Below are 60,948 nucleotides of genomic sequence, written 5' to 3'. Positions count from 1 at the left end.
GTCATTTAAAATGACAAACACCAAATCCTATATATATATATATATATATATATATATATATATATATATATATATCACTCTTATTTTCACATGGCCATATATAGATCTCACACACTTTTAGATATGTGTAAAAGATAAAACTACGCCCAACATACATTAGTCCCTTAGTATATAACCAAAATTGTTTATTGCACATCATTTGAAGTCACAACATATATATTCCTCAAAGTTGTAGATATTTTTGATTTGTGCCAGTTTGACATAAAAAACTCACATACATATGCACAATGGCAACAATGATGTGCCGGCAACTGCTGCGTAAGCAGATAGATTATATATTTATGTGCTGTATGATTTGAAATGTTCTGAATTTATTAACCTTACGAAAGAGCTGTTTTTTTATAATAAAAAAAATTCTTTTGGCGGGAAAGAGTCATTGTTAGGAATGATTATAAGTCGTGATATGCACTTCAGCCTAGTTCAGCAAGAAATATTGCAAAGATTAATTCTACTCGAACTTTTCAATAAGAGTTAGTAAGTATCGTTGGGAATGAATAAAGTTTTCATTTTCTTCATAAATTGAATTGTTCTAGAAATGAATTCCATAGTAGCACCATATATATAACTATGCAAATTCATACACCAAGCTATAGTCCCTATCAAATTTAAACACCTAAAGCAATTTAGTGCCAATTAATAAAATAAAAAATAAAATTCCTCCAGTATTGATCAATTATTCAATTAATTCGATTAAATCGAGTAGGACACAAGAACGGTGAAAAAAATTCTTCCTCCTAAATTTTTAACTGTATAATAAAAGTACGTAGATCAATATAAGAAATTTAATGTAAAAAGAATGGTATGAAAAGAACAACTTGATGATTAGAGGTGTGCGTGGAGCAATTTAGTTTGGATTTTAATAAAAACCGAACCAAATCATTTTTAACGGTTTGATTTTTAAACCAAATCAAACCAGTATATATATATATTTTTTATAAAATCGGTTTGAATTTTTTCAAATCGGTTTCAAAACCAATTTTTAGATTATTACCTGTTTTAATTTAAAATAAATTTCGTACCGATTTTAAATTATATCCAAATTGAGATCAAAACTGATTTTCAAGTAAAAACAGTAAAAATATTTTATTGATATCTTCTTTAATTTTACTTTGTACATGCACTTCTTTAATTTTGCCTCACCGGAATCGGACTGTGACGACCGGACGATGTTGGTTTGAAATTGGCGGAGTTATGTGAGACATATGGATTTGGCATAACATGGCTTAGTAGGTGACACGATGTGTCACCACTCGGTGGAGGGTTTTGCGGTGACGTTGAGTGAAGTGGCGGTGGCATCAAGTTCAACTATTATGTTAAAATAATACTTGAGATTCTAAAACAAAGATGAAACAAAACTTCAGATCTGATCCACCAGGACTAGCCTAGTGGCTAGGGGTGTGGGTATGTGTAATAGGGTGTGTGTAAGTGTGTGGTTGTATGTTCTATTTTCTGTAACCTAAAAATAAAAATAAAAAATTCAGATCAAGTAAAAATAGTTCAAAAAGATAAAATGTGGATATCCAATTTTCTTATACGGATTGGTAACTGAGTTGTTTTAAAAAATAAAAAGTGGTTTAACATAAAATCGGTTTTTTACAAATGGAGCGATTCAGTTATAGTTCGGTGTGGATCTTTCAAATATTTTGAACACCCCTATTGATTATCAATCAGGAACCGTGCAAGATGATGCTTCATTGGGTTTTTTTTTACAAATGGAGCATAATGTCTTTCTTTATCTTTCTTCTGTTTTTTTAATTTATTTTGATTTTGTCTCCTATTTCACTTTTTAGCTTTTTCTCTTTTTCCCTCCAATTTTCCTTGCATTGAGCTTCATTGGGTTTTCTTCTTTTGGATCCTGGGTACCTTGAAACACAAACAGCTCATTAAGCCCAACTAATAAAGAAATAATGTTATTTATGCCCAGTCACGCCCTAGATCCCTAATCGGCTAAATGCTCATGGCCCAATTAAAAGAAATTGCTCCTAAATTCAGAAATGAACCTAAGTCATGAAAATAACATAGAAAATGAGTGAAATTGACAATCAAACATACAAGATAGATCTCCTTAGGAAGTATCAGTTATCAAAATAACAAGTCTAAATTACAAACTTGATTCCATGAATGAGATTGATAATTTGAACATGCAAGGTGTTGATTTTCTTGCCTTTGTGGTTTCTGAAGCTGCGATGGAAGGATGGAAATTATGAGCAACTTTGCAATATAAAAATAAATTAGTTTCACACAGGTTACCAACTTTTTTTTTGGAGAATAAAGGAAACTTAAAACAAAGAAAGAAACAAGACAAAAACCTAACCATGCAACATCTTGGGCACAACAATGTCAAGACTATCATTCAGCAGCAAACTTCTGCAACCTTCTAGGGGAGACTTAAACCAAGCTGAGTTCCCAACATTGTTCACAATGTGAGAGGCCATCTGTTGTAAATAGTAATTATGTAGTCATTTATTAGTAATTATGTAGTCATTTATTTGTATTAAATAGTAATTATGTAGTCATTTATTTGTATTTATTTAGTCCGTTACTTGTATATTGGGCCAAGCCCATTAGGTCAAAATTTGGTCAAGAAGTCTCTATAAATAGAGACCCTTATGTATTCATTGAGAAAATTTTTTCATGCTATACTCATAAAATATGAGTGGGGTCCACAAAAAAGTAAGAAGACAAAAAAGTCAAGATGAGATCTACTTATGTATTATAAGTGTAGCATGAAAAAATTATTTTTTATGAAAAAAATATTTCCCATCTTAATAACGTGTACATAAGACAAACATTGAACATTGAAGAAGACCGCCACTTCCATCACTCAATAAAACTTCAGTCTTTTTTTATCTTTTTTGTTGATCCATTTAATTTAATCGCAATCGCAATCTCAATTCTGAACACATTGAAAATTCCACTTTTGCTTCTTTCCTTTGCATTGGATCCACAATCTTTTCTCTCTCTTTTTCTCATGTCGGCCATTAGTCAACCCCAAACTTTTAATATTATCAGAAGCTTGCATGAGTTGGAGGGAGGGGAGATAGAGAGAGAAACCAACAAAGCACTCTAAAGAGAAAGTCAAAAGGGGTAAATAATATACTATAATAATATCTGAGTCCCTAATAAACAATCCCATATATACAATGTGACATTATTGATTCCTTTCAAGCCCCATCTATTTCTTGTTTGGATTTAATTTTGATAAATGTATAATATTTTTACGAGTAATGTTATATTTACTTAAAAACAGTTAAAATTTCCTTAGACTTGTTATAAATAAATCTTAAAAAGACATAATTACCAGGAAAAAAATATAAATTATAAAATTTTAACATAAAATCATGAACATAGTTTTCACCACTTGAATAATTAAATAATTGTTAATCTAACATGACACTTTTTTTTTATGCAATATTGACATAAAATGTACTAGAACTATATGAAAATTAAACCTAGTTATGTCTAGATCAAGTTAATGTTCATGACCAGGTAAAGTTGGTCATTATGGAGCCCTTCTCATGGTGATCCTTTGGAAAAGTCATTACCCTCTCAATTTTTTTCCGTGTTTTGACTTTCCCACACTTTGAACACAGAGATATCATGCTATAAATAAGAAGACTCGCATCTCATTCTCTCTTAAATCAAAACTGAACTGCGCCAAAGTATTTCAAAGTCCAAAAAAAGTTTCTTCACCTTCAGGGTTGTTCTTGAATCTCTTATCATAAACATGGATAACGAGATTGATGTTCCTCCTTTCTTTCTCTGCCCCATTTCGTTAGAAATCATGAAGGATCCAGTGACAGTTTCCACAGGGATAACCTACGACAGAGAGAGCATTGAGAAATGGCTCTTTTCTGAGAAAAACAAGACATGTCCTGTCACAAACCTACCTCTTCCTCTGCTCTCAGATTGCACTGATCTCACCCCAAATCACACCCTTCGTAGATTGATTCAAGCATGGTGTACAATGAACTCTTCTCACGGCATTCAAAGGATTCCAACTCCCAAACCTCCAGTCAACAAAAACACCATAGAAAAACTCCTCAAAGATGCTTCTGACAAGCCTCAGTTGCAGATCCAATGCTTAAGAAGCCTCAAATCCATTGCTTCTGAGAGTGAAACAAATAGACGCTGCATCGAATCCTCTGGTGCTGTTCATTTCTTAGCATCATTGGTAATCAACAACATCAAAGAATTAGAGTCTTGCCTAGATGATGATGATGATGTGTTTGACTTGAAAACAAGCGCAGGTGATGATGCTTTATGCATCCTCCATAGTCTAAATTTATCAGAAACTGGGTTGAAGACCCTTTTAGGCTTCAAAGATGGAGAATTCATGAACTCCTTAACAAGGGTCATGCAAAGGGGAATCTATGACTCACAAGCTTATGCAGTTTTATTGATGAAATCTATGTCTGAAGTGGCTAATTCTGTTGACATAGTTAATCTAAGAAATGAGTTGTTCATTGCATTAGTACATGTCCTTAAAGACCAGATTTCCCATAAGGCATCAAAAGCTACACTACAAACACTGATTCAACTCAGTCCTTGGGGGAGAAACAGGATCAAAGCAGTGGAAGCAGGAGCAATTCCAGTTTTGATTGAACTTCTTCTTGATTGTAAGGAAAGAAAGCCTTGTGAGATGATGCTAGTGCTCTTGGAGACTTTGTGCCAGTGTGCAGATGGAAGAGCTGAACTTTTGAGCCATGGTGCAGGGTTAGCCATTGTGTCAAAGAAGATTCTGAGGGTTTCTACAATGGCAAATGATAGGGCTGTGAAGATTCTATTGTCCATATCAAGGTTCTCTGCAACACCAAGTGTTGTTCAAGAAATGCTGCAACTTGGTGTGGTGGCAAAACTTTGTTTGGTCCTTCAAGTTGATAGTGGAAGCAAGGCCAAGGAGAAAGCAAGAGAGATTCTCAAATTGCATGCTCGGTCTTGGAGGAATTCTCCTTGCATACCAAGCAATTTGCTTGCTTCATACCCAACAAGTGTATGAAATCATAGTTTTAGTTTTTAACCTTCTCATCTTTCACTCAATTTTCATTCATGTACAGAATTATTTGAAGAGGTTAACTGAGAACAAGGGATAGGTATGGGGATAAAATATTGCCCATAAAGGATTGGTTGGGAAACAAATTGGGATTGAACATGTATCCAGTACATGACTTAAATGGAATGCTCATACAGCAGAGTTTGTCATATGATTTTTGTCACTTATTTTCATTCTCATCTTCAGGCCTTTGATTACTATTTCTTCAAATGTTGTATGCATAAATCTCTTAATGAAAAATATAATAGTACTATAGCCAGATCAGATCTTGACATGGTGATTACTAAGTTCATTAATTTGGTTATTAGTATAATGAGAATGTTTAATTTAAGAAATGCTGGTGTACAAATTTTCAATTAAGGAATAAGTTAACTAAATTCAGGATTTATGGTTGATGTGTGTGGTTACTTTTGATTTAATTTTTATTTGAACATTTGAATTTTTAATCATATTCCGACTTTGATTAAGTTTTTAAAATTGAGTCATGCTTATAAGATTTCTTAAGTCGCAATTTTCTCTTTAGTTTAAGAGATTTAAATTCAGAAAAAAAAATGAGTAACCTTGTTTACAAGAAATTGAAATGTTATTATAAATCACCAAATACGTGGATCAATTGATATGAAATTATTTTAACTTAATTAGGAATATTGAGTTTGACTCCTAAATATACTTAAAATTTTAATAGAAAAAATTTAATCGCTCTTGTAGTCTTGCTCCGATTCAATCGGATTAATTAAGTAATCTATAAAGTGTGGAGAAAATTTTATATATATATATATATATATATATATATATATATATATATATATATATATATATATATATATTGCTTATTCTTTTCTCTTTTTTTTTGGAGATCTATATATTCTTATTCTAAGGACACTATATAGGCATAGACTACAATACAAATTTAATTGCCTCCAATAAATGACAGGTTCAACTTTATGGCTCCAACCAGATAAAGAAAAAAGAAGTATAATGATGAAACAACAACCGTTATAAGTTGCTATAACTGCGGGTTTTATTTTTTTTATGTATGTATATAATTCTTTTGAATCTGATGAATTAGTCATTCTTATCTCCCTCGGTCACAAAGCACCTACACACCATTCAAGCATACCTACCGTTTTGGACCAAGTAATTTGTTCACTCCAAGGTCTATATCTATTGTTATTATTATGATTTTTCTTATCATTAACCATCTGCAGAAGTACATAAATGTGGTTGTTATTTAAAGAAATGTTTTCTCACAAATCATTTGACGCCACTACCTCAAATTAGTATAGATTTAGATTTACCTGAATGAGACATTTCACATACAACACACATCTGCACATCTAATTGTAACAATCACGTGTGTGCAAGTGGTATCCAAATTAAATTGATAATTACTTAATTCTTATATATATATATATATATAATCTTTTGAAGTCTTATTCCTCATCTCAGTTGTCAAATTTTGCCCATTTAATGATTGTTATTTATTTGAAATTAATAATTACTTAATTAGTATAACTCAATAATATTTATAAGGATCACTGGAGTCATTTATTTGTCATATATATATATATATATATATATATATATATATATATATATATATGGGTTTATCATTTCTCAAACTGCTTGAGATAATTTTATTTCCGGCTACTAAATCTTAACCGCACAAAGATGGATCAATGGTGATAAAGGAAGAGAGAGAAAAAGTGAATCATAACCATTCAAAGGTAAATCAATTAACATAAGAAAATAAATAAATAAAATGAAGTAGTTTTTTGGTGGCCGGAGATAAACTTATCTCAAGTTGTCGAAAAATTATTTTTCCCTATATATATATATATATATATATATATATATATATATATATATATATATAGGATCCTTTGACATCGAATTTGACACCAAACCTAACCGTTGATTTCCTCCCATCAACGGTTATCATTTATTGAAAATTAATAATTAATTAATATACTTGGTGTCAAATTAATTAATTAATAATTAACCGTTGGCCGAAATTATAACCGTTGATTAGCGAAAATCAACAGTTAGGATTTGGTGTCAAATTTTAAAATTTGAGACGGTGTCAAAGCATCTTATCCAATATATATATATATATATATATATATATATATATATATATATATATATATATATATATAGGTTAAACATTTCTATAGCCACTTTAGATAAGGTTGTCTGTAGCTACCCTTTTTAACTAAGTCTGACCAGTAAGATATAAAAATTATATTTTCTCTCTCCGTCACGTAAGCCGACAATGTCTGAGGAGAGAGAGAAAACGAATAACTTTATTGTTATAACTATGTCTTACTAGTCAGACTTAGTTAAAAAGGAATAGCTGTAAATAATGTTATCTAAAGTGGCTGTAGAAATACTTTTTCTTATATATATACATATATTACACACACACACACACACACACACACATATATATATAGGAAAAAACAAATTTTTTATTTACAAACTACACTAAGTATGATCGGTCATACTTCAATCAAGAGTGTATAACCGGTCATACTTAATCTAATTTGTTAAAAAAAAGTTTGTAAACGGATCCTTCCTTTATATATATATATATATATATATATATATATATATATATATATATATATATATAGGTTTATTGTGTTAGAAAATTATTTTTTCTAATAATGATTGTGGGTCACATATTATATTAATAATTATATTGTGCTATTTATATATATTGGGTAAATTAAAGTGATCAAGTAAATATTCCCAAATAGATTCCTAAGTGAGTATGGGCTGAATGAGTGGATACCGGTGTTGGGCCAACTAGGTATAATGGGAGCTTATTGGCCCAACAATAAAGATAAAAACACTATAAAGGGTTATGGTCCCCAATACGTCAAAGAACAACCCTAGTTACTCTTCCCCATCAAGAGAGAGACGGCACACTAAGGAATTCGATTTTAGGGTGATTTGACTGAGGAAGACTACAAACCCCAGAGAGACAAGATCAAAGTTATTTCGCTGCAATGGAGACAGGTATGCCTCCACCTTTATGTTGTTCTTATTTTTCTTTATGATTTGGTATGATGGATCTTGGCTTGTAGGTGATAGTTATCATCATAAAGTTTAGAGGAATTAAAAATTCCAACAATTGGTATCAGAGCCATAATCTTATTGAATCATGAGGGAATTAAGTTTTGTGATTTTTATATATGATGAATCGTGAAAAGTTTTGTTTTATTGTCTTTTGGCATAAAGTTTATTATTTTTTGAACGTAAGTTCCATCTTATGTATTTTGTATTAGCTATGTAGTGTTATTTTTGTTCCCTGACGGTGATTTTTTGGTTTTGGAACAAAAGCTACATTTTTTAGAAAAAACTAGGATTCACAGTTTAATAAGGGTTTGTTATTTAAATTTTGAATCTGTGAATAGATTGAATGTTTGGAAGAATTTTGGCTTTATAATCGATGAGGTTTTGTTGTTTGAATTTTTTGAATAAACAATGAATTCTCTTAGAAAATTTTGGACTTAAGATTTGAAAGAAATCAAATGTTTAAGGTCTTTGGTTTTGGGGTTTTCCTTATATTTGATATTCTTTGTTAAAAGCTAAATATAATTTTTTGTGTGTGGGTATTATGCATAATTTTCAAGTTTTCATTTGAAAAGGCTTACATGTGCGTCAATTGTGCATTAATTTTTAAGCCTTATAATGAAAAGGTATTTATTGTATGCATCATTTTCAAGCTTTCATTTGAAAAAGCTTACATGTGCGTTGTTTGTGCATCAATTTTTAAGCCTTATAATGAAAAAGGTATTTATTGTTAATGGTATAATGATATAGTATGTATGTATATACATTGAGGATTGATGGCTTTTTGACCCTTTTGCCCCTAATTAAATAATTAATAACCAATTTGCCCCTCCCCCAGAACTATCCACCATCCTGCCCCCATTTAGTCGATTAAGTTGCACTTTTAATCGACTAAATGGGCTAAACTCAGAAATTATGAAACGCGAATTTTAGTCGACTAAAAACTCACCTTAATCGACTAAATTGTTTGCACTTTTAGTCGACTAAGAGCATTATTTAGTCGACTAGATGTCGCGAAAAACCCTATATCCAGACCTCTCTTGGCCTCATTTTCATTATATTCGAAATCAAAACTCCTCTCTTGGTCTATTTCTCTTGTTTGTCAGCTGTGAACCTTCCAATCACCCTTCCATTTCATCCCACCACCTCTAAGGCATAGTAATTGTGAAATCATTGTCATTTTCCTTTATTTCTCAATTGTTTCCCCCAAATCCGAACCCTAACCCCTATAATCTGATTCCTACCCCCAAAATTCGTGTGAAAGATGAGCTCAAGTCCAAACATGTATGTTACCATGATTTACTATGATGGAAAGTATTATGAAGGCCCCAACGGTGTTCAATTTGAAGGAAAAACGAAAATGTTGAAAATCAAACGGGGCACTACGTACAATGAGCTGAAGGGGGGGATTAACCAAAAATTGGGGCTACACGGCAGCCATGGCGTTCAACGGATGATCGCCAGGGTAGAGTCTACAGTTGGTAAGGATGCTACATTCTACATTGGTAATGATATATGTGACGATGAAGATGTGGACTGTGTCATAGATGCAATTGTGGACCGAAAATTTCAAAACTTTATTGAGATATATGTTGAAATAGACTGTGGTCAATCTTCATCTGCACCTGTGCATGGAAGAAGTCAAAGTCAAGAAGACAGAGTGGTCGGTTTATCTGCACCTGCACCTGTCTTAAGTCAGATACCACTGAGGGAAATAGACGAGGATGAGGATGGGCATGACGAGGATATGGACAGTGAAGACGATGGTGAACCCGAGAGTGTTATTCCGCTGGGTGACACCTCAGATACGGACGTAGAGGGGAATTTTGACGCTGATACTAGTTCAGGAAACTTGAGTTCCCAGGTTATGCCACCGCTCCGTGTTGACCCTGTTAGCAGTGGTAAGATTGTAATTTCTGAGTTTTAATTTTGCATATATATATATTTGTGTTTTCTTTCGTACTGACGGATAAGTTTAAATTTGGACGTAGGGTCTGAGATTGAGCCATTTTGGAACGACAGCCCACACTATTCGTTCATTAATTGGGCTCACCCTAATGATGAGACAGAGATATTGTATGGCGACGATGACATCCACGGTGGCTGGCATTTAGGAGATCCATTATATTTGTACCAGGAGTTTCGAACTAAATCTGAAATGCAACATGCTGCCAAATTATATTGTATGAAGTCTCATCGTACTGCTGTGGTGGCAAAAAGTGAAGGCTCGTACATGCAGCTCAGAATATGAACACGACAGTTCAGCCAAGATCCTAAGATGTGATTCCTCCAACCACCTCACAATGTTAAAACCTTCTTGTTCAAAAAAGGCTGTATCAAGTGATTTGGCCCCACAAATCGGTCGGTTAACAAAGTCACGGACAAAAGATTCATGGACCACCGGGTCATTCTCGAACAAGTATCCGAATGGGAGGTCGACAGTAGCGGGGTCTTCCTCTTGTGGCCTTGACGAAGACGGACGGTCTTGACGTAGCTTCTGTCGTCTCTCATTTCCAGTGCTAGACGATCTTCTACGGCCAGCCATGGGAACAACTGTACCTACAATGCAAGTGGAAACAAAAATCAATGAACAATAACAATATCAAAAAATTTAAAATTCAATATAAAAAACAAAACCTAATCCTAAAATAAAACAGAAATCAGAAACCCTATCCCTAACCCTAAAACAGAAACAGAAACCCTAACCCTAAACCCTAACCCTAACCTTAACCCTAAAACAGAACACAAAAACCCATTCCTAAACCCTAAACACTACAACCCAAACAAAACAACAACATACACACTAACCCTAACCCTAACCCTAACCCTACCCCTAACATAACCCTAACCCTAAGCCTCAGGCACCACATCAACCCTAACCCTCACCCTCACAACAAACTTAGCACCCTACCCCTAACCTAAATCCACAAAACCGCAAACAGAAATCAAATGCATGGAGAAAACCAAATAAAAAACTAAACTTAAAACCAAATGCAAGTCAGAATACGTTACCTAAATGTCGATTTCGCAAGTGTGAACCAAGGAAGCTTCAATCGCACCTTCAAGGGTTGAGATTCGGACTTGGTTGGAGAGAGGGGACGGAATGGAGCGATTTAGTCGATTAGGGTTTGAAAATAACCCCCTTTGCGAAATGGGGTTTTTTTTAAAAAACCTGATCTGCGACATTTAGTCGACTAAATAATGATCTTAGTCGACTAAAAGTGCAAACAATTTAGTCGATTAAGGTGAGTTTTTAGTCGACTAAAATTCGCGTTTCATAATTTCTGAGTTTAGCCCATTTAGTCGATTAAAAGTGCAACTTAATCGACTAAATGAGGGCAGGATGGTGGATAGTTCTGGGGGAGGGGCAAATTGGTTATTAATTATTTAATTAGGGGCAAAAGGGTCAAAAAGCCGAGGATTGATAAAGAATAATTTTCTTTATTGTTGTTATTTTGTTTTTAAATGGGTTTATTATCCCTAAAGGTTTCTATTTGAAATTAAATATGATAGATTTGTTAGCCGCCACAGTGGCCAAATTTATAAAGGTTAATTTGATTTCAAATAGGTTGGTCATATAAATATATTTTATTTATGCAAATAATAATCGGCCCACAGGAAGGTTATTGTTTGGCCAAATAATATATGTTGTGTGATCATGTGTGTGTTTATTGCTTATACGGATAGTGATCGGCCCACAGGAAGGTTATTATTTGGCCAAGTAACAAACATACCTGTGGTAATAAATATGTGACAATTATCAAGAATTCTCCATGTAATTCATAGTCGGCCCACAGGAAGGCTATGATTTGACAAGACTTATTGTCAATGTTTGATTACTACATTAAGAGTACCACTTACAAGTTGATATTTTTGTCCACAGACTAAATATTAATGTTGTGCTAGGTATCTTATAATAAACTCATTTTACTTCGGATTATTTGTCTATATCGTGTATGTATATATATGATATGACATGTTATTAGTATGTTATCTTTTTTGTTCTCTGTATAGTTTCTGCTACCGCTGCCAATTATGTTGCTCAAATGAATATGCTTCCAATGCTTAATGAGGCAAATTTCAAGCTGTGGAAAGAGAATGTGGAAATTGTTCTCAACTGCATGGATCTCGACAATGCACTAAGGACTGAGAAACCCACTTCCACTCAGGAAAATCCAAACCCGGATAAAATTGAGAAGTGGGAACGCTCAAATCGCATGTGTCTGATGATCATTAAACGTTCCGTTCTGGAGGTGTTTAGGGGCTCGATTGTTGAGACTACTGATGCCAAGTTGTTTCTAAAGGAACTCGAGCAATACTTTGCTCAAAATGAAAAGGCTGAAATTGGTCAAACCTTGTCCAAACTCATAAACATGAGGTATAAAGGAAAGGGAAACATAAGGGAGTACATTATGGAAATGTCTAATCTTGCTGGAAAACTAAAGGCATTAAAGTTAGAGCTGCCCTCTGAGTTGCTCATGTACTTAGTTATTATCTCTCTTCCTGCACAATACGGTCAATTTGTGGTGAGTTATAACACTCAAAAGGAAAAATGGGCTCTTAATGAGCTCATTTCTCAATGCGTGCAAGAGGAAGAGATGTTACAGCGAGAGAAGACTGACAGTGCTCACTTGTCATCAACCTCTCAAGACAAGAAAAGAAATAGAGTTAAGGATAATGCGGATGCTTTGCCAAAGAAGCAAAAGAAGCAGGACCATGAATTCACTTGCTTCTTTTGTAAGAAATCTGGACACATGAAGAAAGAGTGTTCCAAATACAAGGCATGGCGCGAAAGGAAGGGTATGACTCTCACTTTAGTTTGTTGGTACTGGTTCTGTGGCACAAGCGTTTAGGTAATATCTCTAAACAGAGAATTCAGAGACTTGTGACTGATGGAATTCTTGAACCCCTTGATCTGGATGATTTTGAGGTGTGCATTGAATGCATAAAGGGGAAACAGACAAACATAAGGAAAATAGGTTCCAACAGAGCTTCAGACGTCTTAGAATTGATTCATATGGATATTTGTGGACCATTTCCTATAGCCTCTTGGAATGGTCAACAATACTTTATCACATTCATAGACGACTATTCAAGATTTTGATACCTATATTTGATTAGAGAGAAGTCACAATCATTGGATGTGTTCAAAGAATTTAAAGCTGAAGTTGAACTTCAGTTAGGCAAGAAAATTAAGGCCATTAGATCTTATCGTGGTGGTGAATACTATGGTAGATCTGATGGATCAGGTAAACAACGTCCAGGGCCCTTTGCGATCTTCCTAAAGGAGTGTGGAATCGTCCCGCAATACACAATGCCAGGTAAACCTAGCATGAATGGTGTTGCGGAAAGGCGAAACCGGACTCTTAAAGACATGGTGAGGAGTATGCTTAGTCATTCTTCATTGCCAGAATCACTTTGGGGAGAAGCACTAAAGACTGCAGTTTATATCCTTAATAGGGTTCCCAGCAAAGCAGTGACAAAAACCCCTTATGAGCTATGGAATGGAAAGAAACCTAGCATAAGGCATTTACACATTTGGGGTTGTCCAGCAGAAGTAAGGCCTTATAGGCCAAATGAAAGAAAGTTGGACTCAAGAACAATCAGCTGCTACTTTGTTGGATATGTTGAACGCTCTCGGGGCTTTAAGTTTTATAATCCCACTACAAGATCCTTTTTGGAGACCGAAAATGCCAGATTCCTTGAGGATGTTGAGTTTGGGGGGGAAGATAAAATAAGGAATGTTGTCTTTGATGAGGAAGAAAATAATATTTCTCTTCCTAATATTGTCATCATTCAAGATGCAATTACGGAACAAGCAATTAATGATCAGGTCCCTGTTCATGACATTGTTATGGAACAGGCTTTGGTCCCTGACATTGCTTTGGGTCAAGACAATAATGAATCACCCCCTATGTCACCTATAGAACAAACTCAACAAACTCAAAAAGTGCCATTAAGGAGATCCACTAGAGAAAGGAGAAATGCAATTCCGGATGATTATATTGTGTTTCTTCTAGAGCATGAAAATATTTTAAGCTTGAAGGAAGATGATCTAATCAACTTCCAACAAGTCTTAGAAAGCTCTAATGCTCATAAATGGGTTGATGCCATGAAAGATGAGATGCAATCTATGAAAGACAACGACGTTTGGGATCTTATTGAGTTGCCTAAACGTGCGAAACCCATTGGTTGTTAATGGATATTTAAAACCAAAAGGGATTCAAATGGCAACATCGAAAGATATAAGGCACGTCTAGTTGCTAGAGGTTTCACTCAGAAAGAAGGTGTAAGAACCTGCACCGTAAATTAAGGTATTTAATTAATAAACTACGAGAAAATAGGAAATGATTCCATAATTGACCTTAATAATTATTTATGAGGCTTAGTAATCGTAATAAGTGATTAAGAATGCTGAAAGTCACTTTTCGGAAGAAAGGTGCAGATACCGGTTCTGCTAGTCGGTATAAATGCGTGCCGAAAAAGTATCCCGGAAAAGTAATGTAAGTGCATGATAATTACTAGAATAACATGTAGGACTTGTAAAACGAGTTTCAAGTCCAGATAATGAGAACTGGTGTTGAAAACCGGTACTGACTTGGAAAAGCGCGTACCGGAAAAGTGCTCAGAAAATTATAAGAAAAATGTCATAAATCTTAGAAAATTATATAGTTTCATAATCCAAAGTTTGGGATTAAAATGCTAAGCGTAGCAATTAAAGTTAATACTGTGTGTTAATTGGGTAAGTGGCTATAAATACCCATTGTTAAGAGCACATAACCCTAGAAAACAGAAAACCAACGTGAGGGGGAGCTGATCAGCTGCTTGGTGACTGCCCTATTGGCCTTTCCTTCCATTCTTGAACCAAGTCTTGATCTTTCTTGATTTTCCTTCATCCTTTCACTTGGGAAACATCTTGAGAGGGTGTGAGGGTGTTGTGTTTGAGGTTTGGCCACTGTTTGTGGGCTGTTTGTGCTCTGAGTTGGGGTTTGGGTGGAGTACCTCCTTGCTCATTGGGTTTTGAGGCTTAAAGGATCTTTCTTGTTGAGTAAAAGGACCACCTTGGTATACCATTTTCGTGTACAGAGAGAGACATAATCTTGGAGTGACCTTTTGAGCTCCAAGAGCACCTCTTGTTGGCTGGTTGAGTTTTGGTAAGCCTTGTCACCTTTGGTCTTGAGTTTTTGAACTTAAAAATGAAAGCTTGATGCATGTTAAGGCTTAAAGATGATAACTTGTTGTGGGTTAATGTTGAACACACCTAGAAATGCATGTTTAGGTGCTTTAAATCGTTAAAAACCCAACCTTGGAAGGATATCTTCACGAAAATGCAGAAACTGTATTCTGTCGTGAAATATCCGGATATCGGCCCGTGGAATATCCGGATAAGGGATATCCGGATATGTGTATTCGGATATGGGGTTTTGGGATATCTGGATACTAGATATCCGGATATGGGATTCTGGATATCCGGATATTGCATATCCGGATATGTCCAGTGAGATATCCGGATAATGCATATCCGGATAAGGTCCCGAGGAATATCCGGATATTCTGGGATTTCGTAGAACAGTAGCTGTGCTGTGTGTACAGTAGGCTATTGGGGGTTTGTGGACCCTAGATTGATGAAGTTGAACTTCTGTATTTAATGGACTAAGCCAGAATCATGGGATTAAGGGCTTGTGGCTTTGTTAGAAGCTTTAAGACTTGAAAACGTAATGAAAAGGCGTTGTCTTAATTTTGTATGATTGTAGTGCATATTGTTGATGTATTGTTGGTCCATAACAGATTGTGAATCTGCTGTGTTTGGACTTTGAGCTGTGGACTCTTGGCTTTTGGAGTTAGCTTGCAAGGTAAGCTTTCGTGTCCTCGGTTTATCCATGTTGTGGTTCCACCATGTCCCATGGGGATATGGTTTATGCATGCTGTGTACATGCTTTTGGATATTTGATATGTTGATTGAACTTTACATGTAATGGCTTTTAATATGCATGTGTTGTTTCATCTTGACGGGAAGCCTGAGTATGTAGCGCCATACAAGATGGTGTACCGAGGTGAATGCAAGTGGTACTTGTACGGTGTGGAGGTGATAGACGTATACCTGCACTGTCTCTGGCCAGTAGATTAGTATTGACACACATGGCATGATTATCTGCTGCATTGCATTGTTTTAGAAATGATAAACTGCTTTTGAACTTATATTGCACATGTAAGTGAGCTTGGGGTGGAAGATCCTTGAGGACTCACTGACTTAGAGATTTCTAGATTAGAGATCTTACCCCACGTTTGGGGAATGCTTATTTCAGGATCAGGTAGTATGGGTACTGATGCCTCAGGCGGCAGGAGGCCGAAGCTTAGCTGATTATGTTTTACTGCTTTATGTTAGCATGACTGGATTTGGGATGCTGTTTATGTTTTCCGCTATTTATGATATGTTGTTGTTGAGACTGATGTTGGGCATGTTGCCTTATTTGAGTGAGCATGGGGATTGTCCATGACACTTTATGTTAGTACTTTTAGATTGGAGTTGTATAAACTGTTAGATGGTCCGGTCTACATTGTTGTAGTTCCGTGACTAGAGCCACACTTATATTATCTATGTTATGAGGTATTTCAGTTAGTTGTTTTATTGCAATTACATACAGGCGATGTTTTATTAATTGATTATTAAGCAAGTTGGTAATGTTAATGACATCATAATTGAAAAGAAAAAGTAATTCCGCATTTTAATTAAGCGCAGCTTAATACGATATTATGATAACATTACCGGATATATATACGGGGTGTTACATTTATGGTATCAGAGCAATGGTTCGAGGAAAAAGCCTGTATGTATTGCAATTGCTAGGTTGTTTGGTTGTGTCTGTCTTTGTGTTTACTCCGTCGAATTTTATTATGATGATGTATATGTGATCACATTGCATGGACCTGATCAACTCATAATTTGTGTAACTTGTGCAGAGTCATGGTAAGGTCCGGGAGAACACGAGAGACTTCTGAGGATCAATCCGATCATATCCTGACTGCATTGGCTGAGATTCAGGTGGCTAGGTTAGCCGATCAGGAGGCCACTAGAGTGGCCAACACGGCAATGATGGAAGCTGTTCGCGAGGCGAACCGGATAGCCGCAGCTGAGGTTCGTGAAGCGAACCGGAGGACCACTGAGGAAGTCCTTGAGGCGAACAGGATGGCGAACATGACGATGATGAGAGTCATGTTGGAGGAGTTGAGGGCTGGTCCTGCTGTAGGCCAGGCTTTACCACCACCGCCACCGCCTCCACCTAGTGTTCAGGAGGAGAGCCATAGTCACATCAGCAGTGCTACTCATGCCGCTGAGACGGGGGAGCCCCTTGTGGGGATTGTTGAGGATCGTGATGTGATCGATCGCCGGCTGAATGCTTTCAGGAAGCATAAGCCACCTGTGTTTGAGGGGTCTCTGGATCCTATTGCTGCTGCGAGATGGCTAGAGTCGCTGGACAAGATCTTTCGGGTTATGTAGTGTACAGACCCACAGAAGCTGATGTTCTCGACTTACATGCTGGAGGGCGATGCCCATGAGTGGTGGACGCACACCTCTCGTGCTTTTGAGAGGCAGGGTCGTGTCATGACATGGCCATTCTTTGAGGAGTGCTTTCTGGGCCGATACTTTCCCTATGATGCGCAGGAGAGGAAGCAGGGAGAGTTTGATCGTTTGGTACAGGGCTCGATGTCTGTTGATGAGTACCTGGCTAAGTTTAATGAGCTAGTGAAGTTTGCACAATTCCGGATGGTTCCTCCGACTCTGTTATTTCTGGCAGCTAAGTTCCGCAGGGGACTTAGTGAGGTGATTGCTGAGCATCTTGCTGGTGCTGCTTCGAGGGACTTTGGTACACTGGTTCAGCAGTGTAAGGACATCGAGGATGTTTGTGTGGCAAGCAAGGCCAAGAGGGCCAAGGTTGAGGAGAGCAAGGGAACAGGTGGTTCCACTCCTGCTCCTACTTCTTGGAAGGACATGAGGTTTGCTGATAAGGGCAAGGGAAAGCAGTTAGTGACTAGGCAGGCGCCTGGTCAGTTCAAGAGAGCTGTTTCACATCAGGGGAGTTCTGCTAGGCCTCCTACCACTCCGAGATGTTCGGGATGTGGGAAGGAGCATGTGGGACGCTGTGCTACGGGGCAGTTGCTGTGTTTCAAATGTGGCAAGGAGGGCCACTTCTCTAGAGATTGTCCGTCATCGACGGCGAGAGCTGCAGCTGTTCAGGCAGTTCCTTTGCAGATTGTTCCGATGGCATCTTCTCCGGCACCTGCAGTGCCACATTCTGTTGGGAGAGTGTATACACTAGATAGGCAGCAGTCGGACCGCGCTCCGAACCTTGTCAGAGGTACTGTGTCTATTGGTGATTCTTTTGTGGATGCTATCTTTGATTTCGGGGCTACTCATTCGTTTGTTGCTACCCCGATTGCTTTGGGGCTTGAGTTGCCCAGTGCTATGCTTTCTCTACCGTTGCGGGTGACTACCGCCACCGGAGAGATTTGTGATTCTACCACTGTACATCGCGATGTAGCGTTTCAGTGGGATGGTCGTGAGTTCTCGGTAGATCTGATAGGGTTTCCAATGGCCAACCTTGAGATTATTCTGGGCATGGATTGGTTGTCTAGAAACTGTGCTTTGATTGATTGTTGTGCAAAGCGCGTGGTGATGTCTTCGTGTGATTCCACAGCTAGTTCCTCGCCATACATTTCACTGATGCAGGCCAGGAGAGCGCTGCGAGCAGGGGCATTGGGTTATGTCATGTTGGATGGTTTGGTGAGTGGGACACAGGAGGATAGCACTGGCATTCCTGTGGTGGGGGAGTTCCTTGAGGTGTTTGCTGAGGAGATTCCTGAGTTTCCGCCACAGCGGGAGATAGAGTTCTCCATTGACTTGTTGCCCGGTGTGGGGCCGATTTCTTTAGCTCCTTATCGGATGTCACCACCGGAGTTGGCTGAGCTGAAGAAGCATATTGAGGATCTTTCGGCGAAAGATTTCATTAGACCGAGTGTATCTCCTTGGGGAGCACCGGTCATCTTCGTGAAGAAGAAGGACGGGACAATGCGATTGTGCACCGACTACAGGCAGTTGAACAAGGTGACAATCAAGAACAAGTATCCTCTTCCTCGGATTGATGATCTGTTGGATCAGCTCAGGGGTGCTTGTGTGTATTCCAAGATTGATCTCCGGTCAGGATACCATCAGATTCGGGTGAAGCCGGAGGATATCCCGAAGACCGCGTTTCGTTCGAGATACGGTCATTTTGAGTATTTGGTGATTCCGTTTGGACTCACAAATGCGCCGGCAGTGTTCATGGATTACATGAACAGGATTTTCCAGCCGTATCTGGATCAGTTTGTGATTGTCTTCATTGATGATATCCGGATCTACTCCAAGACTGAGGAGGAGCATGTGGAGCATCTGAGGATAGTTCTGCAAGTGCTGAAGGAGAAAAAGCTTTGTGCTAAACCTTCCAAGTGTGAGTTTTGGCTCAAATCAGTCAAGTTTCTGGGGCATGTGATTTTAGCAGATGGAGTTGCAGTGGATCCCAACAAGATTGAGGCCGTGTTGGATTGGGAGAGACCCATGACAACTACGGAGGTGAGGAGCTTCTTAGGTTTGGCAAGTTACTATCGGAGGTTCATCAAGGGTTTTTCCACGATGGTTCTCCCTTTGACTCGCCTTACCCGAAAGGAGACTCCATTTGTGTGGACTCACGAGTGTGAGGCGTGCTTCCAGGAGTTGAAGGAGAGATTGACTTCTTCACCAGTGTTGATCCTTCCTGATCTTGAGGAGCAGTTTGAGCTTTACTGTGATGCTTCTGAAAAGGGGCTGGGCTGTGTGTTGATGCAGTCTGGTAGAGTTGTTGCTTTTGCTTCAAGGCAGTTGAAGCCTCATGAGGAGAACTACCCGACTCATGATTTGGAGTTGGCTGCGATTGTGTTTGCTTTCAAGATTTGGAGGCATTATCTTTTTGGTTTGAGGTTTGTGGTGTTCAGTGACCACAAGAGTTCGAAGTACCTGTTCGACCAGAAGGAGTTGAACATGAGGCAGAGGAGATGGATGGAGTTCATAAAGGACTACGACTTTGAGCTTAGGTATCATCCTGGCAAGGCCAATGTGGTAGCCGATGCTTTGAGTCGAAAATCCAGTAGTTCATCCAGTTTGCTACTTGGTAACTTCGACGTGGTTGAGAAGTTCCGCCACTTGGCAGTGACCGCTCCGTGTGCGAGCGTACTTCTCGAGTTGGAAGCATCAGATGTCGTCAACGAGCTGTTTGAAAAGATTAAAGAGGAACAAGTTCAGATAGAGTGTCTGGATTATGTGAAGAACCAAGACGGTGTGTCTTGGAATGATGATGGATTGCTTTTGTTCCAGCGGAGGATTGTGGTTCCTCGAGGTCCGTTGACAGAAGAGATTATGGCAGAAGGCCATAAGGGTCAGTTTTCTATCCACCCTAGTGCTACTAAGATGTATCAAGACTTGAAGAAGAACTTCTGGTGGCCGGGCATGAAGAAAGATGTTGCTATCTTTGTGTCCAAGTGTTTGGTTTGCCAGAAGGTGAAGATTGAACACCAGAAGCCGTCTGGTAAACTTCAACCTCTTGAGATTCCGGAGTGGAAATGGGAGAGCATTTCCATGGACTTCGTTGTGGGTTTGCCGAAGACTCAGGTTGGCTGTGACTCTATATGGGTCATTGTGGACAGACTGACGAAGTCTGCCCATTTTCTTCCAGTGAAGGTGAGCTTCACTACAGAGCAGTTGGCCAGATTGTATGTTTGCGAGATTGTGAGACTTCACGGGGTGCCCGTGAGTATCATCAGTGATAGGGACCCGAAGTTCACATCTCGGTTCTGGGAGGCGCTGCATGGAGCTTTTGGTACGCAGTTGAGATTGAGTACCGCCTATCACCCTCAGACTAATGGACAGAATGAGCGGACTATCCAGACCTTGGAGGACATGTTGCGGGCTTGCACGTTGGAGCAGGGCTCGGCATGGGATAGGTACCTTCATTTGGTGGAGTTTTCGTATAACAACAGTTTCTATGCTAGCCTGGGCATGGCACCCTACGAGGCGCTCTACAGTAGGAGGTGTCGTACACCTACCTGCTGGTCGGAGGTTGGGGATCGTGAGTTGTTTGGCTTGGATTTTGTCCAAGATACCACCCTGCAGATCCAGATGATCAGGGAAAAGCTGAAGCAGGCGCAGAATCGTCAGAAGAGCTACTACGATGTCAAGCATCGTCCACTGGAGTTCAGTGAGGTGAGCACGTGTTTGTGAGACTTTCACCTGTCACCGGTGTTGGACGGGCACTCGGAGTGAGGAAGCTGAGCCCGCGGTTTATTGGGCCATACCAGATCCTTGGTAGAGTAGGACCTGTTGCCTACCGGCTTGCCTTGCCTCCGAACCTGGCCAACATCCACGACGTGTTTCACGTGTCTCAGCTTCGGAGGTACATAGCAGATCCTTCGCACGTGGTGCAACCGGATGATGTGGAAGTTCGGGAGAACTTAAAGACTCCCGTAGGACCACTAAAGATTCTCGTTCGTGGCGAGAAGTAGCTGAGGAGCAAAATCATTCCGATGGTCAAGGTGCAGTGGACCGGAAGGACTCCTGAGGAGTGTACTTGGGAGCGAGAGGACGAGCTTCTCCGGCAGTACCCCGAGTTTCGACCAGGTATGTTTCTGATTTTGAGGTCAAAATCCTAAAAAGGTGGGATGAATGTAAGAACCTGCACCGTTAATTAAGGTATTTAATTAATAATTACGAGAAAATAGGAAATGATTCCATAATTGACCCTAATAATTATTTATGAGGCTTAGTAATCGTAATAAGTGATTAAGAATGCTGAAAGTCACTTTTCGGAAGAAAAGTGCAGATACCGGTTCTGCTAGTCGGTATAAATGCGTGCCGAAAAAGTATCCCGTAAAATTAATGTAAGCGCATGATAATTACTAGAATAATATGTAGGACTTGTAAAACGAGGTTCAAGTCCAGATAATGAGAACTGGTGCTGGAAACCGGTACTGGCTTGGAAAAGCGCGTACCGGAAAAGTGCTCAGAAGATTATAAGAAAAATATGATAAATCTTAGAAAATTATGTAGTTTCATAATCCAAAGTTTGGGATTAAAATGCTAAGCGTAGCAACTAAAGTTAATACTGTGTGTTTGAGTGGCTTGGGCTATAAATACCCATTGTTAAGGGCACATAACCCTAGAAAACAGAAAACCAACGTGAGGGGGAGCTGATCAGCTGCTTGGTGACTGCCCTATTGGCCTTTCCTTCCTTTCTTGAACCAAGTCTTGATCTTTCTTGATTTTCCTTCATCCTTTCACTTGGGAAACACTTGGGAAACATCTTGAGAGGGTGTGAGGGTGCTGTGTTTGAGGTTTGGCCACTGTTTGTGGGCTGTTTGTGCTCTGAGTTGGGGTTTGGGTGGAGTACCTCCTTGCTCATTGGGTTTTGAGGCTTAAAGGAGCTTTCTTGTTGAGTAAAAGGACCACCTTGGTATACCATTTTCGTGTGTAGAGAGAGACAGAATCTTGGAGTGACCTTTTGAGCTCCAAGAGCATCTCTTGTTGGCTGGTTGAGTTTTGGTAAGCCTTGTCACCTTTGGTCTTGAGTTTTTGAACTTAAAAATGAAAGCTTAATGCATGTTAAGGCTTAAAGATGATAACTTGTTGTGGGTTAATGTTGAACACACCTAGAAATGCATGTTTAGGTGCTTTAAATCGTTAAAAACCCAACCTTGGAAGGATATCTTCACGAAAATGCAGAAACTGCATTCTGTCGTGAAATATCTGGATATCGACCCGTGGAATATCCGGATATGGGATATCCGGATATGATATCCGGATATGTGTATTCGGATATGGCGTTTTGGGATATCTGGATACTAGATATCCGGATATGGGATTCTGGATATCCGGATACCTTAAAATGCATGTTTAAGCTTCTGAAATCGTGAAATGAACCACCTTTGGATTGATATCTCGCGAAATGCAGAATCTGAGTTCTGCCGCAAAATATCTGGATATTGGGTTGTAAATATCCGGATATTGATATCCGGATATGGATATCCGGATATGGGGTTCTGAATATCCGGATATTGATATCCGGATATTGTCAGACAGATATCCGGATATGCCCCCGACAAATATCCAGATATTCTGGGTTTTCGAAGATCAGTAGCTGCACTGTTCATTCAGAATGTTGTTATGGGTTTGTGGACCCTAGTTTGACGAAATAAGACTTCTGTAATTATTAATCTAAGTCAGAATCAAGTGATTAAGGGCTTGTGGCTTTTTGAGAAGCCTTAAGACGTGATAACGTAAAGGAATGACGTTGTCTTTGTATCTATGCTTGTAGAGTATGAATATTGATATAATTATTGGTCCAAAATATATTGTGATTGTGTTGTGTGTGGACCTTGAGCTTGTGTGGACTCTTGGCTTGGATAGCTAGCTTGCAAGGTAAGCTTTCGTGTCCTCGGTTTAGCCGTTGTTGGTTCCACCATATGTAAGAACCTGCACCGTTAATTAAGGAAATTAATTAATTAAATATGATAATTAGGAAATAATTCCATAATTGACCCTAATAACTGTTATGAGGCTTTAATAATTATGGTAAGTGAGTAAAAATACTGAAAGTCGCTTTTCTGACGAAAGTGCAGCTACCGGTCCTGCTACCCGATATAAATGCGTACTGGAGAAGTATCCCGGAAAATTATAATAAGTGCATGAATATTTCTAGAATAATATATAGGACTAGTAAAACAAGTTTCAAGTCGAAATAATGAGGACTGGTGCCAGAACTGATACTGGCTATGGAAAAGCGCGTACCAGAAATGTGCTGCAAAAAATAAAATAAAAATATGACAAATCTTAGAAAAATGAGTAGGTTCAGAATCCTAAATTTGGGATTAAAATGCTAAGCGTAGCAATTAGCGCTAATACAGTGCGATTAAGCTTAAACCGACTATAAATACAACTTTTGGCACATAACCCTAGGCCATAATCTGAGTATACGTGAGTCTTGGAGATGTGATCAGCTTCCTCCCTGTTCATGCTCTTCTCTCTTTGGAAAACCACCAAGCTATCATCTTTCTCCATGATTCTTCCCTCTAAATCATTGTAAACACTTAGTAGAGTGCGTTGTGAGGTTGAAGGACAACTCTTGCTGAGTTATGGGTGCCATTTGGGAGAGGTTTAGTTGCTGCCTCTGAGCTTGGAGGGTGTGTGAACCATTTGCTTGGCATTTGTGGTGCCAAGGAGCCATCTTTGTGCAAAGGACCAACCTTTGATCACCATTTTTGTGTACCTTGGAGGTCAGATTGTAGGAGCTTCATAGAGAGCTCCAAGAGCACCCCTTTTGTTGTTTTGAAGCTCATGGGTATATGCCTCAACCCTTACCTTTGTGTTTTCATGAATATAACATGAATTGAAGATGTAAAATTATGAATTTTGATAATTTGAACGTTGGTTGATGAACCTAAGTGTAAAAATGCAAGCTAAGTCGTTGGGATAGATGTATCTACGTGAAAGATGGATATTTAAATGGATATTTTCGTGCTAGGCTGCTGTCTGTGGCCTCTATCGTGAAATATCCGGATATGATATCCGGATATGGCATATCCGGATATGATATTCGGATATTGGGACAGCAACGACCTGTTTCGGTAAAAATTTGATATCTTGAGCTACAAAGCTCCAAATCGAGTGCTGTTTAGACCTATGTGTAGCTAACACATAGAGATATAACCCTGTAAAATTTCGTAGCCATTGGATAAGTGATTTAATCTCAGTGTTAGTTTGAAGTCGCGTCTTGGTTGCTGGAAATTCAGTTTGCAGCAGTCACTTTGCGAAAATCATAACCGGAGTTTGAGACATAAAATATGTCGTTGGAAAGCTTGCAATGTCTAGTTTAACATACTAAAATCTCATAATTTTTGGTAAAGATTTGCAACTGCAGTTTTAAAAATGGAACCTTGGGAGTGATATCTCGCGAAATGCGGAAACTGCATTCTGTCGCGAAATATCCGGATATGATATCCGAATATGGGCTTGGAGATATCCGGATATGGATATCCGGATATGGCCCCGACATATATCCAGATATTTTGGGTTTTCGAGAACAGTAACGGTACTGTTCATACAGAAGGCTATTATGGGTTTGTGGACCCATGATTAGTCAGTGTGGACTTATGTAATAATTAAACTAAGTAGAATCTAAGGGATTAAGGGCTTAAGGCTTTGTGAGAAGCCTAAAGACGTAAAACATAGAGGAAATGCGTTGTCTTTATGTCATCTGCTTATAGAGTATGAATATTGATATGATTGTTGGTCTAAAACAGATTGTGATTCTGCTGTGTGTGGACCTTGAGCTTGTGTGGACTTGGCTTGGATTGATTGCTTAAAAGGTAAGCTTTTGTGTCCTCAGTTTAGCCATTTCTTAGTTCCACCATATTCCATGGGAGAATGGTTTATATGCATGCTGTGTTTTCATGCTTAGATGATTGGAATGCTGTTGAACTGTTATGTGTAAGGGCCTTATAATATGCATGTGTTGTTCCACTTTGACGGTAAACCTGATTATGTAGCGTCATACAAGATGGTGAGACTGGGATGGATGCAAGTAGCACCTTGCACATTGTATGGGTAATAGACGTATTCCTGCATTTTCTCTGGCTAGTAGATTATATTGACACACATGACATGGTTATCTGTGCATTACACTGATTTTGGAACTTATAGCTATTGTGTAAACTGTTTTAGAACTTATAATGCATATGTAAGTGAGCTTGGGGTGGAAGATCCTTGAGACCCTTGTCTTACTGAGATTTCTTTTTAGAGATTTCACCCCACATTTGGGCACCATTTCAGGTTCAGGTACTGCGGGGGTTGAGACCTCTAGCGGCAGGAGGCCGGAGCTTAGCTGATATTGCTGTTTATATGCTGATTATGATTGGATGCTGGATATGCCTGTTGCTATTCTGTTATTAGCTTCTTTGATTATGTTGTTGTTGAGACTTTGTTGGCTTTGTTGCCTTATTTGGTGAGCATGGAGATTGTCCATTCCACATTGATCTGTCTATGTTTTGTTTAGATTCGAGTTGTAATAATGTATCAGGATTGTGTCCGGACTACGTGTTGTACTTCCGTGATTTTAGATACTCACAGTTATTTATATTATGAGGTATTTCAGTTAGTTGTCTTTTGCAATTATATACAGGCAATGTTTTATGAAAATTGATTAAGTAATCAACTTGGCTAAGAGTAATGACGTCATAATTGAATAGAAAAAGATATTCCACATTTTTAATTAAGTGTGGCTTAATACGATGACATGTTAACAAACCGGATGCATACGGGGTGTTACACCATACGGGAAATGGTTGATATGCATGATGTGTTTTCATGTTTTGATGATTGAAATGCTTTGAACTGTTTCGTGTAAGGGCCTTATATTATGCATGTGTTGTTCCATCTTGACGGTAAGCCTGAGTATGTGGCGTCATACAATATGGTGGTTCTGTGGGTGGGTGCAAGTGGCGTCTTGCACTGATTGTAGGAAATAGACGTATCTCCTGCATTTCTCTGGCCAGTAGAATATCTTGACACACATGACATGGTCATCTGTTGCATTACACTGACTTTGGAACTTATATTATATACCTGCTTTTTGAACCTATATTGCACGTGTAAGTGAGCTTGGGGTGGAAGATCCTTGAGGACCCCTTGTCTTACTGAGATTTCTGTTTAGAGATTTCACCCCACGTTTGGGGCACATATTTCAGGTTCAGGTAATGCGGGGGTTGAGACCTCTAGCGGCAGGAGGCTGGAGCTTAGCTGATTTATATGCTGTATGCTGATTATGTTGGATGCTGGATTATGTCTGTTGCTATTTTGCTGTTAGCTTTATGATTATGGTGCTGCTGTTGAGACTATGTTGGGCTTGTCGCCTTATTTGGTGAGCATGGGGATTGTCAATGCCACATTGATTGACTATGTCTTAGTTTAGATTCGAGTTGTAATAATGTATCAGGATATTGTCTGGACTACGTGTTGTAATTTCGTGATTTAAATACTCACAGTTATTTATATATTGATGTACTTCAGTTAGTTGTCTATTTGCAATTTACATACAAGCAATATTTTTGGAAATGAATTAAGTAATTCAACTTGGTAATGATAATGACGTCATAATTGAAAGTAAAAAGTTATTCGGCAATTTTAATTAAGTGTGGCTTAATACGATGGCATGTTAACAAACCGAGTATACACGGGGTGTTACAATAAGCTCAGTGAGATAAGCTCCTAGTTCTAGTGGCTCCTCTCTCTTGTGGCCCCATCATGATGGTGGGCATTATGATTGTATTGTATGAAAGTATGTGGAATAATGTATATGTGCATTCATTCACATTCATATAGATGTTATATGATTCTTGATGTTATGATGATGCACTGATGATATATGTTATGAGAATCCTAGCCAATGATTATGGTATGTAGGCTGCCTATAACTTGACTCTGGGAGCTATTGCATACAGAGGTTGTGTTGACTGTCTATGGCTTGACCTTGGAGTCACACACGTGTAACCGTCTACGGCTTTGACCCTGGGGTTACACAAGGATGATATGATGATGCTATGTTTATGTTGAATGCCTGTATTATATGCTTTATATCTGACTTGTCATGCAGAATGTATCGCCCGGCCGCTTCAAGAATCAATGATTATCCCCACATACTAACACGAGACCCCATCACTAGAAGCCTTCCAGGAGCCACTCCTTGTCCATGCCCTTTTGCACCGGCGATCATTCCCCGCCCTCGTCAGCGCCCGGGATGTTACACAGGAAGTGGGCTCAAGGGATTAGAGGATCCTCTATGAACCTTGAGCTTACTGAGATGTGTTATCTCACCCCGTTTGGGGACATCATTTCAGGTACCTAGAGTAGTGGTGATGCTTCTAGGGGCAAGGTCCTCGCTTTGGAGTAATGGATGACGCTACTGATTTCTTTTACCATGATTAGACTTGATGATAGCATGTATATTTGTTAACATGCTTATTTATCGTAGGTTGAGACTATGTTATGTATTGATTTAGGCTCACGACTGTATTATTGGAGCCATGGATTATTTATTGATGTTTAGACGTTCTCGAATTTAATATAGACTTGATGTATGTTTTCTGTTAATTGGGCATGGAGCCATATTGTTTGTATTGACCCATTGAGGGAATTGCAGTTCGTGTGAGACTTGCAAGCTGTCTGTTTAATTATTGTATCTATCAGGTTGTGTATAACACCTCTTACTTATAAAACATATATTAATATATTAAATATGGATAAAAGGGAAGGATTAGTGAAAATTTTGAAAATTAGGTCAAAATACAAAGGAAGGGTAAAACGGTAATTAGCCAAACATGTAACCCTAGGAAGGTAAAATTGAGTAGGAGGTCTCAAATGATAAAAATAACCCTGGAAATGGATTTAGAACGAAAAATTGAGTGGTTAGGCAAGTTTCTGAAAATTCGGTGAATAATATTTTTACTGGGTAAAAATACCGCGGTACAGTTGCACCGTAAAATGTGCCGATTGAATTTTGAGCTCTAGGTTTGAATATAAGTTATAAATGGTACATAGGACTAAGAAATATGATTTCTGGTAAAAATTGACAGAAATTAGTGAGTTTGGGGAAGTGTGCCCACAGCATGCATAACAGCTTAAAACTGCAATTTCTCCGAACGACCGAAAAAACTCCAGATTCATCTGATCAAGGGCAATTAAAGGACAATGGTTAACGTTAAGAATTAGAGTTTTTAAATAGGTTATGAAATTATGCACGTTTAGTGGAATAGGCGGGAGATTTGAATTAGTTTGAAATCGCGTGAGGTGGCGGTGGGGCCCACCTCACTTAAGTGGACTTAGCCACTTGTAAATACACTATTTATCATCACTTTCAAACACTCTTCTCTCTTCTAAAACCGTGAAGAACACCAAGAAAAGGGGGAAGGAAGACTTGGCTTGATTCTTGATGATCTAGCCATCGATTTCAACAAAATTTGTCATCAAACTTCAATTAAACGACGATCCGGACACAACCATACCATCCACAAGCCTTGAAACTCACTCATTTGGGAGGGAGGAGGCAAAATCAGCCACAAAAATTGGAGGGATTTTTGTGAATTTGGAGTTGTGTGTTCAAGCCATTGCTTGGGAATCACTTGGAGGGGTACAACGCCAAGCTTGTGAGTATATTTCAACCTCTTTTATAGCTTGTGAGCACACTAAGAAGTCTCGGGTGTATATGGATGGAGGGTGCCTTGGTTGATGTTTTGGGAACACTCCTTGGTTTGGAACCCGTAGGCTATATACCGAGGCCAATAGGCCGGACGTTGCGTAGTTTTGGCATTGACCATTCCAGGTTCGTCGTATTTTGTTCCCCTATGTTTCGCTACTTCACTAAATCCCTTGCTTTATCCCGTTTTTTAAATGTTGTATTATGTTATTGATATGCATCGAAGTGAGCCATTAGGCGGAGTATTCTCCAGAACCTCTGGGTTACTGAGATATATCCGTATCTCTCACCCCGCTTTGGGGACTTTAATTCAGGTAGTGCCAGTGGAGTCGGAGCGGCGGGCAAGAGGCCCGTAGGTTGAGCTTGGACATATAGCCATTTTGCATTTTGTGGCCATTGGGCCTAGGCTAGACTTAGGGCATGAACATTATATGTAGTGTTAGGCTTATGCATTGTATCATCGATGTTCATGCCATATTTTGTCTAAGTTTAGCTTATGTTTATCATGATTTATTTTGGTGGATTATTATGTATATTTGGAGAATTGTTGTAATATTTGTAAAGAAGCTTGTAAATTGTATTATGGGAACTTGATGTAATATTGAAGCATGCTATATGATGAAAGGGCAATAGGCCTATTCTAGGATGTGATTTAAGTTTTATGTCAAGAAGAATGCATTCAAAGGAATAAAAGTGATTGAAATGATTTATGGTTTTATGATGAAATGATTGAGTCGTAAAGTAAGTAAAATGATATAAATTGTGAAGGGTTGTAAGAGCATCAAGGCATTGCTGGTCCTTGAGTTCCACCCATGATTATTAGGTACAAAATTGAGGTTAGATAAAACACCTTCAAAGGTGGGATTTATTGGAAAAACAAAGAAAACTCTAGCGAATTTTCTAAGAATTAGCAGAATTTATGTGAACTTTGGGAGAGCATATCTCCCTCTACAAAAGTCCAATAGGGACATTCCATACGCAATTTTAAGGCTTGAGATGTCAACTACTTTGTGTCAAAATTTGAGTATCAAAGGTGAACTACGCTGCCCTGTAGAAGCCTGTGAACACGGACTATCCAGAACGCACCTGTGCAGGGGCTGTTTCTGGCAGTTTTTGAGAATTTTATTCCCGCTTCGTTTCTTGGTCAAGTTAGGTGTGTGATATGTCAAATTGAAGCTTGGGGTGTCTGGTTTACTGTATAAAAATGTGAGAGAAATTAGTTGAGTGTAGTTTGCAGAATCGTTGATGGAGGGAGGGCTGTTTGGAACCTGTTTGAGGTTGGCTGTCAGGTTTGCTTGTCCAACTTCAAACGGTAATATTCGAAGCAAACGAGAACTTTATGACTCGTGTGATAGCTTGTTAGAAAGGTAATTAAGTGTAGAATAACATACTGAAAGATGAGAGGTTCGCGACATGCGTTTCGTCTGCAGTAAATTAAAGATCGAACCATGTTCGGGTAGGTAGAAAACGTAAAAGTGAGATTTTAGCTAAGTGGGTTTATGGGAACCCCTTAGGGGGCGTTTGGTTGAGGAATTTTTTTTTGAATACTAGGGAAATGTAATTGATAGGGAAATGGTTGGAAAAAGTGTTTGGTAGGAAAATGTAAAAAAAGTTGTTTGGTTGGAAACAATTTAACCGAGCAAATTAGGTAAGATTTATAAAGTCTATGTTTGGTTTGAGGTAAAATATAGATGGAGAAATAAGTGGCAATTACGAAAATGTCCCTGTTTTTAAAATAATTGTAAATTACGAAAGTCTATCATGGTCCTGAAAACAATTTTTAATTTTATGTTTTCACAAGATAGTGGCATCATGGTGTTATGGATTGGATAATTTACAGCTTTTGTGTATGAGAAATCATTGTTTACATAAATCTACAACTTCACAATTAGTTTTCTAATACAAAATGGAGGGTCACTTTGGTCACAATTTTCACTTTCAGTTTTCTACTTCCCTAGTTTTCCATAAATACCACATCTCAAGAGGTATTCTTAAATAGTGAATTTGAGCACAAAATCAACTGAAATATATAGTTTCCTATGCAAACTTCTTTCCTAGACTTTTTTTCATAAACTTGTACCAAACATAGCATTTTGGGATACCAACCCACACTTCCCCATCTATCCCAAAAGAAAACCTCAACCACACCCTTAGGGGGCGTTTGGTTGGGGATAAATTTTTGGAATACTAGAGAAATAAAATTGATAGGGAAATGGTAAGAAAGTGAGATAGATAGGAAAATATAAAAAAAAGTTGTTTGGTTGGATAAAATTTTACCAGGTAAATATATCCAAATTTTGAAAACCTATGTTTGGTTTTGGAAAAAATATAGATAGGTAAATGTTATAAAATTACAATTTGATCCCCGATTTATGTTCCATAGGCGCTCTCAATTTATTGATCTCTGTAACACTACTCCTGATAATTCTGCATTTTTCCGGCTTATGCTGAACCGCGAGGTAGTAGTGGGCTCTCTCATAATGATTCAACCCACGCTATGACAAATATTCATTTGATGGGCCACATGTTCCAGTACTTCTAGATATTCGTTCCGTTTGTCCAGATTTTATCTTGCTCTTTGATTCTTTCTTCCGTGTGGTGATTCATCATGGGTCCAAAATTGATCAGTGGAGGAAGCTTGGTTATGATAAGGACCCAAATCATGAGAACTTTAGAAAGCTGCTGGGAGCCCCAGAATTGGATGCAGAGCAATTGGTGGCTGAACGGGTTCCAGTGCCAAACCTTCTGACGCTACTTGCGGGAAGGTGAGATCGACAACCACCATGCACCACCTTGCTTTCTTCCGGTCGCTACTTGCGGGAAGGTGCTCTAAGGAAGACAACCTATTGACGCCCTAAGTTGCTGACCACACACACGAGATCTTGCATCGTATCATCTCTGTTGCATTTTGAAAGGGTATATTGGTTACAAAAATGATTCAAACAGTGGTTTAGCCGTGGTTTTACAAAAAACCACATATGAAAACGCTTTTCAAGCAGTACCGATATCTGTCATTTTCCACTTAAATTGAAAAACCTATGTATTTTGGATGCCTGGCTTTTACTCTGAATCTATTCAACCAAACAATGATATTCTGGAATCCTTCTCTCACTTGACTCCAGCCAAACACCACCTTAGTGACTTGAGAGAAGTGTTTTATGATATTTAGATAGTTTAAATAATTATTCCGCAAAGAGTTTACAGTTACGGTCACAGCTTTTATTTATTACGCTTTATTATTGTTTTAAATGCTCGCGTAATAAAAAGGAAAAAAATTACTCGCATTTTTATAAATGAATTGTTGTGATTGTAACTGCGCTTAATATCATAATCAATGTTAACAATACCGGTGTACAACGGGCTATTACATTGTGTATGTGTGGGACCCATGTCCCCAGTTATCCGAATACAGCTGTTATGTTGTCCGTGAAACTCCGTTAGGAATAACACTTGAGGTCATATCCGGATGGTCAACGACCACTAGTGATAGCCATTGATTTTAATTAGTAGACTTCGATGTTAATGTTACGCTAATGCGAAATATCATATGAACGCTTTGAAAATGTTTTAGAAAATATTTTGGAGAAAGTTTACTCGTATTCTTATAAGACGTTTATTATCCTTTTAAAATAAAGTATTTCGCTGTGTATGCTAAATATCATGTATGTTAACAAACAAGAGTATTACGGGATGTTACAAGAAATTCTTTTATAAATTTAATAAAACCAAACATAAATTCATTAATATAACAAAGGATTCACCCATCTTAAACACACTAGTAAATATAAAATCTTATTATAAACATATATTAATGCACCGTAAGCGCAAGAAGTTTTTTTTTTTTTTTTTTGGGATACACAAGAAGTTTTTATTTTACTTGCAAGAGGCAAATTACAAAAGGAAACAAATCAAACTTTGAATGCACAACTAGCAACTGGATAATACGATTAATTCCCCTAAGCAGAAATTGAGGAAATGAAACCTTTAACTACTCCAAATAGTAGTTTTGCTTTAATTGGGTCATATAGCTCTACCGCATGGCGACCCTCTTCCTCAAAGTTACTAACCACTTGAATACCCTTTTCCTCCATTAACTGCACAAGTTCTTTCCCACGGTCTGCAAGTGGGTCTCCACCATTCCCACTCACCAATACCTTCCACCCAAGCTCCTTGATCTTATCCAGTTTTTTAGGACCATCCCCAACCGTTGGATTGGAATACTCATGATCGCGGTCAACCCCAATTGGCAATGCTAGCTCCCACAACATATCGCCAACACACAATGGAATCATAGGATCATTCTCAAGCCTCAACTCGGATTCAGTCCTCTTGGTTCCACCAAAGCTTGGTTGACGCAATATCAACCCTTTGATCTTCAGTGGTTCAAGATCACCAACCTTTTGTGCTGCACGTAGACCTGCATGGTAGACAATAGTAGCGCCAGCACTATTCCCCATCAAATAACAATTAGAATAGTCAACATATTGAGTCAACCACTCATCTTGGCTGCTTCTAATGAAAAGCACCGCTTCCACGGCATCATCATACGCCACCGGCAACCGATGCTCCGGCGCAAGGCGGTATTCCACCGATGCAACAACTGCTTCAATGCTATCTGCCATGTTGACGCAAAAATCATGGAACACGGTGGAAGCAGCACTCCCTAAGATGAAGCCGCCACCATGGAAGAAAACAATGAGAGGTAGCTTGTGGTTTTGGTTGGAAGTGGAATAACCATGAACCGGTATTGCTTTTCGGGGTAGGAATAATCGAACCCAAGTGTTATTTATTTCGTTGATGGTGACATCTTTGGTGAGAACAGAGATAGGAAGAGTGGTATCTGATGAGGGTAAGGTGCGTAGATCAGGAAGCATGCGTGTGAGTGTGCCATCGGGGTTGTAGAAGATTTTGAAATGCTTGTAGGGATCAATGGTTGAAGAAGTTAGATTGGACATGGTAGAATAGGGAACTTGGTGTTTAGCTTCCAAATGAATTGAAGTGAAAGTATAATGCAACCAGATATATAAGAATCAGAAAAATATTGATATGATTAATGCAGATAAGTTATCTGCCTTTATTTTCAAAATGACATAATTTTATAATTAAAATATTAAAAAATTATAATTATAAAGATTATAATAACTCTAAAATAAATTAAAATTACAAAAATATCATTATTTCTGTCTCAAAGTAATATTATATTAGATTTACTGCATATAACTTATCAGCAATAACTAGAAAAAAAAACGAATCTAAGAATATTAGACTATGTCATAGTCTTTGTATTATACATGTGCAATGACGCAATGACTAATATTTCTTGGGACACACTTTGTGTACCTGTAAATTATTCCGAGAATCAGCAGGCGCAAGATGAGCTTAAGTAGGAAACGTAATGTACTACGACTCTCTTACGGATTTGTTACACAACATTTATCTAACAATTAAAAATACATGATTGCAAATTTAAAAAGAAGGAAAAAATGTTTATCTTTTTAAATGACACAACTTATATCTTTTTACTCTCACAAAGAGGTGAGATCCATACTTTTTTTTTTGTCAACTCTCTTTCCTTCTTTATCTATCTATTTCTCTCTCTTAAAATAATATAATTTTATATCCTTTAAAATGACACACACTTTTCTCTTAAAAGAATGCCTTAAAAAGCGCATTTAATTCAAATATTATATTTAGTAATAATCAATCCGTACAGATAATTATTATGTATAAACTTTTCAATAAATTTTATCATATGTAGTTATTTATTGAAAATTCTATTCTTAAAATAAAATAAAAAGTATAGATTAATGTAGGAAACGTAATGTACTACGACTCTCTTACGGATTTGTTACACAACATTTATCTAACAATTAAAAATACATGATTGCAAATTTAAAAAGAAGGAAAAAATGTTTATCTTTTTAAATGACACAACCTTCTTTATCTATCTATTTCTCTCTCTTAAAATAATATAATTTTATATCCTTTAAAATGACACACACTTTTCTCTTAAAAGAATGCCTTAAAAAGCGCATTTAATTCAAATATTATATTTAGTAATAATCAATCCGTACAGATAATTATTATGTATAAACTTTTCAATAAATTTTATCATATGTAGTTATTTATTGAAAATTCTATTCTTAAAATAAAATAAAAAGTATAGATTATTTTCATATATATATATATATATATATATATATATATATATATATATAGGGAAAAATGTTTCCGCAGTTACTGCAGATAAGTTATCTGCATTTATTCCCAAAACGACATCGTTTTGGTATTAAAATTTTAAAAAATTATAAATATAAAGACTGTTATAACCCTGAAATAAATTAAAATTACAAAAACACCATGATTTCAGCCTCAAAACGACGTCGTATTGGGTTTACTGCAGATAACTTATCTGCAGTAACTGCAGAAAAAGCGAACCCATATATATGGGTTTTATGTTTATCATTTAACATAATATAACTTCACTTTCCTACACACACATTAAAGAGGTGAGGTCCACATGTTTTTTTTCTCTTTCATCATTCCACTTTCTCTCTCCCTTTTGATGTGAGAGTTGGAAACAACACTTACATAATGTTACATAACACTAATAAAATCCTATATATATATATATATATATCTCAAATACAAAAAAGTGAAAATATGAAAAAACGGATACACCTATGAGGCAGGTATCGTGATTTCCTTTTTAAAAACGGATACGAATACCTCGACTCATCACATATATTTAATTCTCGTAGATCTTCAGAGGTGTTTATATAAAATTGGAGTAGTGAACCGAAAATACTGTGTTTTTCTATTATTATAATGTATTATATCTAAAGTAGCCCTTATTGGTGATTCCTTCCCTACAAACCCAGACACGAATTAATGTGTGGAAAATAGGAGTTTAATTCTTGTATTCTACTGTATTTTTTATTTTTGGTGTATCACTTTACTTATCTCATACATTTATCTGTTATTAGTTCTTACAATATATTATTTAAAATTTATCAAATATAATGAGCCAACAATAAATGTTTTGCCAACTGATAAAAAATCGAAAACAGAAATAATCCTCATAAAGCATATAGGTCAATGATATATATATATGGTTATTAATTATTGTTAAATATATAATACACCTACTTAATTCCGTGCCTCGTTATGCTGTCTAAGAGCCCGAGCTAGCAACTGACCTTTCCAATTAAATGAGAAATTACGAGCCATGAAAAAATTATTTTAAAATATAATTAGTAAGATAGCTAGGTAATAAATTCAATCTTAAGACTAATAAAAGTTATTGTATTTAAATTTATTTTATTTGTAGTATATATTGCTCCAAATTTACTTTTTTTTTTAACTTTCTTTTCAAACAAAATTTTGAATTAAGAAAAAGCCAATGAAAGAGAATTTGAAGGATTACCATAAAATTCTTTAAAAACCTAAATGATAATTAGAAGATTAATTTTTTTTATATTATCCATCGTTTCATCGATTATTTACTCTCCCCACCATATTTTAACATAGCTCGTCCTCAGGTACTCAAACGTAAGATTACTGGTTACGATAGAACAACCATTTACTAATTGATCAATGTGCTTAGTAATAGAAGATTATTCTTCAAACCATCTTCAATCTCATATAAATATAAATAAATACATTTGCCTACATTAATTGTGATTTGGGTTTCATTATCAATTTTTTCACTTTGTTAAATTAGGGCGTGCCTTCCCTAAATTGACCAAAATTAGGAAAGGGAAATAAAGCGTAACCTTCAATGTCACCATGAAACAAATTGGCAATTAGTAGATTACAAAGTCAAATCTACCAAAAGAAAACAGTGAACGCGTTTTTGGTCTTCTACCATTGCTAGCACAAGTGTGGGTCAAGACCTCATGACTCATGAGTCATGGTTAATGAAGAAAAGCACGAGGGTTCGTTTGATGTTTGAAGAAGCATACAAAGGAAAATTACCTACTTCACTTTCCATGGCATGCTCTCATACTCTCCTTTTATGCTGATGTTTAATATTTCATAATTTATATAAACCCTTCATTTCTTTATTTTCCGTATTCAACTTTCCATGACATGCTCTCAAACTCTCCTTTTCTGCTGATGTTCAATATTTCATTATTTATATAAATCCTTCATTTCTTTATTATTATTAGCATGCCATCACTAAAATAGTAGGTTTCCAATTGACCTTACGTTAGGCAAACATATTTTTAACTTTTAAAGGACGAACTAATTAATAATAATATTACCAATCAATCGAGTAACTAAATCTTTTGGATATAGAATCCCATACAAAAACTATATAAATACAATAATATTAATAGTCTATTTGATTAAAAAGTATATGTATATAAAAGAGTTGTAATAATTAGTTTTTTCGAAAAGAGGCAATGAAACCTTATGAATATAAAAAAGTAGGTTTTATGAAAATTAGGCAATGATTTTTTTGTCATAATGTTCACATGGAAAGTATGAATCATAACAACAGGAAAAGGGCTCCATTACAGATAGTAGACAGAATCAATTGAGTTACATCAAATCCCAGGCAATTGTAGCTGTACATATTTCAAGTTTCTTATCTCACATTTCACAATTAAAAAATTATAAAAAAATTTCAATAAATAAATAAAACAATATAAACAAAAGTACTTGTTTTATGTCTTGTCCTAATGCCGAATCCAAACAAACAACCTCACCTTAAAAAGACTAACAAGAAACTCAATTATGGTAGCTAAGTTGGTCTAATATTGGAGCTGAGTGGATAGGGAAGGACCACGATTTGATCCACATTAATGTCATCTTGTGAAGGACATAAGATCTTAATTTCTGACTCGTCTCGAACTTTGAATTAGTCCATAGGCGACTCAAATAGTCAAACATGTGGGATTACTGCAAGATGAAAAAAAAAGGCCAACAAAAAACAGACAACACACAATTACACACATATATGACATGACACAAGCCACATTTAGACAGAGAAAGTGAGTTAGAGAAAGAGGGGGAGAGACAAAGTTCCCTCCACTAAGTTGCTTATTTGACAAAAAAATTTAAATATTTAAATAAGAAATTTTAAAAAAATAGCATTTTGGAACCAATTTACAGCTCTATAGCAATCAGTCGCGGCCCAGGTAGGCGTGACTAGTCATGTGTAACACCCTGTGTGCACCCGGTGTATTAAACATATAAATGGTAATAAGCGCTACTCAATAAATGCGGAAGCTAAATTTTTTCAATTATGAAACATTATCATACTAACCGTGTGAGTTTACTTATTCTTTTTCAAAAAAACCACATGTATGTAAATTGCAATAAATAACTAACTGAATAACCTCATAATATAAATAATGTATCAAGTCATGGAACTACAACACGTAGACCAGACATGTCCTGATACAATAATACAACTCTAGTCTGAATAAATAAGCTTATTCAAATGTGGCATGGACAAACCTCATGCTCACCAAATAAAACAACATAATCATCAAATCATGTCTCAAGTACGAAAGCCATATAATAATAACAAGGCATAATCGTATCCAAATATGACAAGTAAAAAGCATGCATAATGTTGGCTCAACTCCGGCCTCCTGCCACCAGTGGTCTCAGCCTCAAGAACACCTGTACCTGAAAATGTGCCCCACACTGGGTGAGATCTCTAAGAAGAAATCTTAGTAAGACGAGGGGTTCTCAAGGATCTCTCTACCCCAAGCTCACTTACATGTGCAATATAAGTTCAAAAGTGATAACAACAGTATAATAGCAAAATCTGTGCAATGCAGCATATGTCCATGTCATGTATGTATGCATCCTACTGGCCAGAGAATAAAAGGTAGGGATTACATACGTCTACAACCCACAGTACAAGGAGTTCACCATGTATACCTCACACACGGAGTTACCTTCTTGCATGTGGCCCGACATGTTAAGGGATTACCGTCTTGTGTGGAATATCCCACATACATATAAATATGGCAATGCACTATAATAATAATAATCCAGCTCAACAGCATATCCAATACTCATAACATAAACATATATTTTTATAAAACACATTATGCATATAAACACCCCTCCATGAGGTATGGTGGAACCATCAATGGATAAAATCGAGGACACAAAAGCTTACCTGTAGTGCCAAAATCCCTATCTAAAGGCTCAGTATACATAGATACACTAATAGTCACACAATCCAACACTTGCAATCTGTTTATATCAAGCACATTATCAATATTCAGAGTCCTAAATTTCATATCCTTTGAGCAACGTTTTCTTTTTTGTTTAATGACTCAAGTCCTTCCTAAACCATAATTATAGTATATTAACCCTCACTATTATTTGTGTTTATATCAGCAATAACACTAACTTCCTACGGTACCATACCCTAATTGGGACTTTCCCACGCACCAGAACTGGTTTCTGATCTTTCTGACAGGGGGTAATCGATTACTCCACACGATAATCGATTACCATGAACAGGATAATCAATTACTCCATATGGTAATCGATTACCATGCATAGGGTAATCGATTACCACGCGGACATAACACGAAAACTGCAGATTTTTCTGCATAAACTAATTCATTTTCAAGAAACTACAAAGGAAATGGTTTGTAGTTACCTATGGACCTTTAAAAATAGAAAAATGGGAAAGCTTTGAGGACTTTGAAGGTGCTCCTGACTGCTAACTTGGTGGTGCACGAAAATCTCACTCCAAGGTAGGTTCTTTCTTCACAAAGTTTGGTTCTTGGAGTTTCCTAGAGTGTATCCATGGCTCACACACTAAGAGCTCAAATGATCAGCCCTTCCTTAATGTAAACAGAAGCTTAAACCCTCAAAATATAATATTTCCCTCACAAGACTCAAGTTTACAAGGAGTGGTGATGGTTCAATGACATAAGATTGGAGAAATATGGTGAAAGGTGGATTCTTGGCTAAGTTTCTTGCATAAAGCTCAAGTTTTCAAGAAGGGAGGAAGGTGACAGCCATGGGGATCAACTTTGGGATCAGAAAACTGACCTAGGGTTTAGTGCAAATGGTTATTTATATAAGTGTGCCCATTAATCAATAATATTAGTTGTAATAGCTCCGCTAATCATTTTTCTACCAAACTTAATATTCTGAACCTAGATATTTTCCTATGAATTATAATATTTTTGTTATAATTTTTTGAAACACTTTACCAGTACGCATTTTATACATAGCCGGTATTAGTTCGGATATCACCGCTCGTTATCTTTACTCCAAAATTGATATCCTTGACCTAGGAATATTTGTATTTTTAATATAATTTTTAGAATACTTCGCCGGTACGCATTTATACCGTGAAGCAGAGCCGGTATCTGTGTAACACCCCGTGTATACCTGGTTTGTTATCATGTCATCGTATTAAGCCACACTTAATTAAAATGCAAAAAATCTTCTTCTTTTCAATTATGACGTCATTAACAAATTACCAAGTTGATTACTTACTTCTTTTTCAAAATATTGTATGTATGTAAATTGCAATTAAATATCTAACTGAAATACCTCAATAAATAAATAACTGAAAGTGTCTCTAGTCACGGAGCTACAAGACGTAGACCAGACAGATCCTGGTAGTTTATACAACTCAAATAAACTTAAACATCGTCAAATCAATGTGGAATGGACAATCCCCATGCTCACTAAATGAACAGCATACTCATCAAGTCTCAATACAAACAACATGGTAATGGATAAGGCATAATCACTAAACAGGGACAACAGCATAATCAGCAAATATAGCAATCAACTAAGCTCTGACCTCCTGCTGCTAGAGGTCTCAACCCCCGGGTTACCTGAACCTGAAATAAGTGCCCCAAACGTGGGGTGAGATCTCTAAACGGAAATCTCAGTAAGACAAGGGGTCCTCAAGGATTTATCCACCCCAAGCTCACTTACATGTGCAATATAAGTTCTAAAAGTAATGTACAATATCAGTTCCAAAATTGGTGCAATGCAACAGATAATCATGTCATGTGTGTCAACTATTCTACTGGCCAGAGAAATGCAGGATTTATATACGTTGATATGCATCCAGTATATGGGTAAATCCAAGCCAAAAATAGAAAGAATATTGGTTAATCTTAAGCAAAAAGGCAATAATTACTGTTGATCTGTTAAAATCTCAATCAGAGATTGCACAACTGATTTTATGTTGATGTCGTAGGAAAAACAAACAAACTAGAGCTAAAAAAGAAAATACCAAACTGAAGGCCCATGCTGATAGCGTGGGTGTGGCGCTGACAGCGTGGAAGGAGCTTTTCACACAGAGATCTCCACGCTACTAGCGTGGAACTGACGCTAGTAGCGCCAGACTTTCATGCAAACCACGCTAACAGCGTGGGAACCACGCCAGTTGCGTGGTGCTCCAGAATTCTGAACAAAACTTCCACGCTCACAGCGTGGGAACCACGCTAGTGGCGTGGGAGGTGCAGACAAATCAGCAGCAAATCCTGTTTAAATCAGAGACAGATCACACTGAGATTTACGATAAGGATTCAATCAAGATATTTACACAAGGTCACTATAATTAGAGCCTCAGACCTCAAGAGCAATCATCTTTGGCTGGAGCAATTTGCGAGGATCGGAGAATTGAGAGAATTCTTGGAGACTCGCGCTGGAGATCAGGATTCCACTGAAGTTGAAGGCTGAAGACATTGAGTTTTTATTTTTCTTCTTCGTTTCTTCTTTACAGTTTATGAACAATTTTACTATTTTTTTGTTTAAGTCAGACATGAACATGTCTACTAATTTCTTTATGTAGTTGGGATCACGGACCCGATGTGAATCCTATTTTATTTTCTATATTGTTATTTTATAAATTGATTAGTTTGTTTGTTTTATTCTACCTGGTATAATTCTTCCATATCCTGTTTAGAACAGGCCATTCTAAATTATAGGGTTTTGAGGGTTAGAATTCATAATAGACATATTGGGGTTTTAATTGAGACAAGGGTAGAATAACAATTTGTGTATGATCTAGACATAGGCTTACAGAAATTGTGGACTTATAATTCATTTGCTTAATGCTTAATTCAAGAAGGATCACTAAGACATTGGGGTTCTAATTGGGTTAAAGGGTTGAAGTCAGTAAGATATTAGGGTTCAACTATTTTATAGGGAAATAATGAATTGTCTGAACAAACGAATTAATTATTTATAAAATTCAATGTAGGAATATATAGGAGGATCGGAGGTGAAGTGTATCCTGGCTACAGTTTTTTTATAAATTTTTCACCAATCTTCTTTCGCGTTCTTAATTTTTCTTTGCATGCGTTCAAATTCCATTGTCATTTAATTTATGTTTTTAAATTTAATTATTTTAAATTCTGTTTTGGGTTTCCCAAACTATTTCACAAATACAACCAACTTTTATGTTCCAAATTAAAGGGAATAGTTAGACTAGTACTTGGTGCCTCAATCCTCATGGAAACGATACTTTTCTTATCACTTTATTACTTGGAACGATCGGTATACTTTCCGAGTTCGCAACAAGTTTTTGGCTCCGTTGCTGGGGATTGAATACGCCAATATTAGTTTTAACTTTCGATCTTTGAGATTGAAATTTTTCTTTTATTTTTGTTACTAAAGATTTCTCTCTTTTATGCGAGGTAGAGGTAACAAGGAACCTTTACAATTTGATCCAGAAATCGAGAATGTTGAGATATATAGTCCCACATTGATTGTGTGGGCAACTAATGTGGCCTTTATAAGGCCTTGAGCACTCCCACCCTTTGAGCTAGCTTTTGGGGTGGTGTATCCCAAGGTTCTTAACAGAGAAGACTGCTAAAAGGAATCGAAAGCAAACCAAAGCAAGGAAAATAGAGGAATCCTCGAGTTCAGTGCCGAAAGCCGAACCCGAGATGGCCGCTAATAATCAACCACCACCTGCAGAGGAATTGATGGAGTCAATCTTGGCTCCAATGTTTACAAGGCCAAACTCAAGCATCATCAGGCCACCAGTCAACGCCAATAATTTTGTCATCCAACCAACTTTGATAAACTTGGTTGAGAAAAATCCATTTGGCGGAGAAGACTATGAAGACCCCCATGATTTAATGGACAGATTTCTGAGGATCTGTGACACAACCAAGCATAATGGGGTGTCAGACTCAGATTATTACACTTATTTGTTACTCTTGATTAGTATTTTTAGGATTTATTTGAATAAAACAATGATCTTTTGAGTTAATTTAGATTTTTAGTTTTTGATTGGGTTTAATTTATTTTCGTCAGAATTTTTCAGCTTTACGTTACTTCTGTATTTTGGCCATATCTCGGTCCACAGTTGTCGGATTTACTCCGTTCTTATTGGGTTTTTCAGATAACACAGAGGGATACAATTCTTATGAAGAGCTCGAAGCCCAATTCAGACTGAAAGCTGGTCGATTTCTGACGCCAAGTTGGACGCGTTTTGCTGAAGTTTTATTTGATTATTGGACTTGTAATTTAAATTAAAACTCAATTACTTAAGTGGCTCAAAGCCAACTTTTAGTTTTATTTTATTTTATTTATTTTATTTCGTATTATAGACAGATGGGGCGATCAGAACTGAGCCCTAACCCGATTTGGGTAGGGGTATATGACGGCAGAGTAGGAAACTTTTATTCATTCGGTAATTTTCGAATTTGAGGATCAAAGCAAATTCTCTGAAGCGTTCTTCGCGTTCTTTGCGTTCTTCATCTTGTTCTTCTTTTTATTTTATTTTAATTTTTAATCATGTTTATCCTAGCCATGCTAGGCTAAAACCCCTTTAATAAACCTAAGGGGAAGGGATTCCATGGATCTGTCTAGAGGATTCGCGATCACTCTCTAATCAGATTCGTTTCTTTACCCTAACTTAGATCGATATCGTGCGATTGTGGATATTCAATCAGAGGTTCGCTATTGCGATTATGGGAAAAGAATGATCATCGGATTTGATGATCAGATTGTTCTCAATTGAAAATAAGGATTCTGATTCAATTGAGGTTAATCACGAATTTGGTAATTTTTATCCAAGGAAGGACATCCATGGAACCCTAACCTTAGGTTGGTTAATTTTTAATTACGAATTTTAATTCCAATTTTATATTCTGTCTGTTAATTATTCAACCAAAAATCCAAAACCACCCCTTTTAATTTTCTGTTTTCATAAGCGATTTTAACCAAAACAATTTCCTTGAGAGACGACTTAGGTTTTCCATTTTACTGCAAATTTTCTGAACCCTAAATTAAAAAATAATTTTTAATTTGCGCGAGTTCGACAACTCGTGTCAGTTGGATAGACAAGCCCCCAACAACATCACAACTTGGGATGATTTGGCTGCTAAATTCTTTGCAGAACACTTCTCCAGGGAGAAATACAACAAGTTGGTGAATGAGATCACCAACTTCACTCAACAACCGGGAGAAACTTTATGTGCAGCTTGGACCAGGTACCAAGAATTGATCAGGAAGTGTCCTCAGTACGATTGACTTCATGGCAGGGGCTGATAACGGATGAATGACAGTTCCACCTGTTCAAGCAGTCCAACCAAGAAGGGGAGTCCTGCAGTTGGGAAACAATGATGCGTCACTGGCAGAACAAAAGATCTTGTCTCAACATATAGCTAGTCTGAATGCAAAGTTGGACAAGATGCAACTTGCTAAAATTGATACATCTGACGAAGTTCACTGTGAGTATTGCCAAGAGAAGCATGAGTCTAACATGTGCCCAACATTGGTAAGATCAGACCCTTTACAAGTCAATGGAATCTGGTACGAACCAAAACCACAACAGAATTATGGAAGAAACCAGAACAGTGCTCTAGGGAATAACTTTCAAAGAAGAGTGCAAGGAACAGGTTTGGATTACAAATCCAACAACTACCTGCAACCTCCACCAGTCCCACAAACTTCAACATCTGAACTGGAGAGAGCACTGATACAGTTGACAAAAAATACTGACACATTCATGAATGAGACAAGGGCTCATCACAAAAACCAGGATGCATCTATTAGAAACTTGGAAAACCAGATAGGTTAACTGTCAAAGCAGCTTGAAGAAAGAACTAAAGGTCAGTTTCCAAGTAATACCATAATCAATCCACGAGAAGATTGCAAATCAATTGTAACAAGAAGCGGAATTGTCATCACTCCTCAAGAAAAACCAATGGTGGTTCAGCAAAAGAAAGTAGACGAACCACTTCTTGAACCGGTAATAGAAAAAGAGGAGGAAACACCAGCAAAGGAAGACAGAGAGGAAGTAAAAGAGAAAGCTGCCGAGACTCCAAAGAAGCAATGGGATTTCTCTCGCTTTGAGGAACCACCTTATCCCATAAAGTCAAGGCAAGCACAGAAGCAACAACAGGCCAGGTTTTTAGAAATATTTAAAAAGTTGCAAAGTAATATTCCTTTTGCTGAAGCTTTAGCTAACATGCCTAACTATGCTAAGTTTATGAAAGAACTCTTGTATAGAAAGCCTAAGTTGCAGGAATGTGACACGGTTGCTCTCACGGAAGAATGTAGTGCAATAATCCAGAAGAAGTTTCCCCCAAAGCTTCAAGATCCAGGGAGTTTCAACATCCCGATTGCGATAGGCGACATTGATGTTGGTCGGGCATTGTGTGATCTGGGAGCAAGCATCAACCTTATGCCACTGTCTGTGATGAGGTCTCTTGGAATTTCTGAATTGAAGCCGACAACATTATCGCTCCAACTTGCTGACAGAATGCTGAGAAGACCAAACAGAGTAATTGAAGACGTACTTGTCAAAGTGGACAAGTTCATCTTCCCTGCTGACTTCGTAGTCCTTGACATGGACGAAGGAGGAGAAATGCCTCTTTTGTTGGGTAGGCCATTCCTTGCTACAGCAAGAGCCTTGATAGATGTGGAAAATGGAAAGATGGAATTGAGAATGGATGACGAAAAAGTCACCATCGATGTGTTCAAAGTTATGAAGCATGCAAGAGATAATGGTGACTATTTCCGGATAGACATTCTTAACGCACTCCTCCTTGAAAAAGAAGATGATCAGACTCTTGAAGAAGAGAAAGAATTCTTTGATAAAAACCCTCCGAAGGAAGTTGCTGAAATTCCGACAGAGGAGTTGAAAAAGAAAGAGTCAGATATAATAAAAGAAGCACCTGAGGTGGAGCTAAAAGAGCTTCCACCCAACCTAAAATACGTTTTCTTAGGAGAAGTAGAAACATATCTTGTCATCATCAACAAAGAGCTGTCTGAAACTGAAGAATCAAAGTTGATGAAAGTGCTCAAAGACCATCAAACAACCATTGGATGGTCCATCTCCGATCTAAAAGGAATTAATCCTTCCTTCTGCACTCACAAAATACTAATGGAAGATGACATCAAACCAGTGAGGCAACCTTAGAGACGACTAAATCCTACCATGAAAGAGGTGGTTCAGAAGGAAGTAGTGAAACTCCTTGATGCAGGCATGATCTACCCAATCTCAGACACTGCATAGGTAAGTCCTGTCCAAACAGTGCCCAAGAAAGGCGAAGTTACAGTGATCAAGAATGAGAGCAATGAACTGATCCCCACCAGAACCGTAACATGGCGGAGGATGTGTGTGGATTACAGAAGATTAAATGATGCCACACGAAAAGATCACTTTCCTCTTCCTTTCATTGATCAGATGCTGGAATGGTTGTCCGGACATGCATATTACTGTTTCCTAGACGGTTACTTCGGCTACAACCAGATACCTGTTGCACCAGATGATCAAGAGAAGACGGCTTTCACTTGTCCCTTTGGAGTGTTCGCCTACAGAAGAATGCCATTCGGCCTTTGCAATGCTCCTGCTACTTTTCAAAGGTGCATGTTTTCCATCTTTTTTTTTATATGATTGAAAAATCATTGGAGGTATTTATGGATGACTTTTCTGTTTTTGGTTCTTGCTTTGATTCTTGCTTAGTTAATTTAGCTAAGGTAATAAAGCGTTGTCAAGAAACAAATTTGGTTTTAAACTGGGAAAAGTGTCATTTTATGGTAAAAGATGGGATAATACTAGGCCATAAGATATCTGAAAAAGGGATAGAAGTTGATAAAGTTAAACTGTTATTAATTGAAAAACTTCCCTCTCCTTCTAATGTGAATGGTGTTCGAAGCTTCTTAGGACATGCAGGTTTTTACAGACGATTCATCAAGGACTTCTCCAAGATTGCGAAACCATTGAGTCAACTGTTGGTGAAGGACTCTGAATTTAAAATTAATAAAGAATGCCTGAAGTCCTTTAACTTACTAAAGGAAAAGCTAACAACCGCGTCTGTCCTGATGGCGCCCGATTGGAACCTTCCTTTTGAGCTCATGTGTGATGCAAGTGCATACGCAATAAGAGCAGTCCTCGGTCAGCGTAAGGATAAGTTATTACATGTGATTTACTATGCTAGCAAGGTTTTAAATGAGGCACAAGTGAATTATGCCACAACTGAAAAAGAAATGCTAGCTGTAGTATATGCTTAGATAAATTTAGACCTTACCTGATAGGATCTAAAGTTATTGTTTTTACTGACCACTCTGCATTGAAGTATCTCATGAGTAAATTGGATGCAAGGCCACGACTACTACGTTGGATGCTTCTTTTCCAGGAATTTGATCTCGAGATTAGAGACAAGAAGGGAGTTAAAAACAAAGTGGCAGATCACTTGTCAAGGATTCAAGCAAAAGAACTCCAAGATGGACCTGAGATTGAAATAAAAGAATCCTTTCATGATGAACAAGTAATGGCACTCTGATTCGCACCATGGTTCGCAGATTTCACGAATTTCAAGGATGTAGGATCAATTCCTGAAGAACTCACATGACAACAGAAAAAGAAGTTCCTACATGATGCAAAGCGGTATTACTGGGATAACCCTTAATTATATTTTCAATGTGTTGATGGGATTATTCGCAGGTGTGCAGCTGAGATGGAAATTCCAAAGATTCTGTGGCATTGTCATGCTTCAGATTATGGAGGACACTTTGGTTGAAATAGAACCACACAGAAGGTCCTACAAAGTGGATTCTATTGTCCCACAATCTTCAAGGACTCAAAGGAGTTTGTGGATAAGTGTGACAGATGCCAGAGGACGGGAAACATATCCCAGAAGGATGAGATGCCGCTGAATTGCATACTGGAAGTGGAAATCTTTTATGTATGGGGTATTGACTTCATGGGACCCTTCCCAGTGTCATACTCCAACCAATACATCTTGGTTACTGTGGACTACGTGTCCAGGTGGGTGGAAGCAGTGGCCTTAACGACAAACGATGCTCGGGTAGTCGTGGCCTTCCTACAGAGAAACATCTTCACTCGATTCGGAGTTCCACGAGCCATCATCAGTGAAGGAGGAGCCCATTTCTGCAACAAACATTTTGAGAGTCTTCTCAAGAAGTACGGAGTCACACACAAAGTGGCCATACCGTATCATCCTCAGACAAGCGGACAAGTGGAGATTTCTAACAGAGAGTTGAAGCGAATCCTTGAGAAAACTGTGAGCCACACAAGAAATGATTGGGCAAAGAGGCTTGACGATGCACTCTGGGCATATAGAACAGCCTTCAAGACTCCCATAGGTATGTCACCATTCCAACTGGTGTACGGTAAGTCTTGTCATCTCCCTGTTGAGTTAGAACATAAGACTATCTGGGCAACTAAATACCTGAACTTTGAACCAACTAAAGCTAATGAAAAAAGATTACTGCAATTACATGAGTTGGATGAGTTCAGGTTAGCTGCTTATGAGAATGCCAGGATCTACAAAGAAAAGACAAAGAGGTGGCATGACAAAAAGATAACTCCAAAGGAATTTGATCCGGGACAACAGGTATTATTGTACAATTCTGGACTGCGATTGTTTCCAGGTAAACTTAAATCCCATTGGTCAGGTCCCTTTGTTGTGAAAAAGGTACACCCTTATGGTACAATAAAAATTTCTCCTATAGTTACTGATAATTCTTTCAAAGTTAATGGCTGTAGGCTGAAATTATACTATATAGGGCAGGTGAATCGGGATAAAATTTTTGTCCCTCTGGCTTCACCTGAGTCTTAAAATGTTCACGTCAGGCTCGTGACGTTAAACAAGCGCTTACTAGGAGGCAACCCAGTAACAAAGATTAAGTTTTCTTGTTTTAAGTTTATTCTAGGTTAGATAAAAAAAAATCAAAAATAATGGTGAATAGAAGTGATAAAAAGCAACCAGGAAAAATTTGGGAACTGGCGCTAATAGCGTCAGATCCACGCTAGTAGCGCATAAAGCAATTATAGATAGTGAGTTTCACGCTAACAGCGCCATGGTGGCGCTGAAAGCGTGAGGAATTTGCAAAGAATTCCACGCCATCAGCGTGGATGTGGCGGTCTCAGCGCCAGAAAGCAAAAGGAGACAGTGAGTTCCACGCTCGAAGCGTGAAAACCACGCTGTCAGCGTCGGAACCTCACGAAATACCCGCGCCAATAGCGAGAATTCCACGCTGATAGCACTAAGGGACCCAAAAGAGGCAGTGATATCCACGCTCACAGCGTGAAACCCACGCTATGAGCGCCAGTCCCAAATTCGAAAAAAAAAATTAAAATTAAAATTTGGAAACCCTAATTCCCCCCCCATTCTTTTCTGCCGTTTCTCTTTTTTTCTCTCTCTTTCTCAGCCACTTCAAGCCACCTTCTTCATCTCTTTTTCTCACTCTACCACCATCTAATCCCCACCGTGGAATCATCTTCCACCGTAGCGAACCACCAGCCACCACAACCTTCAAAAGGTCACCGTCATCTCCTCCGTTCACCGGTCATCATCTCAACGCCCTCACACCCACTGATTACCATCTCAAATTCTCACACCCACCATCTCCACCACAATCACTCAAGTCACCAAGCCATTCTTCCTCCCCCTTCCCTCACCGTCCACCAACACTAGGCCAAAAAACCACCACCATATTCCCCATTTCAAGTTTTAGGGTTAAAATTTTCTTTTTGATTCTGCGACTTTCATCATAGCCACTGCACAATAGGATTTTTTGAATTTTACGGTTCTCACATTCCATACATGGCTGGTGATAAGGTAAGCTCTTTCATTTTGTTCTTATTGATATTTATGAAAAGTTACAATCAAATGATAATGGGTTTGTTTTTTCTGATGTTACTTTAGATAACTTTATCTAATGTTTATCAAAACGACGTCGTTTTGGGACGGAAATCATGGTATTTTTGTAATTTTAATTTATTACAGGGTTATAATAGTCTTTATCACTCTAATGTTTTAATTTTTCAACCCCAAAACGACGTCGTTTCGATGAACATTAGATAAAGTTATCTAAAGTAACATTATAGACTTTTTTCCCAATGATAATATACCTTAGTTCCCATGATTGATTCTAAGAATCGGCTCTGTTGCTGCGAGTTGGGTATCACAATTTTGTTGGCAAAAATTTAGTCTATCATGATGAGTTATGACAAAAATATGTTAAGCATACCATATGTTTGATCATTAACCTGTTTGAATATGTGTATGTTCTGGTCTTCATAAGTATGCGCAGATATTCCTGAATGTCCATAATTGTCATCCCATATAGCTAGACCAAACCTTATTGTGATGCATTTTGTCTTAAGTCTCATCATCAGCATATATTTTGATAGACATTAAGCATTTTGGAATCAGTTGGATTCTTAGTCATACTAAGTTTGGCTTATGTATAAGGAACACTACGCAGATGGGTTGCATAATTGTGAATGGAATTTAATTGGCTGTGTCAAGATTAAATGTGATGTAACCTATAGTTGATTGATGCCATTGTTGAATGAGAATATCATACTGCTTATTGGTTGCACCTGATTATAATTGAAGCATAGTAATTAAACTAACTTCACTCAAGCTTGCTCTGTTGATAATTGGTCTGTTCGGAAATGACAATAGCTAAGGACTTAAGGCTACCTGATTGTTTTGAAAGGAGATTTTTGATGGTAAGAAGCAACTAGGTGAGTTGGGTATTCATGGGTTGTGAATTTTATACTCTTGATTATTCATGAATGACCAATTTAGAGGATAACATGATTGCTTTGTGAGGAAATTCTGTGAGCACCGAACACTGAGTGTGAATTCAGTAGACGTTTACGCAATATGAGAACATTTTAGGCCATGCTTGATTAATTAATTTAAACTAATGGTAGACTGATGGATAGTGGACTTAGGACTGATAGAAATTGAGCCTCGAAATCCTGTTTGTGGCATGCTTATGGTATTCTGGGTAAGCATATGATATTGTGATTAGTCCATTATTGTGAATGCATTTCTGATATAAATTAATGTTCACATTTTGTGCATTAACTTATAGTGCATCATGGTTTACTAGCTACATTTTGACTGATACAGATGGGGCATGACATTCACTTAGTGTTTACCATAGGCTTGATTTTGTTTGCATTCGCTAAACAACACAAAATCTGGGAATTCTTGGACCTGTTCTTAAATGCTAAGTTCAATTCCTAACACTGATGATTTCCAATTATTGTTTGGAATTTTTCTGAGTGCAGGGCAAACAACCGCTGAAAAATACCAAGAAGGGAACAGGCCAAGGAGGCAAAAAGAAAGCCAGAAATACATCTGGCACCAAGAGGCCAAGGGCTTCTGGATCTTTTGATAACACCCGGTTTTCGTCACCTGACCACCAAGACCGATATGAGAAGTGGTTCATGCCCAAGAAAATTATATCAAAGAGGCCAATCAGTGATTTCCTGCAATAAGATTGTCCCGTGAGGCGAACGATTTTGAGAAAAAAAAATGGGACACATTGGTGCGATTCCCAGCTGACAGCTCCAGCACAATACTAAAGGAGTTTTGTGCTAATGCTGACAAGGAGACGGTGAATGAAACTCGGAAGAGTTGGGTGAGAGGGAAGGAAGTCTCTTGCACAGCATTTGACATAGAGAGTTTCCTTTAAACCACATATGACCCTAGGAAGAGATACCATTTCACTGACACTTTTAACAAGCTACAGCCTACTGAAGGACTATATAGAGAGGACATGCAAGACATTGCTGAAAGAGTCAGGATTGCCATCACCCAACCACATTCTGCTGTGAAGCCAAAGAGTGGGCAACCAGATGTACCAGAGAAGTTGGATCGGCTGGATCTTAATGAGGAGGCTATTTTCTGGCATTCTTTCATTAACTCTACTGTCATAGCCTCCACCAATCTCAGCGATGTCAATATTGAGAGAGCGGTATTACTATATACCCTCATGGGGGAGAAGAATCTCCACATTGGAGCTATCCTTTCTGATACGATAGCATACGTCATCACTCAAGGGAAGCAAGAAATTCGCCTAGCACATAGCTCATTGATTGAGCAGCTATGTTTGCAAGCTGGAGTAGAGATACCTGAGGAGGAGCCCCGTGATGTAAAGATTAAGCGGGAAATGACCCAGAACCATTTTATAGCCATGAAGAATGAGTCAATCAGGCAGGCACTCTAGAAAGCATCTGATGGCTCACTACCACCACCACCACCTCCAGCATCTCCAGAGCCAGGTGACGAGATAGCACCAGCTGCAGCACTATATGAGGACTCCCCTACCTTTCGTGCCATGCAGCGACAGATCCAGCGGTTGACGGTTCAGGGAGAGTATTCGATGCTGATGCTAGAAAGGCTATGCAGTGACTGTGGGATAGACACCGCCAGCTTCCGGCCGCAGTTTCCACCACCTTCTCCACCTCCTGAGCAGGATGAGCCACATGTAGCTCCCGCTAACAATGTAGATGCCACCATGGACGACTCTTGATTATTATGCATTGCATCACATATCACCCACTTCACCATTATATTCACTTTAGCGTTTTCTTTTGCTGTTTTGAGTATTTTGTTTAGATATTATGGTTGGATTATTTCCTCTCTATTTAGTACACTTTGATGATTATTCTGCTTTACTGATTAACAAGTGTGTGTGTGTGTGTGTGTGTTCCACCTGGCAGAATTAGCTACTTCGACTAGTATAGTTTGTTGCTGAGGACAACAACAAACTAAATCTGAGAATTGGTCGCATGCGGTATGCGGGACCTGCTAACTGCGGAACTACACAACAGAGAGGACGTTTAACGTAAATTATTTTTCTAAAAAAGGGGAGATATTTTAACCTTCAATTATTTTTCTGAGAGGACGTTCGACCATGATACGTCTATTATCCACATTTAGTGCAAGATGCCACTTGCACCCACCCACAAAATCACTGTATTGTATGACGCCACATACTCAGGCTTACCATCTAGATGGAACAACACATGCATATTATAAGGCCTTTGCACTTAACAGCTCAAAAGCAGTTCAATTATCAAAACATGAAACACATCATGCATAAAACCATTCCTCCATGGGGTATGTGGAACCAACAATGGCTAAACTGAGGACACAAAAGCGTACCTCTAAGCAATCAATCCAAAGTCCACACCCGCTCAAAGTCCACACACAGCACACTCACAAAAGCATATGACACAAAGACAACGCCTTCCTTTTATGTTTCATGTCTTTAGGCTTCTCACAAAGCCATAAGCCTTTAACCACTTAGATTCTGATTTAGATTAAATATTACAGAAATCCACATTAACCAATCATGGGTCCACAAACCCAAAATATCATTTTGTATGAACAGTGTCGTTTCTGTCTCGAACTTCCCAGAATATCCAGATATTTGTCAGGGCCATATCCGGATATTCATATCCGGATATCACAAGACCCCATATCCGGATATCAATATCCGGATATCATATTCGGATATTTCGCGATAAAATGCAGTTTCTGCATTTCGCGAGATATCACTCTAAAAGTTCGGTTTTTAACCCATTCCAATGTCCAAGCAAGCATTTTTATTCACTTTTAGGTTCATTTTCAGGTTGGTTACTTAAAAAACTCATTAACATGCCAAGACTCAACCTTTAAGCAACTAAAACTCATGATCAAGGTTCAACAACTTACCCCAAGCTCCAAAACAGAGATAAATAGTGCTCTTGGAGCTCTCAAGTCAGCTTCAAGGTGCTGGCTCCAAGGGTACACGAAAATGTCTAACAAAACTTGATCTTTGCTTCACAAAGTAGCTTCTTGCACCATCAAAAGCCAAGAGAATGACTCACACAAAGGAGTTCAAGAACTTAGCCCCTACCCAACGCTCACAGAGACCAAACACAGAAAATGAAGTACTCTCCCACCCTCACAATGCCCACTCACACAAGGCTTTGGTGTTTAGATGAAGAAAGAATGGAGAAAGGTGATCACTTGGGCTTGTTCTTGAAGGAAAATGGTGGTGGCAAGAGGAGAAACCAAAGGTTCAGAAATGGAGGCACACACAAGACACGTAGAGCTGATCAAATAAGCCTAGGGTTGTGTGTAACTTCCTATTTATAGTCTCCTTAATTAATTCACATTTTATTAGCGTTAATAGCTACGCTTATCATTTGAATCCCAAACTTAGGATTCTGAACCTACTCATTTTTTTAAGATTTGTCATATTTTTCTTTTATTTTTTGCAGCACATTTCCGGTACGCGCTTTTACTTAGCCAGTATCGGTTCTGGCACCAGTTTTTATTATTTCGACTTGAAACTTGTTTTACCAATCCTACATATTATTCTAGGAATATTCCTATACTCATTATAATTTTCTGGGATACTTCATCGGTACGCATTTATACCGTGAGGAAGAGCCGATATCTGCACTTTTCGTCATAAAAGCGACTTTCAGCATTCTTAATCACTTACCATAATTATTTAAGCCTTCTTATAATTATTAGGGTCAGTTATGGAATTATCTCATTAATCACATAATTAATTAATTAATTTCCTAAATTAACGGTGCAGGTTCTTACAATCTGCACTTTTTATCATAAAAGTGATTTAAGCGTTATTTGACCTTCTTGATAATTATTCTAATATTTTGATATTTATCCAAAGTTAATTACGGAATTATTTTCTAAACTCATAATTAAATTATTTTAAATTCTTAATTTAACGATGTGGGTTCGTACATCATACCTCAAACAAGTGTCACTTGTGATGACACGTTGCATAAAAAAAGTCAACAGTTTGACTGTAAAACTTAGGAAGGCCTTAACTTTTGACTTGGGTGTCCAAATAAGGTGATCTTTTTTACTCCGCATAATTTTTCGAAATATTTGCAATGACATCTCATTGAAGGGGATTTGGTAAAAATAAAATTCAAATTTTTTTGAATTTGAGATATTTTACCATAAAATTTTGAAGACAATTACTTTTGACTTGAGTGTTCGAATCAAGTGTTTTTTTTATTCTTAGTAACTTTTCAAGAGCTACAAGTTGGCAAATCCCTGAGGGCATTTGGTAAAAAAAAAAAATTCTAAAAAATGTTTTATTGTGCCCTGTTTGCCAAATTTTATTTTTGTGAATGATGTGATTTAAATTTTTACTTGCCAACTGTAAGAAATAATCCCATGGGAATTTTTCAATGCGTAGATCTTAAAAAGTAACATGGAATTAAAAAAAATCACAAGATTCAAATTCCCGAGCCGAAAATTATGGAATATCAAAGTTTTATGGTAAGCTTGACAAACATGGACCATGTAATTGATTACATCATCCCGTCAACGGTCAAACATGAACCTATTAATTTTTGTTTTAAAAAGGGGAAATAAGTTAAAAAGCCAAATAAATGTATGTTGTCCTTTTTTGAAAAAATTTGAGAGATAAAATGCTCGTGTTAGTGGAATGTGACATGCATCAACATGCTTCTTTGTGAAGGTTGTTGAATAGTTTTATAATGTTAGTCTACAAAAGATTTTAAGACTAATAATGATTGTACGATTAGCGAAAAGATAATAGTACTTTCGATGGAGAACCACCAACGAAATAGAAAATATGTAAATTCGAAAAAAAATTGATTTTTGTTACCAAATCTCCTTTAATGAGATGTCATTGTGTAGATATCGAAAAGTTATGAGGGATAAAACAAATACCTTATTCGAACACCCGAGTCAAAAGTTATGACCTTTCGAAGTTTTACGATCAAACTGTTGACTTTTTTGTACCACATGTCGTCACCGGGTAAGTCACGTCTGTGTGAGGTGCGACTTAGCACAAGTGGTGCCTTTGTGAGGCATGACCAGACACACCTACTTGAGGAACGACTGGTTGCTATAGATCCGTAAATTGGTTCCAAAATTCTATATTTTCATAATTTTTTATCTAAATAATAATTATTAATTTTTTCCCTTATTCCTGTGTTTCCTCAAACTCACCAACTTCTTTGCCAATTCCGAAAACTCTCAAAACAAACATAAGTCAATCATCAAAATCTCATTTTCCAAATCTCAAAACTATAACCAACCCATTAACTAAAACTTGATCCCAAACATAACCATCCCACCATCTCATTGCCACCATGCCATCTCAGGTACTCCTCAAATCTCTACCTTCCAAGACGAACTTACTCAACCCATACCCACTACCACCACAAACACATCCTCCTTAAACCCCTCACCACCACCTCCAAACCCCTCTCATAATTGCAGTTGTCTCCCTCCTCATCCTCGCCTTCCTCTACCACTGCACCCTCACTCGAAAATGCACCACCTCATTCTCCACCTCTGACACCAACTCCAAGCCAACATAGCATCCCATTATCCTCCTCTAGCACTAATTATACTACATCCTCCACCACGCTACCAATTTCTTTTCATCCCGGCTGGGCCATAGCGGCTTCGGCACCGTCTTTGCCAGGACACTTTGCCGCCGACACGCAAACCTATTGTCGTCAAGCTCGTGGACTCAACCTCCCACTAAGGCAAGTACAAGTTCCATAATGAATTCTTCTTTACGTCGAGGCTCTGATCCCACCACGTTGTTGTCGCTGTTTGGTTCTCTTTTGACTCCAAACGCCGACATTCCTTCTTGTCTACGAGCTTATGCACAATCAGAACCTCCTAGACGCGTTCTTGCACCGAAAAAGCCCTGAGCTTTTGGATTAGAAAAAGCGCTTCTCTATTGTGTTGGACATAGCCATAGAAGTTCAGTACCTTCACTCTTGCGAACCTCCAATCATTCATGGAGACATAAAACCTAGTAACATTTTGTTAGATCAGAATTTCTCTACTAAAATCGGGGATTTAGGGCTTGCTCGTTTGAAATCGGAGCTGTTCCAGTTTGAAATTGAGGTTTTGGATGATGATAGTTGTTGCGAATACGACAAGTATATCATCAAGTATATCTAGAACATTTTATTGAAAGCAATATTTGATCACAAAAAGGAACACTTCGCATTCACAACCCTAACTACTAAAGAAATTAGGCAAATATTATTACAAAAAAAAAAAAATTAGGCAAATATGAATGGCTTAGACAAAACAAGAAATGAAAACAAAACTAGAAGAAATCATGAAATGTTGGATGTTAGTTGATCTCCATGATCGATCTTCCGTCAGCCTCATTCCTTGATCTCTAAGCTATGTGTAACACCCCGTGTTAACCCGGTTTGTTAACATGTCATCGTATTAAGCCAGACTTAATATAAAAATGCGGAATAACTTTTTACTTTCATTTATGACGTCATTATACTTAGCCAAGTTGATTATTAAAATCCAATTACAAAATATCGCTTGTATGTGATTGCAATCCAACAACTAACTGAAATACCTCATAACATAGATGTGAGTATCTAAGTCACGGAACCACAACACGTAGTCCGAACAATATCCCGATACATTATTAATTACAATTTGAAACAACTAAAACAAAAAATCAAGTCAATGTGGCATGGACAATCCTCATGCTCACCAAAATAGGCACAAGCCCAACAAGTCTCAACATCTGCAGCATGATAATAAAGCTACAAGACATAATAACAACAGGCATATTCAGCATCTCAGCACAATCAGCATAACAGATAAATATCAATCAACTAAGCTCTGGCCTCCTGCCACTAGAGGTCTCAACCCCCGCATTACCTGAACCTGAGATAAGCGCCCCAAACGTGGGGTGAGATCTCTAAACAAAAATCTCAGTAAGACAAGGGGTCCTCAAGGATCTTCCACCCCAAGCTCACTTACATGTGCAATATAAGTTCTAAAAGTAGTAATTCAATATCAGTTCCAAAACCAGTGCAATGCAGCAGATATTCATGTCATGTGTGTTATAACTATTCTACTGATCAGAGAAGTGCAGGAATACGTCTATTACCCACACAGTACACGCCCATGCTGTACCCGCCCCAAGACCACCCCATGGCTTCCTGGCTAGGCGAAACACCACATACATATCATAAATATTTTGCACTTAACACCTCCATAGAATTTCAATAAAATAGTACATGAAAACACATCATGTATATAAACCATCCCCCCATGGGATATGGTGGAACAAACAATGGCTAAACCGAGGACACGAAAGCTTACCTTGCAAGCTAGCTATCCAAGGCAAGAGTCCACACAAGTTCAAGGTCCACACACAGCACAATCACAATCTGTTAGGACCAATAATAACAACAATATTTATACTCTACAAGCATACGATATAAAGACAACGTCTTTCCTTTGCGTTCCAAGTCTTAAGGCTTCTTACAAAGCCACAAGCCCTAAATCCCTTGATTCTAACTTAACTTAATCATTACAGAAGTTCAACTTCCAAAATCTAGGGTCCACAAACCCATAACTCAGTTCTGTATGAACAGTACCGTTACTGTTCTCGAAAACTCAGAATATCCGGATATTTTTCGGGGACATATCCGGATATCTGACTGGCAATATCCGGATATCAATATTCGGATATTAAGAACCCCATATCCGGATATCAATATCCAGATATTGATAACCCAATATCCGGATATTTTGCAACAGAATGCAGTTCTGCATTTCGCGAGATATCCTTCCCAAAGGTGGTTCATTTCACGATTTCAGAAGCTTAAACATGCATTTCTAGGTGTGTTCAAGCTTACCCAACCACAAGTTATTAACTTTAATTCGTTACATGCATCAAGGTTCCACTTTTAACCATTAAAACTCATGATCAAGGTAGGTGACACTTACCCAAGCTCAAAACAGAGCAACAATGGCTCTTGGAGCTCACCAATCAGCCTCTACAGTTCTGACTTCACAAAGGCACAAAAATACCAAGCAAGCAATGTCTTTTCTACACAAAGATTGATTCTTGGAGTACCAACCACCAAGAAAATGGCTTCAACCACTTAAGCCAAGGAACTCAGCTCCCAAACTCTCACCACACAGCAACAAAACTCAGAAAGATGAAGGCTTTCACCCTCCAAATACACACCTTTAAGTGTTTACAAGGCTAAATGAGAAGAATCCAAGGTAAAAGAGGTGACTTGGAAGAGTTTTCATGCAAGGGAGCCAAAGGAAGAAGGTGGCAGCTCACACTCAGCAAATTCTCACGTAGAGAATGTCAAGTTTCTGACCTAGAAACTTGTGCACACCTATATATAGTCTAATTAGTTTTAATAACACAATATTAGTGATAATTGCTACGCTTATCATTTTAATCCCAAACTTAGGATTCTGAACTTACTCTTTTTTCTAAGATTTATCATATTTTTATTTTATTTTTTGCAGCACCTTTTTGATACGCGCTTTTCCATAGCCAGTATCAGTTCTGGCACCAGTTCTCATTATTTTGACTTGAAACTTGTTTTAAAAGTCCTACATATTATTCTAAGAATATTCATGCACTTATTATAATTTTCTGGGATACTTCGTCTGTACGCATTTATACCGAGTAGCAGAACCGATATCTGCACTTTTCGTCAGAAAAGCGACTTTCAACATTATTAATCACTTTCTATATTTATTTAAGCCTTCTCATAATTATTAGGGTCAATTATGGAATTATTTTCTAATTTCACATAATTAATTAATTAACTTCCTTAATTAACGGTGCGAGTTCTTACACTTTGCAATCCTATTGTTCTCTTCTCTCAATGGTCGAATAACGTGTTTCTATTTCCCAATGCTTCCTTTTGTATTGAGGAGAAAATATCTTCCAAAATCCCGTAAAATCCTCCATCAGATCTTCATAATTAGATTTAAAAATTTAAATTTTTAATTTTGAAAATACATTCAACTTTCTAGCACTAGCAGTGCCACCCTAGCGCTCATAGTGCGAGGAAACAAAGAGTTTCCAGTGGACTCGGTGCTTGTAGTGCAAAGAAGCAGTAGCCAGTAGTGGAGTCAGAGCTTCTAGCGCCTAGTTGGCGCTTCATGCGCAGAGAAATAGAGAATTAATGTTGTTGGCGCTTAAAGCGCCAGCTCACTTGGTTTTTTCAATTTCTTTTTCTTACTTCCTTTTGAGCTCTCTAACTGATCTTCTTCCATTGGGCCAAAATCCTTACAAAGCACAAGAATTTCTTTGGAAAATAGATTACAATAACACTTTAATCACAATTCTTGTAACAACCCCGTCTCGAGTTAACATACATATAGTACTAAAGCA

The 60,948-nt window shown here is 37.7% G+C and overlaps 2 protein-coding genes across 2 annotated transcripts; one reads left to right on the top strand and one right to left on the bottom strand.

Moving 5' to 3' along the window:
* The first annotated feature begins 3,784 nt into the window (after window positions 1-3,784).
* Window positions 3,785-32,271, top strand: LOC133285013 (E3 ubiquitin-protein ligase PUB23-like). The gene is made up of 4 exons (XM_061482164.1): window positions 3,785-5,051; window positions 12,209-12,572; window positions 31,886-31,971; window positions 32,066-32,271. Exons 1-4 carry the CDS (start codon window positions 3,788-3,790, stop codon window positions 32,269-32,271), a joined length of 1,920 nt encoding a protein of 639 aa, XP_061338148.1. The 5' UTR covers window positions 3,785-3,787.
* A 1,187-nt stretch (window positions 32,272-33,458) lies between these two features.
* LOC133285005 (carboxylesterase 1-like) lies at window positions 33,459-34,457 on the bottom strand. The gene has a single exon (XM_061482159.1). The coding sequence runs from the start codon at window positions 34,455-34,457 to the stop codon at window positions 33,459-33,461; it is 999 nt and encodes a 332-aa protein (XP_061338143.1).
* Window positions 34,458-60,948: the final 26,491 nt, after the last annotated feature.

Source organism: Gastrolobium bilobum, unplaced genomic scaffold (genome assembly GCF_033153095.1).
Source record: "Gastrolobium bilobum isolate Gb01-03AN ecotype WA unplaced genomic scaffold, APGP_CSIRO_Gbil_v1 utg15010, whole genome shotgun sequence".
NCBI lineage: Eukaryota > Viridiplantae > Streptophyta > Magnoliopsida > Fabales > Fabaceae > Gastrolobium > Gastrolobium bilobum.
Note: the sequence above shows the minus strand (reverse complement) of the source record. Positions and strands in the feature narration are given on the sequence as shown.

Excerpts from the sequence above, each read along its gene's own strand:
- LOC133285013 (XM_061482164.1), top strand. The coding sequence starts at position 3,788 with ATGGATAACGAGATTGATGTTCCTCCTTTCTTTCTCTGCCCCATTTCG. Across the intron at positions 12,573-31,885 it reads TCCAAACTCATAAACATGAG|GCGCTCTCAATTTATTGATC; the intron begins GTATAAAGGAAA and ends TATGTTCCATAG. Across the intron at positions 31,972-32,065 it reads GAACCGCGAGGTAGTAGTGG|ATTTTATCTTGCTCTTTGAT; the intron begins GCTCTCTCATAA and ends CCGTTTGTCCAG.
- LOC133285005 (XM_061482159.1), bottom strand. The coding sequence starts at position 34,457 with ATGTCCAATCTAACTTCTTCAACCATTGATCCCTACAAGCATTTCAAA.